At 42.2% G+C, this 71,897-nt stretch overlaps 8 non-coding genes across 8 annotated transcripts; 5 read left to right on the top strand and 3 right to left on the bottom strand.

Annotated features, from left to right (window-relative positions):
- Window positions 1–11,007: 11,007 nt before the first annotated feature.
- Window positions 11,008–11,101, bottom strand: TRNAI-UAU (transfer RNA isoleucine (anticodon UAU)). The gene is made up of 2 exons: window positions 11,064–11,101; window positions 11,008–11,043 (listed from the first exon to the last, which is right to left on the bottom strand). It is a non-coding gene; the product is annotated as a tRNA-Ile (tRNA).
- A 25,722-nt stretch (window positions 11,102–36,823) lies between these two features.
- On the top strand, window positions 36,824–36,931 carry TRNAL-CAA (transfer RNA leucine (anticodon CAA)). Its single transcript has 2 exons — window positions 36,824–36,861; window positions 36,886–36,931. It is a non-coding gene; the product is annotated as a tRNA-Leu (tRNA).
- A 2,969-nt stretch (window positions 36,932–39,900) lies between these two features.
- TRNAL-CAA (transfer RNA leucine (anticodon CAA)) lies at window positions 39,901–40,007 on the top strand. The gene is made up of 2 exons: window positions 39,901–39,938; window positions 39,962–40,007. It is a non-coding gene; the product is annotated as a tRNA-Leu (tRNA).
- A 6,051-nt stretch (window positions 40,008–46,058) lies between these two features.
- Window positions 46,059–46,164, bottom strand: LOC112209567 (U6 spliceosomal RNA). The gene has a single exon (XR_002944405.1). It is a non-coding gene; the product is annotated as a U6 spliceosomal RNA (small nuclear RNA).
- Window positions 46,165–49,692: 3,528 nt separating this feature from the next.
- Window positions 49,693–49,764, top strand: TRNAM-CAU (transfer RNA methionine (anticodon CAU)). Its single transcript has one exon. It is a non-coding gene; the product is annotated as a tRNA-Met (tRNA).
- Window positions 49,765–50,698: 934 nt separating this feature from the next.
- Window positions 50,699–50,771, top strand: TRNAK-UUU (transfer RNA lysine (anticodon UUU)). The gene has a single exon. It is a non-coding gene; the product is annotated as a tRNA-Lys (tRNA).
- A 9,066-nt stretch (window positions 50,772–59,837) lies between these two features.
- Window positions 59,838–59,909, top strand: TRNAD-GUC (transfer RNA aspartic acid (anticodon GUC)). Its single transcript has one exon. It is a non-coding gene; the product is annotated as a tRNA-Asp (tRNA).
- Window positions 59,910–67,244: 7,335 nt separating this feature from the next.
- Window positions 67,245–67,317, bottom strand: TRNAK-UUU (transfer RNA lysine (anticodon UUU)). Its single transcript has one exon. It is a non-coding gene; the product is annotated as a tRNA-Lys (tRNA).
- Window positions 67,318–71,897: the final 4,580 nt, after the last annotated feature.

Below are 71,897 nucleotides of genomic sequence, written 5' to 3'. Positions count from 1 at the left end.
CAAACTCCCGATCTCAGGTGATCTGCCCGCCTCAGCCTCCCAAAGTGCTAGGATTACAGGTGTGAGACACCACACCAGGCCCATTTTTATTTTTAACCAGGTTTTTGTTTTTATTTGTTTTGATTAACTACTGAATTGTAAGAGTTATGTATCTTGGAAATTAACCCCTTATCAGATATATGGTTTGCAAATTTGTTTTCCCATTTAATAGGTTGCTTTTTTTTTTTTTTTTTTTTTTTTTTTTTTTTTTGCTGTGCAGAAGGCCTATAATACCAGCACTTCGGGAGGCCGAGGTAGGTGGATCATCTGAGGTCGGGAGTTTGAGACCAACCTGACCAACATGGAGAAACTCTGTATCTACTAAAAATACAAAATTAGCTGGGTATGGTGGCACATGTCTGAGGCAGGAGAATCACTTGAACCCGTGAGGTGGAGGTTGCGGTGAGCCAAGATTGCACCATTGCACTCCTGCCAGGGCAACAAGAACGAAACTCCATCTCAAAAAAAAAACAAACAAACAAAGAAAAAGAAACTCTTTTGTTTGATGTAATCCCATTTTTCTATTTTTGCTCTTTTGGGCTATGATTTTGATGTCATAGTAATTAAATCATTGCCAAGACCAATGTCCTAAAGCTTTCCTCCCAGAGTTTTATATTTGCAGATCTTAGATTTAAGTCATTAATCCATTTTAGTTAATTTTTGTGAATGGTGTAAACAAGGGTCTAATTTCATTCTTTTTCATGTGAATATCTAGTTTTCTCAACATCATTTGTTGAAGAGATTGTTTTTTTCCCATTGTGTGTTCTTGGCAACTTTGTTAAAGATCAGTTGGCCATATATTTATGGATTAATCTCTGGACTCTCTATTCTGTTATTTTGGTTTATATACCTGTCTTTATGCTAGTACCAGACTGTTTTAATAACCGTAGCTCTGTAGTATATGCTGAAATCAGGAAGTATGATGTCTTCAGCTTTGTTGTTCTTTCTCAAGATTGACTTGGTGACTTTGGGTTCTTTGTAGTTTCATATGAGTTTTATATGAATTTTATGGTCTTTTTTTCTGTTTCGTAAAAACTGCCAGATAGATTTGGATACGGATTGCATTAATTGTACATCACTGAAAATTTTAACAAACATTAACAACATTTCACCTTCATGATTAAGTTTAATTCTTTTTTAAGGGGGAGGGGTGCTACTATAAATGGGATTGTCCTTTAATTTTTCTTTTTATGTAGTTTATTGTTTATTATTTCATGTAGTTTATTGTTACTGTATAGTAATGCAAGTGATTTCTGAATGTTGATTTTATATTCTGCAAATATATTGAATTTGTTCATTAGTATTAACACTTATTTTTAATGGAGTCTTTAGGAGTGTCTCTATAAAAAGTCATGTTATCTTCAAACAGGCCCAATTTTACTTCTTCCTTTCCAATTTGGATGCTTTTGATGGTGTTGTTTTTTTCTTATGTTGAGACAGGGTCTTGCTTGAACTCAGTCTTCAGGTTGACTGATAATGCATGATTCAAATCACATGATTGGTATTTCTGACGAGGTTATGGGGTGTGGCCAGCCTCATCTTAAAAAAATACACTATACCCAAGCAGGGTGGTGGGCACTTATAGTCCTAGCTACTTGAGAAGCGGAGGCAGGAGGATCCCTTCAGCCTAGGAGCTTGAATCCAGCCTGGGCAACATAGTGAAATGCTATCTCTTAAAACAAACAAAACACTACTGTTAGGTGGTCCAGCTTTTCATTACACAGGAAGAGATGGGCTCGTCCTCAGAAACTAATCTAGAATGACATCTGACAAAGAACAGAACATAAATAATTCTGCTTTTCTAGGAAACTAATAACAGAAACCAATAGCCTGTTCTGAGGAGAACTGGGTGGCTAGGATATAAGAAAAATGGTAAGCTTTACACAAAAAATATTTTAAACCATGCATATTATCTATGCAAAATTTTAAAGAATTAACAAACTATTACATGAAATACAGTTTAGAAATGACAAGAGATGGAAAAGACTATATTTATGCTCTGGATAAAATCACTTAGGGGAGCATTTTAAGGATACGGATCTTCTCAGTTTATACCAGAAATAGAAATGGAAATAGGGGTGAACGAAAGTAAACAAACAATAAAGAAATCCAGAAGATCAAAATGGAAAAAAAAAGAGGGAGAAAGAAAATTTTTCTACTATTGAAATTATATTCCATAAATAATCTAAAAAATTATTGGACTCTGGCCGGGCAAGGTGGCTCACACCTGTAATCCCAGCACTTTGGGAGGCCGAGACGGGCGGATCACAAGGTCAGGAGATCGAGACCATCCTGACTAACACAGTGAAACCCCGTCTCTACTAAAAATACAAAAAATTATCCGGGCGTGGTGGTGGACACCTGTAGTCCCAGCTACTCGGGAGGCTGAGGCAGGAGAATGGTGTAAACCCGGTGGGCAGAGCTTGCAGTGAGCCGAGATCGCCCCACTGCACTCCAGCCTGGGTGACAGAGAGACACTCTGTCTCAAAAAAAAAAAAAAAAAAAAATTATTGGATTCATTTTCACATGAAGATAAAAATTTTAAAAGTAGAATACTTAGCCCCTTTTGGTGGTGGTGTGATATCTCACAGTAGATGTTACCCAACATGGGGACTAAAACAAACTCATTTCAAATTCTAGTTGTTAGCCAGGCATATATATCAATCTTTCATTTGGCAGGAGTATATGCCAAATCTAGGAGAACCTTGGAGTTTTTAATGCTTAAAATTTCCAATTTTCTCATCTGGAATAACCAAAAAGAAATACATTTTACATTTTTTTCCCCTTCTCATCATCCACATCCAAATCACCTTATTTTTTCCTCCTTTCGTTTCTATTCTTCTTATCTCGCCCCATAGTTCTGACTTTACTCCACTGTACTGTTTTGACCTTCTAAGAATATTTTTGAGCATCTACTAAGTATCATTACATTGGACTAATTATTTGAAAGGTTTTTTTTGTTTTGTTTTGTTTTTGTTTTTGTTTTGAGACAGAGTCTCACTCTGTCACCCAGGCTGGGGTGCAGTGGCCCGCTCTCAGCTCACTGCAACCTCTGGCTGCCGGCTTCAAGTGATTCTCCTGCCTCAGCGTCCCGAGTAGCTTGGACTACAGGCACACGCCACCATGCCCAGCTAATTTTTGTATTATTTTTTTTTTTTTAGTAGAGATGGGGTTTCACCATGTTGGCCAGGATGGTCTTGATCTCTTGACCTTGTGATCCACCCGCCTCAGCCTCCCAAAGTGCTGGGATTACAGATGTGAGCCACTGCACTCAGAAAATCATAAGCGTTTTTAAGATGCTTTTCAGATCCTGAATTCCAGCAGAAAGGCCAACACCAACTAGCGCTGACATTCATAAAGGAACTGAATCAGTGTGAAAATGCAGTTTCAGGCAGAGCACAGTGGTGCACACCTGTAATCCCAGCACTTTGGGAGGCCAAAATTGGAGGATCACTTGAGGCCAGGAGTTCAAGATCAGCCTGGGCAACATAGGGAGACTCTCTCTCTAACAATGACAGCAACAATTTTTTAATTTTACAAAAAAGGGCCAGGTGCGGTGGCTCATGCTTGTAATCCCAGCACTTTGGGAGGCCAAAGTGGATGGATCACTCGCAGTCAGGAGTTTGAGACCAGCCTGGGCAACATGGTGAAACCCCGTCTGTACTAAAAATACAAAAATTAGCTAGGCGTGGTGGCCATGGTGCCACATGCCCATAATTCTGGCTACTCAGGAGGCTGAAGCAGAAGAATCACTTGAACCTGGGAAGCAGAGGTTGCAGTGAGCCAAGATGGTGCCGCTGCACTCCAGCCTGGACAACAGAGTGAGACTCCTTCTAAAATAAAAAAAATAAAAAAAAATAAAATGCAGTTTTTTCATCTCCTCATCCCATGACTACTTTACCCTACACGGTTTTTTTTTTTTTTTTTTTTTTTGGAGACAGAGTCTTGCTCTGTCGCCCAGGCTGGAGCGCAATGGCGCAGTCTTGGTTTACTGCAACCTCTGCCTCCTGGGGTCAAGCAATTCTCTTGCCTCAGCCTGCTGGGTAGCTAGGATTACAGGCACCCGCCACCACGCCCAGCTAATTTTTTTGTATTTTTTTTTTTAGTAGAGAAGGGGTTTTACCATGTTGGCCAGGCTTGTTTCGAACTCCTGACCTCAAATGATCCTTCTGCCTCAGCCTCCCAGAGCACTAGGATTAGAGGCCTGAACCACCACGCCTGTCCCACCCAACACTCTGGGGCCAATCAACGATCCCCACTCCTTGATCCACTCCAAATCCCTTAAAATCCCTACTTCAAACTCCTCAGGGAGGCAGATTTGAGGTTTCCCTCCATCTCCTTGTTGGGCTGTCCATGATTAAACCTATTCCTCTGCTGCAATCTCATGTCTCAGTGTATTGATTTGCCATGCACTGGGTAACGAATCTGATATGGTTACATTCTTCTTGATAAGCAAACTAGTAGGAAAGGCAGTTCTATATATAAATATATCTTTTTTTACAGTGAGATAAATGTGAATTCAGTGTAATGAAGTTGTTGTTGTTTTTTTCTTTGAGACAGAGTCTCACTTTGTTGTTCAGGCTGGAGTGCAGTGAGAGTGATCATAGCTCACTGCAGCCTTGACCTTCTGGGCTCGAGGGATCCTCCCACCTCAGCCTCCTGATTAGCTGAGACATGCCCAATTAATTAATTTAGTTTTTGTAGAGATGGGGTCTCCCTGTGTTGCTCAGGCTGGTCTCAAACTCCTGGGCTCAAGGGATCCTCCAATCTAGGCCTCCCAAAGCACTGGGATTACAAGTGTGAGCCACCTGAAGTATCTTATAGTAAAAAACAAGAATTCATTGATTTTTTCCCCCCAGACTATGAAAAATGAGTAGAAATCTGTTGTGTAGACAAGATGAAGAGCATTCTAGGTGCAGAGAAGAACTGGAGACAGTGCGGCTACTGCTACTTTATTATCTGCAGGAGGAAGCCCCTTCTCTGACCTTTGACCTTCACAGTCTTCAGTGAGAACCTACACGATAGACAACACTCTCCTTTAATATTTATTTCTCAGTACCTATGCTTAACCTTTAGTTTGCTAAAAATAAATAAAATTGGCCAGGTGTGGTGACTCACGCCTGTAATCCCAGCACTTTGAGAGGCCGAGGTGGGCGGATCACAAGGTCAGGAGATCGAGACCATCCTGGCTAACACGGTGAAACCTTGTCTCTACTAAAAATACAAAAAAATTATCCAGGCATGGTGGCGAGCGCCTGCAGTCCCAGCTACTTGGGAGGCTGAGACAGAAGAATGGTGTGAACCCGGGAAGTGGAGCTTGCAGTGAGCCGAGGTCATGCCACTGTACTCCAGCCTGGGCGACAGAGCAAGACTCCGTCTCAAAAAAAAAAATAAAATAAAAAATAAAAATAAATAAAATTAATGTTCATCCTAAGAGGTGAAAATGGGGGAGACAAAAGATGTAAAGCAGTGGTCCCCAACCTTTTTGGCATCAAGGACCAGTTTAGTGGAAGACAATGTTTTCACAGCCTGTAGGGGGCGGGGGTGGGGTATGGTTCTGGGATAAAACTGTTCCACCTCAGATCATCAGGCATTAGATTTGCATAAGGAGCCTGCAACCTAGATCCCTTGCATGCGCAGTTCACAATTGAGTTGGCACTTCTATGAGAATCTAATGCCCCGGCTGACCTGACAGGAGGCAGAGCTCAGGCAGTAATGCTCAACCGCCACTCATCTCCTGCTGTGTAACAGGCCATGGACCAGCACCACTCTGCCGCCCGGGGTTGAGACACCTGGTATAAAGGGTGCAAACACTTCCTGATATCACAGGTAGAGAGAATTCTGAGAGTTACAATCTATTCAGAGTCAGAAATTGAGCTTGGTACTTAAGAAACAAACACAATTAAGATATAATCTTTCTCTTCCCCACCAAAGAGCTCATGATCCAATAGATGTGAGAGTGAAGTAAAAAGAAGACTGAAATAACATATCAAGTACCTAGCACAACAGATGAAGCTCACAGGAGTGTGTCTGATCCAAACTGTTGGATGTGAAGTTCCCACCATAACCTGAAGGATAAGCAAGTGATCACCACTGGAAGAAATGGAGGCAAACAAAGAGAAGAAAAGGGGAAAACAAAAAGTTCTGTCCCTCTGGAGAACCCTGACTAATACAGATTTTTGTACCAGGAGTGGTTCTAGAGGAACAGAATATTAAGAATGGGGTTCTTTCATTGGTTTTGGAGTTTCTGGAGTTGGCTGCTTAATATGGTTCAGCCCAGAAATGCTAAGGACTCTACTTCTGATAGTATGGCGAACATTGGTAGTCCTTGGCATGAACTGTTTAGACAGTTATGCAAAATAAATACATTTGACACTCCTGATTCACCACTCCTGAGAAGCAAGTTTAGTGACTTTATACGTAATACCTTTGACCATATGTGGAGAACCAAGGAACATAATGAGGCTGGTTGGTTGCTTCTAAGTTCAGTGGACAAAGTGATGAAAGAAAATGATGAACTCAAGGATTCTATCTCCCGGCTTCAGAAGCAGATACTGAGCCTCAAATCTGCTAAGATTGCCCTGAGTGAGAGTCTTATCTCCTGTAGAGAAAGAGCTGACATTGTGGAAAAACAGACACAAGCTCTTACCATGCAAGTGGCTGACCTGCAATGAAAGATGCATGCGTAGCCTCACCAGGTGTCTACTATTAAAGTGACAGCATTGACTGGAAAAGAATGGGACCCTGAAATTGGGGATGTGTAAGAAGACCCTGATGAAGCTGGTGGCACTGAGTTTGTAAACTCTGATGAAGCTGAGGGCACTGAGTTTGTAAACTCTGATGAACCTATTTTGCCAGAAAGAACAGCTTCCCCAGCCCCAGTAGTGGCAACATCCCCTCCCCGACCCATGCTGCCATCAGCCTTTCCACTTTTGTCTGAGGAAATAAACCCTGAGCTGCCTGAGGCAATAGGTGGCCTCCCCTGAAGCAGTTGCCAGGCAAAATAATGTTGATTCTCCTCAGGAGAACCCCCAACACCCCTGTTTGCTTCTAGACCTATAACTAGACTAAAGTCCTGGTAGGCCCCTGGAGGTGAGGTTGAGAGTGTGACCCATGAGGAGGTGCGCTACACTTGTAAAGAACTGTTTGAGTTATCTAATTTATATAAACAGAAATCTGGAGAACAGGCATGGGAATGGATATTTAAAGGTATAGGATGATGGTGGAAGGAACATAGAGTTGGATCAGGTGGAATTGATTGACTTGGGTCCACTAAGTAGGGACTCTGCATTTAATGTTGCAGCTCAGGGGGCTAAAAAAAAAAAGGTTCTAATAGTTTATCTGCTTGGTTAGCTGAAATATGGGTTCAAAGATGGCCCACTGTGAGCAAGCTGGAAATGCCTGATCTCTCTTGATTTAATGTAGAGAAAGGGATCCAAAGGCTTAGGGAGATTGGGATGGTGGAGTGAATTAGTCACTTTAGACCTACTCATCCCAGCTGGGAAGGTCCAGAAGATCCACCCTTGACCATGCTTTGCAAAATAGATTTGTGAGGGTAGCACCTGCATCTTTGAAGAGCCCTATAATTGCTCTTCTCTGTATGTCGGATCTAACAGTGGGAACCACAGTCACTCGACTACAAAACTTAAATATAATGGGAATAATTGGATCCTGAGGTGGCAGGGGCCAAGTGGCAGCACTCAACTATCAAAGGCAAGGTGGACATTGCTACCATAATGGACAGCAGAGTCAAAGCAGCAATCAGAATAGTCTGACTTGTGTAGAGCTCTGGCATTGGCTAATTAATCAGTGTTCCTAGAAGTGAAATTGATAGGAAGCCTACTGCATTCCTATTTAATTTATACAAGCAGAAAACTTCTAAGTCGAATGGACAAAAGATTAATTTGAATTATAAAAACCAGAATCATGGCCCCTCAATCAATTTCCAGACTTGAGCCAGTTTACAGACCCAGAACCTTTTGAATGAAGGTCCCCTCGAGGAAGGACCCCACTACATTACTGACAAATTATGCAGTGAATCTTTCTCCCATCCTTCCTCAAGAAGACCCCCCGCCTTTTACCAGGGCAACTGTGCATTGGGGAAAGGAAAATGATCAGACATTTTGGGGGCTACTGGACATTGGCTCTGAGCTGATGTTGATTCCAGGGGACCCAAATCGTCATTGTGGTCCTCCAGTTAAAGTAGGGGCATACGGAGGCCAGGTAATTAATGGAGTTTTAGCTCAGATCCGACTTACAGTGGGTCCCTGGACTCATCTTATGGTCATTTCCCCAGTGCCAGAATGCATAATTGGCATAGACACACTTAGCAGCTGGCAGAACCCTCACACTGGCTCCATGACTGGTAGGGTGAGGGCTGCTATGGTGGGAAAGACCAAATGGAAGCCATTAGAGCTGCCTCTATCTAGAAAAATAGTAAATCTAAAACACTTAGTCATCAAAGGAAAGGTGAGTGTAGTGACCCTGACGAACTGAGGAGTCAAAGCAGCAATTAGAATAGTCTGACTCTCATAGACCTATGGCTTTGGCTAGTTGATCATGGTGTTCTCAGAAGTGAAATAGATAGGAAGGACACTAAATTCTTTTTTTTTTCCTAGCAGAATGATGTTTTTATTTTACCATCATGCATAAAAGGGAAGATAAATATGCCAATGGTGCACTTCTAATTTGTCAGAGCAATTTCACAATATTTATGCAATTTAGGAATGAGACACGTCAGTTATTAAGTTGTTACTAGGGCAAATTATCAAGTAAGACAATCAACTACTTGATCTGTATAAACAGAAAACTACCAGATCAAGTGAAAAAAAGTCTAACTTAATAAAAACAGAGAGTCAAGGCTTCTCAGTTCCCAGACTGCCACAGTTTGCACGGTTACTATGGGACTGAACAAAGGAGGATGAACACAGAAATGAAAACTTAAAACAAAAGAAACTGTTGTAAAGAAGGGATCCAGGGAAGAAGAAGAGAGCTCCTTGCTTCTAGTGAGCAAAGGCAGCCCTGAGCTTCTACAGCCCTTCGTATTTATTGGGTAGAAAGAGCAGGGAGGAGGAGGTAACGATTGGTCAGCTGCTTGATGAGTCACAGGTTCACATTATTGCTAACAGGCTTCAGATGTGCCTAATCACAAGAAACACTGTGCTTGGGGTGTGACTGCCCTCAGCATTCCTTCTGGGTGGCAGACACAGCTGTCAGCTTGCCAACATTCTGCATTTATGAGAACAGTTTGCTGTTTGCTCATATAGCCTCCAGTGGTATACTGAGTTGATCACGACCCTCACTCTTTCAGCTTGCTACACCAGACTTGAGCCAGTTTATAGACTCAGAACCCTTTGAATGGAGTGGCAGTGGGGTCTTCTTGAGGAAGGACCTGGTACGCTACCAAAAATTTATACTATTAATCTTTTTCCCAGCCTTCCTCAAAGGGATCTACCATCTTTTAACAGAGTAACTGAGCACTGGGAGCAAGGAAATAATCAGACTCTTTAGGGACTATAGTTCTGAGCTGACATTGATTCCAGGAGACCCCAAGATCACTGTGGTACTCCAGTCAGAGTAGGGGCTTATAGAAGTCAGGTGACCAGTGAAGTTTTAGCTCAGGTCTGACTCACAGTGGGTCCAGTAAGTCCCTGAACCCATCCTGTGGTTATTTCCTCAGTTTCAGAAAGCATAATTGGAATGGACATACTTGGCATCTGGCAGAATCCTCACATTAGTTCCCTGACCTATGGAATGAGGGCTATTAAAGTGGGAAAGAACAATTGGAAGGCATTAGAACTACCTCTACCTAGGAAAATAGTAAATCAAAAGCAATACTACATTTCTGAAGGGATTGTAGAGATTAGTGCCACCATCAAGGACTTAAAAGATGCAGGGGTGATATTTTTGCTTTCCCACATCAGAGCTCCCTCCAGGTTCTCAGGCCTTCAGAATCTGGGACTCCAGAGGAGTCTCCCTTCTCCCTGGCCCACTGCTTCCTCAGGCTTTGGGACGCAGGCCTAAATCACACCACTGTTTTTCCTTATTCTCTAGCTTGCAGGCAGCATATTGTGAGATTTCTCGCCTCCACAATCCTGTGAACCAATTCTCATAATTCCTCTTATTTACCTTTATATATCCTAGTGGTTCTGTTTCTCTGGAGAATCATGACTAACACAGAATGTGTATATCACTACATGTGTGGAAAGCTGAGGACAGAACTGGGGGAATATCCATATTTAAGGAACAGGAGGAAGATTCTACAAGACCAAATGAAATCCGGGAAAGACTGGATAAAAGCACAACCACCTGGAATCATGTATTTCAGACACCAGCATCAAGATGAATGTGTTTTTCCAAACAAGGCAGTTTGTTTACTTTTTGATGAAATTAGGCAGAAATACATACCCAGCCACTTATGTCTGATGTTTCACTGCTGGGGGAAAATTAGCATTTCTTGTTTTCTAGTCAGGTTTTTGTAAAGTAGACAGTGGAGCTCTACACAGAACACATTTAGGTTTCACAGGTGGAGTTCAACAACTTCACTGCCAACCTTGTAGATATCAAAGCTAAGGTACCTGGGAGCACTTTCTGCACATTGATGAACCCCGGTGACAGCTACACAAATCATAGAGAATAAAACCCAGTTTTTCCACCTCCTTGCTCAGTCCCCAAAGAGCTGAAGAATAGTTTTTAAGTGGAGGAGCAAGGGAGGGAGGAAGCTTCATTGAAGCTGTACAGCCTGGCTGTGAGGCCTTCTGACTGAGGAGAAATGAGTTTGCTGGATGAGTTCAATTTGGGTCTTGCTGGATTTCTTCCCTTCTCTGAAATCTGCCAAATATCCCTCCTTGATCAAAGGAATCTTTATGGGCTCACCACGGAAAATTTATCCATTTTAGCTTTTTACTTTAAAGATAAGGGAAAAATGCATTATCGTGAAATGTCTGAAATCGCAATTGGAAGAAAACATGCTCCAGGTGAGGCTCGAACTCACAACCTCGGCATCACCCGCACATATACTGTTGTATAAGTACCGCGCGCTAACCGATTGCGCCACTGGAGCATGCTTTCCTTTGCTTGGCCATGCGCACTCTACAGAGCCATGAGCTACTGAAGCGCTCGACCCCGGCCTCGCGCCGGAGCGGGAGCGCGCTGAGCTGCCCGGGATCCTCCCTTCGTAGCCCCTCGCCTCTTGCATAAAACACAATTTGATCAAGATATCTCCATCTCTCCTAGAAGATGAATGTGATCCTCCCCTATGCCATCAGGAGCCAAAATTTCCTGGGAATATGCAGGTGCTCTTTTCAGAAAGCCCGAGAAAAGCCGAGGAGAAAAAGGAGAGACTCCGGCTTCTCCTTGCCAACGTTCTAGCAAGAACACGGTTTTTGTAGAAGACGCGAGCTATTTGGCTTCTTCGTAGCTTCACCTAGCACCGCCCCGCTGGCCTGTGGATGCTTTCAGAGCCAGGACGCGAAGAAGCGGAGCCCGCTGCCTGCCCCTCCCTCTGCGCGTCTCCCGATACCCGCAGCGCTCCTGGCGGCCCTCCCAGCCTCGCCTGCAGCGCGCCTGCATTCGCAGTCCAGCATCTCTGGGCTGTCTTTCGGGATTCGCCAAAACTCTCCCAGAGCCTGCCTGAAAACTGTATTCGAATTCACAGAGCCAGCTGGTCAGGCACCTCTTCAGGGAAAACTGGCACAGCAACCACTCCTTATTTGTGCAGCAGGTTACAAAGGTCAAGGCGGTGTTCACCCCCAGCGCTCCTCCCTCTGTCTTGATGTTCTTTTCCAATTCATTGCAGAAAGTTTGGCTCTGTGACATATACCCGCTCAGTAACCTCATCTCTGGGGCCTCAATTTTAAGGCCAACTTTGTTTGTTGCTTGATTGTTCGATTTTGGTCTGGGGGAAAAGGCAGCTGCCAAAGTACACATACACACAAGATATGAAGTCTGTTGGCTTTTATAGAATAATTTCTGTCAACCAGAAGAATTGTGTAAAAGGAATAGCGTGCCTATTCCTGACCACGGAACACTTAACAAATAGGACTGAGAGTAACGGACCAGCGACTAAGTTTCTCCATACTTTTAAAAAAAAGGGGATGCTTCCATATCTTGATGTCTATTATATAGCTGTTTTGAGATCATTTCATGTGTTTAAAATAACACCTTAAGGTGAGGAGCAGGGAGAAGCAACACAGGCTCCTTGGTAGATGACCACCTCACCAGAGAAGCTCCTACATTCTCACTACACAGTCCCAGAGGGAGCAACAAAGCTCTGCCTGAACCTCTAGAGATTGCTCCATCTAAATAACAGTAGCTCATAACAGTAGAGCTTACCATAGTGCTACGGTTTGACTGTTTGTGTTTCTCCAAAATTATATTGAAACTTAACCTCCATTGTGATATTAGGAGGTGGGGCCTTTTGGAAAGTAATTAAGTCCTGAGGGTTCTGGCTTCCTGAATGGGATTACTGCCTACGTAAAAGAGGCTTCAGAGGGCTGCCTGGCCCTCTCATATCTTCTGCCCTGTGAGGATGCAGCAAAAGGCATCACCTTTGAAGCAGAGAGAGCATCCCTCACCAGATACCGTATCAACTGGAGCCTTGATCTTGGACTTCCCTGTCTCCAGAACTATAAAAAAAAAATTATATTCTTTACAAATTATCCAGTCAAAGGTATTTTGTTAATATAGCCCTAAAGTACTAAGACACAAGGGTCAGGCACTGTTCTCAGTGAGTTCTATAAACCTCATAACAATACTAATGATTTTATATTCCAAAACCAGATCTAGATATGAAGAACCAGCATTTGGGGAATTATTGTTCTTAAGGGATGAAAACTTATAGGACTCACAGTATGTCACTGGATATTAAACAACTCTTATCAGGAGGCCAGTCAGTGACATAATATAGGATTTATAAGCATAAAATTATGATCGGAGAAAAAGGTGGATGGAAAGCTGAATGTTTTGAATTGTTGATGTTAAAAAAGTGACTGTCTTCAGTTCTCTACCCACTGTGCCATAGAAAACTGACCTGTTACGATCTACACCAATAGACACCCCAGGCCTCTGGCTTCAAGTTGAATTTTTTTTTTTTTTTTTTTTGAGACGGAGTCTCGCTCCATTGTCCAGGCTGGAGTGCAGTGGCAATCTCAGCTCCCTGCAACCTCTGCCTTCCAGGTTCAAGTGATTCTCCTGCCTCAACCTCCCAAGTAGCTGGGACTACAGGCACGTGCCACTATGCCCGGCTAATTTTTGTATTTTTAGCACAGACGGGGTTTCACTGTGTTGACCAGGCTGGTCTCAAACTCCTGACTTGTGATCCACCCGCCTCGGCCTCCCAAAGTGCTGGGATAATAGGTGTGAGCTACCACGCCAGGCCTCAAGTTGAATTTCATTAGTGGGAGCACAGCATAAGATCAGAATGAGATTGGAGAAAGAGGCTAGAGTATTTATCTGAATCTCTTTCTGTGGGTCAACTCTGGCTAGTTCATCAAAGTGGACCTTCCCTCCAAATTTCAGTAATGGTTTTTTCCTCTCTCCTTCAGGTCTAGGGGTGTAGACCACTCTGCTATCAGTAACCCTAGAGTACTGCCCTCTTCTTTCTGCTTCCCCCAGCCTGCCCATACCTTTACTAGACACCTTTATTAAACAGTCCCTTTATTAAATCCTTCTAAAATTATTGCAATTAGAATAAGACATCTGTATTCTCTTGAGATCCTGACTGATAGAAATCATGATACTATTGATAATGTCATTATGAGTGATTAGAAGTAGTTTGGGGAGGCCAAGGAGGGGGTGGCTCACGCCTGTAATCCCAGCACTTTGGGAGGCCGAGGTGGGCGGATCACCTGAGGTCGGGAGTTCAAGACCAGCCTGACCAACATGGAGAAACCCCATCCCTACTAAAACTACAAAATTAGCTGGGCATGGTGGCGCATGCCTATAATCCCAGCTACTCGGGAGGCTAAGGCAGAAGAATCGCTTGAACCTGGAAGGCAGAGATTGCGGTGAGCCGAGATTGTGCCATTGCACTCCAGCCTGGGCAACAAGAGCCGATCTCCACCTCAAAAAAAAAAAAAAAAAGTAGTTTTGGGAGTAGTGGTTAATATTACGTTTTGGCCAGTTTTGGGAGGCCGGGCGGGGTGGCTCAGCCTGTAATCCCAACACTTTAGGAGGCTGAGGCAGGAGGTTTGTTTGAGGCCAGGAGTTCAAGACTAGCCTGGTACGGTGAGACCCCATCTCGGCAAAAAAAAAAAAAAAAAAAAAGTTTTAATTAGCCGGGTGTGGTGGCAGTCACCTGTGGTCCTAGCTACTCAGGAGACTAAGGTGGGAGGATCACATGAGCCTGGGAGGTCGAGGCTGTTGTGCGCTGTAATTGTGCCACTGCACTCCAGGCTTCCAGCCTGGGCCACAGAATAAGATCTTGTCAAAAAATATGTATATATATGTTTTAAGTAGGGGGAACAAAAACATGAAGGTAAACATGCTGTTTTTGCAATAGTTATACAAATATAGAAAAATTACAAAGTCTTTACTTTTCAAGGAGATAAAGATCTGGTAGCAACTGATATGTCCTATTTAAACTCATCTCAAACAGCAACCATAGGTAATATACTCAAATTCCCTCTCAAAAATATTATGCTCTGTGCAACAATGGCAGGGAATTTTTTTTTAAAAAAATTATTTAAAAAAAGATGATTCTCAAGGGTCCAAGACTCAGTGCTCTAATCATTTTGTTCCAGAATCAGACATGGCGGTGCCTCCTTTGCCATTTGAGAAAAGTGATAAACCTTTTTACAACCTGAGAAAAATGGTGTTTACCTTTTGGTGTATTCCTCATCACAAATATTTAAGGATATATTAATAAAGTGAAAATGTTGAAATAGTATTTTAAACATTTCAGGGTGAACAAGGTTTTTTTTGTTTTTGTTTTTTGTTTTTCACACTCTGTCACCCAGGCTGGAGTACAATGGCGCAATCTCGGCTCACTGCAATTTCCGCCTCCCAGGTTCAAGCGATTCTCCTGCCTCAGCCTCTCGAATAGCTGGGATTACAGGCACTGGCCACTACGCCTGGCTAATTTTTCTATTTCTAGTAGAGACGAGGTTTCACCATGTTGGTCAGGCTGGTGTCGAACTCCCGACTTCTGGTGATCCACCCACCTCAGCTTCCCAAAGTGCTGGGATTATAGGCATGAGCCACAGTGCCCAGCCCAAATTGGAGGATATTAGTGCTTGTTTTCAGTTTTTTGTCTAATGAATGCTTAAATGCATTCATTTATAGAGTCAATGTATCACCTGAGAACCTTGAAATATATGTCAATTCTTCAGAACTTTTTTTTTTTTTTTGAGACAAAGTCTCACTCTGTCACCCAGGCTGGAGTGCAGTGGCGCGATCTCGGCTCACTGCAACTTCCACCTCCCAGGTTCAAGCGATTCTCTTGCCTCAGCCTCCCAAGTAGCTGGGACTACAGGCGTGTGCCACCACACCCGGCTAATTTTTGTATTTTTAGTAGAGATGGGGTTTCACTGTGTTAGCCAGGCTGGTCTCGATCTCCTGACCTCGTGATCTGCCTGCCTCGGCCTCCCAAAATGCTGGGATTACAGGCGTGAGCCACTGCACCCGGCCAATTCTCAGAATTTTTATTCTAGATTGTTGCCCTTAATAGTTCATTCTTTGGGTGATTCTTTCAAATTTTATGTATATGTTGGGGATTAGAAAAGGATACCCCAAAGTATGGTGCTTGGGCATGCTGAGTTCTTAGACTTAAAGGAAACTGGAAGGCTCTTAGAAGCTGCCTCAAAATTAAGGTCTCTCTGGCCTTCCCTTGTTTCTCCCCTCCAAGAGCAAGCGCAGGGAGGGGCTGTATCTGAAGTTCCCCATACATGACTGAAGGAAGTTCTTTCAAAAGGAATGCAATTGTCTTGAACTTTTTTCCTAGGAATCTCATCAAACAACCAGAGAAAATTAATCACTGAGAGAAGAGGAGATTAAAAGTCACCATGGCCAGGCACGGTGGCTCACGCCTATAAACTCAGCACTTTGGGAGGCCGAGGCGGGTGGATCACCCGAGGTCAGGAGTTCGAGACCGGCCTGGCCAACATGGTGAAACGCTATCTGTACAAAAAGTACAAAAAAATAGTGGGGCATGGTGGCACATGCCTGTAATCCCAGCTACTTTGGAGGTTGAGGCAGCAGAATTGCTTGAAGCTAGGAGGCAGAGGTTACAGTGAGCTGAGATTGCGCCATTGCACTCCAGCCTGGGCAACAAGAGTGAAACTCTGTCTCAAAAAAATGAAAAATAAAAAATAAAAAAATTCTCCAATTTGGTGCTTGGAATGAAAATAAATCTCAGGACCCCAGAACCACTAAGACAAAGGGAAAAGTCAAGCTGGGAAATGCGTCAGGCAAACCTGCCTCCTATTTTAATCCCAAATAAGATAACTACAAAGATGAAAAAGCTACATACCTCCCTCACAGTTTTCCCACAAAAAAATTCCTTGTGGGCCTCAAGATCTTTACCCTAAAACAGTTCTGTTGAATTTTATCCTGGCAATGTAAATTGATAGCTTATCTTCACAGATGTGAGACAGAAAGTCATCCCTCTGCTCACCTGGGACAAATGCATATCTGATTGCTTCCTCTGCCCTATTGTTTATGTAAAAATGCAGTTTCCCTGAGTGAGACTAAGGCATAAATGACAATTTGCTGCCCCCAGGTAAATTGTGTATTCAGTGAATTGAGTCCTTGATCAAGGACTCAAAAGACTGCAACTGTTTGTCTCTTATCTACCTATGACCTGGAAACCCCCTCCGCTCAACTCCTTCAAGTTGTCCCTTTCCAGACCAAACCAATGTACATCTTACACATATTGATTAATGTCTCATGTCTACCTAAAATGTATAAAAGCAAGCTGTACCCTGACCACTTTGGGCACATGTCATCAGGACCTTCTGAGGCTGTGTCACAGGCATTTTCTGAACCTTGGCAAAATAAGCTTTCTAAGTTGATTGAGACCTGTCTCAGATATTTCAGGTTCACAGGTGGTATGTACACTGTGTAGGGCAGGGGGTGAGGGGGTAGGGGGAGGAGTGGTGGAATGCATACCAGGAAAAGTTGCACAGTATCCCTCTATACTAGAAACCCCTCTCCTGCTACACTAAAAAGGGTTACTTGTCACAAGATAGAGCTGTCAAACTTCACTATTTTGGCATCTCCTCTCTGTAGGATACAGTTAGGAGAGTCTCTGGGAGTGATTTTGGAGACTACCCAGAATGAGTGATCTCCAAGAAATAATCAAGGCTTGGCAAGACACAAAGAAAAAATAAAATAATGTGGAAATAGGGGTCAGTTGCCACAAAGATGCCCAGAAAGTCACACTAAAGCTCCCTCTCATCACTGTGGAGTAATTAGCGTCATATAGAAAGCCAAGTATTAGTCAGGATTCTCCGAGAAACCAGACGAATAGCAAATAGATAGACAGGTAGATAGATAGATAGATACTAGATATATGAGAGTAGATTTATTCTGAAAATTAGCTTGTGAGGTTACAAAGGTCAAGAAGTCCCATGATCTGCTGTCTGCAAGCTGGAGAGCCTGTAAAACCAGTGGTGTAATTCAGTCTGAGTCCAATGTCCTAGGACAAGAAGGGAGGCTCTAGTGTAATCCTACAGTCTGAAGATCCCAAAGCCAGGAGCTCCAATGACAGGAGAACATGCATGTCCCAACTCAAGAAGACAGAGCATTATCCCTTCCTTCACTTTTTGTTCTTTTCAGGCCTTTAATGGATTGAATGATGTCCATGCACACTGGTGAGGGTGGATCTGCTTTACTCAGTCTGCTGATTGAAATGCTAATCTCTTTCAAAAACACTCTCACAGACATCCAGAAATGACATTTTATCAGCTTTTTTCGGTGTTCCTTACCCCAATCAAGTTAACACACATAATTTGCCATCACAGACCGTAAGAACACTAAATCCACTACACCTTTCTCTCTCCAGAAGGAAGGTGAGGCTGGTGATCGGAAAAGATAGGGTTAGTGGAAGGATATGGTTCTAAGGCTAATTATTTCTGACAACCTCATGTTAGAGTAGGCACTAGGCAGACATGAGCATGGCATGTCTGCCTAGCTGCCCCAATCCCCTGCCCCAAGAATGTCAGGTCACCAGCAGGTGATGATCAGGGAGTTGTTAAACTGTCTCTCTGGAATAATAATTGGTCAGCTGGGCGCAGTGGCTCACGCCTGTAATCCCAGCACTTTGGGAGGCCGAGGCAGACAGATCACCAGGTCAGGAGATCGAGACCATCCTGGCTAACACGGTGAAACCCCGTCTCTACTAAAAATACAAAAACTAAATTAGCAGGGTGTGGTGGCGGGTGCCTGTAGTCCCAGCTACTTGGGAGGCTGAGGCAAGAGAATGGCCTGAACCCGGGAGGCAGAGCTTGCAGTGAGCCGAGATCACGCCACTGCACTCCAGCCTGGGCGACAGAGCGAGACTCTGTCTCAAAAAAATAAATAAATAAACAAATAATAAATAAAATAAAATAATAATTAGTCATAGCCAGCACCAGGGAAAGGCAGTCTCCCAGTAGAGGCAGTCTCCCAATAGATAGAAAACATTTGGTGTTGGTGATCAGCAGCTTCCCAGTAAGGTCTCGGGAGCTGGGCGAGGGGGTCAAGCATGTGCACTAAGAGGCAAAATGATGGCGTTTAAGCAGTGTCTGACCTTCCTCTAGGAACACTAGAAACACTAGACTGCTAAGAGAAAACACCTCAAATGAGCATGTGCACAACTTCAGTAAACACACAATGCACGTGGCCCCTCCCAAGGGCTGGCAGGCCACTGAGCATGCAGATAGCCCACCCTAAGGGAAAAATCAAAAGAGGAGAAACAGAAACCCCGGAACCATGCCAGTGTATAAAACCCCAAGTCAAGGGCCAAAGAGCACACGGATCTCTCAACTTGCATGCTTGGCCTTCTTCCAAGCTCTAAAACTTGCCTTGGTCTCTTACTCTACCTTATGCCCCTCGGACAAATTATTTCCTGCTTGGAGGCAATAACTAAGTTACTGCAGACCCGTATGGAATCACCACTCCAAACACTCAGACCAACAATTTCACCTAAGCTAGAAGAACAATTTAAAACTGGCAAGTTAGAGTTCTTCCGGTATGACAGTCACTTTGAAATGGCTAAACCAGCTCTACTAGTACATAAGGCATTCACTAAAGATTATAAAGTAGTTCATAGAACACCTGAGTAAGCCAGAACACCAGGCTTGTAGACTATACAGCTAGAAACAACACCCAAAATCACACTACAGGACTGCTCACACTGTTGCCACTACAAGGCAATAGTTCATGGCTTTTATAGGAAAATGAACATATTGGCTACTACCACCACCAGAATGGATGCCTTGTACTGTCTGCTTCTTTATGTCCACAATTTCATTTCTTTTCTTTCTTCCTTCCTTTCTTTCCTTTCCTCCCTTCTTTCGTTTCCTTCCTTCTTTCCTTTCTTTTCTTTTTTTTTTTTTTTTTAGATGGAGTCTCACTCTGTTGCCCCAGGCTGGAGGCGCAGTCTCAGCTCACTGCAACCTCCACCTCGCGGGTTCAAGAGAGATTCTCCTGTCTCAGCCTCCCGAGTAGCTGGGACTACAGGCGTGAGCCACTACACCCAGCTAATTTTGTATTTTTAGTAGAGATGGGGTTTCACTATGTTGGCCAGGCTGGTCTCAAATTCCAAACCTCAGGTGATCCACCTGCCTTGGTGGCTGGGATTACAGGCATGAGCCACTGCGTCTGGCCTATGTCCACAATTTCTGAATCAAAACCTGTTGTGGATGAACTTGGTTGGTGAATTCTTTGTCATATGCTTATGCTCTGGATGCAAAGAAAATGAGTTCAAAGACAAATGAAGGGGGCTTTGTGCTGTGGCTCACGCCTGTAATCCCAACACTTTGGGAGGCTGAGGAGGAAGGATCACTTGAGGACAGGAGTTTGGGATCAGCATGGGCATCCTACTGAGACCCCGTCTCTACAAAAAATTTTAAAAATTACCCAGGGGTGGTGTCATGCACCTATAGTTTCAGCTACTGGGGAAGCTGAGGTGAGAGGATGGCTTGAGTCCAGGAGTTCGAGGCTCCAGTGAGCTATCATCACACCATTGCACTCCAGCCTGGGTGACAGGGAGACCTTGTCTTAAGAAAAGAAAAAAAAAAAAAAGACAAGTGAAGGGGATCAAAATATGGCATCTCAAAATATGCTACTATAGCATAAGAATTATTTTTAGCTGAAGGCAACTGAGTGAAACACCAGATGCCAGAAATGCTCTCTACCTTCCCCCTTTCTGTCCAAGAGCAGAGCATAAATTTACTTTTGTGAAGGTCTTCCCTCTCCCCTCTCACATACTGGGAAGAGGAGACAACTCTTATCATTGGAAATGCATCATCTACAATCTGCTTAAACAAACCTTACTTCCATTAACATCTTCCCCCCATCTGTATATTTACCTTACCTTACCTAAAAGCCTAAATGCTTTTCATTTGTCTTGTCAGTTCTCCAGAATTTATCACCCTTTGTTAAATAGTGCATAAGTTCTCAAGCCTAAACACTTCTTTGGGTTTTCACTTTCTTTTCTGTGAGACCCCTGTGTACACATTAAAATTAAAATAATAGCATCAAACAAAGTTTGTATGCCTTTTCTCCTATTATTGTTTTTTGTCAGTTTAATTTCCAAGACTCCACTCACTAAACCTAAGAAAGTCAAGGAAAAAGTTTTATTTCCCCCTATAGAAGATAACAGAATTGAGTGAAAGCAGAGATTGAAAAGCAAAGAAAAGAGTGTGCTATAACAGTAACAGAATTAACAAATTAGAAACAGCAAGTAAAGGAGTTTGTGGTCCTTCCCCAAAAAACTGAGTGGCAAGAAAAGGTTAGTGAAAATTTCAAATAATTCAAAGAAAAAAGACAAACATATAAAAAGTTATAAATTTTATTGAAAGATAATGGAGAACTAAGCAAAATCAGGTAACGTGTGTCTGAAGTTGAGAATAACTTCAGTGGAAAAGGAAATAAAACTTCAATAGAAATATTTGTAAATATTTATAAAGAAAGCCATGTTCCATGAAAAACAAGTACTTTCAATCCATCAAGACCGATACCTTGGCTGGGCTCTGTGGCTCACGCCTGTAATCCTAGCACTTTGAGAGGATGAGGTAGGCAGATCGCTTGACGCCAGGAGTTCAAGACCAGTCTGGCCAACATGGCGAAACCCAGTCTCTACTAAAAATACAGAAATTAGCTGGATGTGGTGGCACACGCCTGTAGTCCAGCTACTCAGGAGGCTGAGGCACAAGAACCTCTTGAACAGGGGAGGTGGTGGCTGCGGTGAGCCGAGATTCCCCCACGACATTCCAGCCTGTGTGACACAGTGAGACTCTGTCTCAGACAAACAAACAAACAAACAAAAACAAAACTGAGATACCTTTTAGGTCACCCCAGAATTTAGAAAAAACAAATAGATAAACAAAATGGAGACACATCCTCATGGTTACCAAACTTCTAAATGTAATTGCCCAAAAGGTTCGTCCTGCCAGCTGCCCAGGTGGAGCTGATTTATCAAGACAGGGAAGGGCAATGGAGAAAGAGTTTAATACACATAAAGCCAGCTAAATGGGAGATTGGAGTTTTACTGTTACTCAAATCAGGCCCCCTGAAAATTCAGAAGCTAGGGCTTTTAAATGATAGTTAAAAATTAAATTCCTCCCAAAGTTAGTTCCACCTACACCCAGGAATAATAAGGGCAGCTTGGAGGCAAAGGCCAAGATGGAGTCAGGTCAGATCTCTTTTATGGTCATACTTTTCCCACTGTTATAATCTTTGCAAAAGTGGTTTCAAAAATACAGAAAGAGGCCAGGCGCTGTAATCTCAGCACTTTGGGAAGGAGAGGCGGGCAGATCACCTGAGGTTAGGAGTTCGAGACCAGCCTGGTCAAAATGCTGAAAGCCCATCTCTACTAAAAATACAAAAAATAGCCAGGCATAGTGGCGGGCACCTGTAATCCCTGCTACTTGGGAGGCTGAGGCAGGAGAATAGCTTGAACCCGGGGGGCGGAGGCTGCAGTGAGCCAAGATCGCGCCACTGCACTCCAGCCTGGGTGACAAGAGTGAGACTTCCTCTAAAAAAAGAAAAGAAAAAATACATTATTATTTACTAGATATTATTCAAATATAATAAAGGAGTGCAAATGGTGCTATGAAAAAGCATCTCTCACCTAGATTGAGGGCAAGGTGATACATTATTTGAATTCTGAATTAGTAGGACTTAGCTAGAAGAAGGGATGAAATTATTATTGCATGCAGAGAAAGCAGTATCTATGAAGTCATGGAAACATAAAGTACCCTGAGGGCTTTCAGAAAGGAATGATAGTCCTAATGTGCAAGCAACTAAAAGCTGCTCTGGCGGATTTTAGTGGAAATGAATAATCTGTGCCTGTCCTGATTCTTAAGCAATTTAAAGTAGATTTTCCAAACTTAGTACAACAAAAAGTGTTGGATTATTTCAAGAATCCAAATTACCATTTTGAGGAGTGTATTTGTGGCTTGTGGACATTATTATGTTATTCAGTATTTAGAACAAATGTGGTGGAGAGAAACTCCATCATTTTAGTCTCTGATATAGATTACTGATTTTAACAATTTATGTGAGCCACTCAGATGTTATCTTTGGGTGTTCAATTTTGCAGGCAGCTCAATTCCAATTCTAACGCATAAATTGAGACCAGGAGGATTGGTCACTTTACATTTAGGTAGAATCTTTATCAGGGCTTGCTGTGTTGTTTTCTTTGTTCTATATTTGCTGACTTTGATTTCTCAGGCTTCAGGTAAATTTTCTACCTCCTGCGGTATTTACAAACTCATTACATTCTGATTGTCTCTTTCTTTCTTTTTTTTTCTTTCTTTCAACAGGGTCTCAGCTCTGTCACCCAGGGGCGTGACCATAGCTCACTGCAACCTTAAACTTCTAGACTAAAATGATTCTACCTTGGCCTGAAATTACAGGCTTGAGCCACCGTGCCCAGCCTGGTTGTATTTCTTTAGCTGTGCTTCATTCAAGAAACTGTTACTTAGCAGAGACCAGGGTTCATACTCTGCAAGGCTCTGAGATACAATATTAAATAAGATATGATGCCTGCTATCAGGGAGTTTACAGTCCATTAAATAAGCATCATAAAATCGATAATTATAATATGGTTTCTTTAGGCCTACAATGACTAAATTAGTGGGGACTCCTTAGGTTGCAGGTGACTGAGATTTGATACAAATTAGTTTATCAGAAAGAGACATTTATTAGCTGGTTTATATTGCCACTAATTCTTGTATTGGTAGATCTTCAAAGATTCCCACAGCTGAATTTCGTGTATCATCAACAGTTCAGATAGCACAGCAGTTTCATTTCCATCTGTTATGAGGAATTTTAATTTTAGAATTCCTTACGTTTGGTGATAATTTTGGTGCTGTGTATTTAGTTTTGGTTTTCAGTAGGAAGCAGTGAAGCCAGCTTGCTTCTGCCATTTTGGAACCAGAGTGTATTTCTAGCATTTCCTACTTTTGCTACCAGTACATTCCTGCATTCTGAGAAGGTGGGCTAAAATGGGTGCTTATCGATTTGAATAATTTCCAGTTTTAGGTTTTGGCATCTAATAAACGCACCCTTCGGCAGGGCGCGGTGGTTGACGCCTGTAGTCCCAGCACTTTGGGAGGGCGAGGCGGGCAGATCACTTGAGATCAGGAGTTCCAAACCAGTCTGGCCAACATGGCGAAACCTTGTCTCTACCCTAAAACACAAAAATCAGCCGGGCTTGGTGGTGCAGGCCTGTAGTCCCATCTACTCGGGAGGCTGAGGCGGGAAAAAATCGCTTGAACCCGGAAGGCGGAGGTTGTATAGAGCCGAGATGGCGCCACTGCACTCCAGCCTGGGTGACGTGAGCGAGACTTTGTCTCAAAAAAACATAAAAATAAGACACAAGAAGTGTAGGTAAACACCAGAACCCAGAGGGCAGTCTGTTAGGCCCTGGTGAGATTTGAACTTACGACCCCTGGATTACGAGACCAGCGTTCCAACCCCTGAGCTACAGGAGAACCGAACTTACTTCCTCTTACTAAAGCTATTTTCACTCTCGACTCAGTTTTGTTGCTGATTTTTCACTTTTCTCCCTCTTCCGATTTTCTGGCTTATGGTCAAACAACACAGATCCCTGCATTCTCTAATAATTTTAGCCTCCTCTCTAATAATTTTAGCCTCCCCTCCAATTAGCTTTCGGCCATTGTTAGCCACGCCCCACTGTCTGCAGTACTTTTCACTCTGCTTAACGCCCAGGTATCCTGGACTTCAGTTCTTAGCGCCTTGGGGGAAAAGTGCCTTCATCTGTCTCAAATTCCCCCAAATCATAAATCAAAAGAGCCACACTGACAGGTGAGGGTAAGGGTGAGACAGTAAAGAAGGGGGCAGTGAAGCACCTCCCGGGGACAGAAGCCCAAGAGAGGCTCCGACTGCTCGAGTCGTCTTTAAGATTGTATCATTTTGGATCCTCCACCCAGGGAGTAAATCCTTGCCATGTTTCTACTTCTCCACTGAGCGACACCGAAATCCAAATAAAAGAGCTCCATCCAACGGCGCTGTAGCAAAGAAACCAGAAATTTGTTCTCTTCCACAAGGGGAAAGAGGCTGGGAGGGGCATGAGAAAAGCTATTTGAGATTCGGCTCGGACAAGCAGACCGGGGTAAAAAAAGTAAACTAAACCATAAATCTGAAGTCTCCTGTCCCAAGTCGGGGGCCCTGTGCTCATAAAGAAACAATATCCCTTAAAAAAAATAAAATAAATAAAAACTTAAAAAGTCCTCGACTACTGACAAATACAAGTAACATTAAAACAACTCAGAAAAAAATGAGAGCCACTGGTTGGGAAGCGGGGAATCCAGGCTCTATGCGCCTGTCTTATCCCGAGGGCGCAGCTCTCCCTTCCAGAAGACAGGCTGTGAAATCTGCTGTTTAAGAGCAATCCAGCCAGCTCTCCCAAAGGTCTTAAAGGGTAAAACAATCACACATTCCGCATCCCCACCTTCCTCCCCCAAAGTCATACCGGCAAAATAATGCCCGTGTGACCGGAAGTGGTATAAACGCAAACAATAGGAAAACAAAACAAGAAATGGAAGGGCATATTAACGCGGCAGAGAGTGAGAGCGGAGAGAATGCAAGGTCAATTTTATCACTGTTCTCCATCCTGAACTTCTTAGAATCAATGGTTCGCCTCCCAGAGGAGCCAGTTGTTTGTTTCTATTTTCCAAAATCCTAAACTTGCCTGGGTAGAAGGGACCCTTTCTCCTGAAGCTCCTTGTCATCACCCGAGTACCAGAGAAGAGGGGGATGCAGGTCCAAGAAGGATCGTGAAGTCCCAACAAGCCTGTGCAGGGCAGTTTTTGAGAATGTCGTTTTATGTTTAGGTACAGTGTTCGCCTCCTGATTTCTAGTGCCTAAAGAAAAGTATAATCTCAGTGAAACACAGCTCTATTATGTTCAGAGGAATCACTTGAACCTAATTTTTTTTTTGGTGTGTTTTTTTAATGCTCTTAAGGTATCTCAGTAGGCTCTCTTTCTTTCCTTGTCTGCTGAGATTAAGACTTCTGATTCTTAAAGGTATTCATTTAATACAGTATTCAGTAAAGCATGAGCAATCATGGGAAAGGTACTATGGATGTCACTTCTTTATCTCAAGGAGTACACAGTAGTTAAGAGTAGGCAGGGCATGCATTCAAATCTCTACCACATAAGGCACTTGTGACACAATACTTAACCTGCAAACACACTATGATATCGCAAGTGTTTTGGCAGCTACGCGAGGGCCTGCAAGGACTGAAATTCTGGAAAAGTACCAGCCTTAATATCTCTTAATTCTCACTTCATTTTCCACAAGTCAGCAGAGGCTTGCACCAGGGAACTTACATGGAGGGTGTCTGGAGCCAAAAGATAAAACAGACCTTCAGTTCTTGATAAAATTAGGTATGGCCTCTTTTACAGAGCTTTTCTCAACCTGGGCTCCTTCAGAATTAGAGAAGACTCATAAGTTAGGGGGTGGAGGGAAGGGGACAGTGGTGAGAAAACAGAGACATAAAGGAAAAATAATAAAGATGAAAGGGAGAATGCTGAAGGGGCGGGAATTAGGAGTGGATAGATAGCCTGTTCCTATACACATTTCCTCTACCAAATTTGTTAGCCACATTCCCAAAGATGCCCTGACTCCACTGCCATCTCCCAGGCTCAAGTCTCTGGTTGTGAATCTGGATTTTAGAAAATAGGTAATGATCCACCTTTCAACTTATGAACACCACATTATATACTATATATAGGTATATGTAGGTACATATATGTGTATGTGTATAGGTATACATTGTATATGGAGCTTGTGCCAGAAGGCAAATCAACTATATCACTAATCATCTTTAGTTCCATTGACTCACTGACTGTAGGAAGAGTTCCTCAGTAAAGGCAGCAGTGCATTTAATTATACTTTGGTGCAAGCTTATCTTACCATACCATATCCATATGGAATATCATGCAGCTCTTACAGGTTTTTAGAAGAAACCAGCATTTAATAATACAGAGAAAGTTCATGAACTACCATTGAGTGAACAAAGTAGAGGACAAAACTTTATGAATGGTCACAATTTCATTCTCAGTGTATTTGCATAGCAAAATCTTAGAAGGAAATAAATCAGCATACTGATGGCTATTGGTTGACTTTTGAATTTATCTATAAGTCAAATGATTATATTGCAACACTTTCTAAATTATAAAAAAAATGCAAAAGTAATATTTCTTTGTATTTGGTTTAACCTTCAAATAAATGTGATTTGAGGAGCTGAATAATTCAGGATTTAGTAAATGTAGGATCTGTCCCTTTGACTCTGTGACACTAAATTAAACAATTAACTTTATTGTTTTTATTGTTATTAATTTCTACTTCCGGTAGGAAGCAGTGGCTCACGCTTGTAACCCCAACACTTTGGGAGGCCAAGGCGGGAGGATCACCTGAGGTCAGGAGTTCGAGACCAGCCTGGCCAACATGGTGAAACCCTGTCTCTACTGAAAATACAAAAAATGGCCGGGTGGTGGCTCATGCCTGTAATCCTAGCACTTTGGGAGGCCAAGGCGAGCGGATCACGAGGTCAAGAGATGGAGACCATCCTGGCCAACATGGTGAAACCTCGTCTCTACTAAAATACAAAAATTAGCTGGGTATGGTGGCGCGTGCCTGTAATCCCGGCTACTCGGGAGACTGAGGCAGGAGAATCGCTTGAACTCGGGAGGCGGAGGTTGCAGTGAGCTGAGATTGCCACTGCACTCCAGCCTGGCGACAGAGCGAGACTCCGTCTCAAAAAAAAAAAAAAAAAAAAGAAAATACAAAAAATTAGCCGGACGCGGTGGCGTGCGCCTGTAATCCTAGCTACTCAGCAGGCTGTGACAGGAGAATTGCTTGAACCTGGGAGGCAGAGGTTGCAGTGAGCTGAGATTACGCCATTGCACTCCAGTCTGGGTGACAAGAGTGAAACTCCACCTTAAAAAAAAAAAAAAAAAAAAAAAAAAATTCTACTTCCTTCTATTGTAGTATATACCTTTGCCTAATTAGAATGTTTTAATGAGTGTTTTCAGAGCACCCGTTATATTGATTTCTAATTTCAGAGTTATCTTTAAGAGGGAAAATCACAAATGCAGGGAAGTTACTATTCAGGCCGTGGACCCTGATGCTCTTATAGACTCCATCTTTTTTTTTTTTTTTTTTTTGAGAGGGAGTCTCGCTTTGTCGTCCAGGCTGGAGTGCAGCGGCGCGATCTCAGCTCACTGCAAGCTCCGCCTCCCGGGTTCACGCCATTCCCCTGCCTCAGCCTCCCGAGTAGCTGGGACTATAGGAGCTCGCCACCACGCCCCTCTAATTTTTTGTATTTTTTAGTAGAGACAGGGTTTCACTGTGTTAGCCAGGATGATCTCGATCTCCTGATCTCGTGATCCGCCCGCCTCGGCCTCCCGAAGTGCTGGGATTACAGGCGTGAGCCACCGCGCCCGGCCTAGGCTCCATCTTTGAAGCGCCTCCCCACACTGCGGTCAGGAGAGTAAGGATCAGAAGTGGGCTTGGGTAAATCTGGTTATATTCATCAGGTGGATTGAGGAAAGATTATTGGAGGGCTTCTTTATAGAATTAAGGGAACCAAGAAGATGTGAGGAAATCTTCAGGGATCAGAACAGTGGGAATCTTCACTATTCCTAGGCATTAAGGGAAAAGGGAAGGGGCAGAATTGCCAGAATTTGGCAAGAGTTCCAGCAACGGGAGAGGAACCACCCACTGGGAGCTGTGCCCATGGGAGGAACACAGGCTGTCAGGGAGCAAGTAGGAGAAATACTGTACATGCATCTGCCTCTCTTTCTTTGTGCCCTCTTATCTCCTGCTGCTGTCTTCCATTGGCTGAATCCAAACGGGAGCCAGGGGCCAAGTGATTTCTTTCCAGGGAGAAGAAAGGCAGATAATGGATCTGGAAGTGCAAATGCAGAATAATCTGCATTATCTGATTGTTCTTATAATTATAGTGATATCTTCCAGGAGTTTGTTGGGTGATGAATTTCTGTACTTTTTTTTTTTTTTTTTTTTTTTTTTTGAGACAGAATCTTGCTCTGTTGCCCAGGCTGGAATGCAGTGGGGCGATCTCTGCATTCAGAGATTCAAGCGGTTCTCTTGCCTCAGCCTCCCGGATTCAAGCGGTTCTCTTGCCTCAGCCTCCAGTGTAGCTGGGATTACAGGTGCCCACCACCATGCCCAGCTAATTTTTGTATTTTTAGTAGAGACAGGGTTTCGTCATGTTGGCCAGGCTGTCTCGAGCTCCTGACGTCAGGTGATCTACCCGCCTCAGCCTCCCAAATTGCTGGGATTACAGGCGTAAACCACCGCACCTGACCGATGCTTCATAAACTTTGAATGATAGGATAAGTTGAAGCCTGAGTAGCTGATAAAAAATAATATTTACCTCAAGATATTTTTTATTTTCTCACATTGGGAGCACCGCCACTGCAAGGAAGAGTATGAATAGGTTTGCCATAAACTGCTATGACGGAGGAAGTCTAGGTTCCTCCCAATAGATGCATCTCAGTGAGACTAGTATATAGAAGGCTCACCTTCTGTCAAAAAAGGGTGAGGAGGCATCTGGCCTGGGGAAGAATGCGATGCAGCTTCTCTGGCTTTAAGCAATAGCTTGGTTCATTCTAAATAGCCTGATAAGGCTGCAGTGTTATTTTCTGACTTTGTTATCCCAGTTTGTTTTTCTTGGAGACTTCATGAACTATATAAATAATATTTCATAAATATTTTTCTAATTATACCAATAGAATGAATTCTCTTTTAAAAATACATATGCTGGGACAGGCACAGTGACTCACGCTTGTAATCCCAGCACTTTGGGAGGCCAAGGAGGGTGGATCACGAGGTCAAGAGATGGAGACCATCCTGGCCAACATGGTGAAACCCTGTCTCTACTAAAAATACAAAAATTAGCTGGGCGTGGTGGCATGCACCTGTAGTCCTAGCCACTCGGGAGGCTGAGGGAGGAGAATTGCTTGAACCCGGGAGGCAGAGGCTGCAGTAAGCCAAGATCTCGCCACTGTACTTCAGCCTGGCAACTGAGCGAGACTCCATCCTAAAAAAAAAAAAAAATGTTGACTTCCATACAAGTGTTGGAATATCCCTCTAATACTAGTGGTGTGCAAAACTGTGCAGGGAACACAAGTTATTGGTCTACAAAAAGACAAGCTTGCACCAAAGTATAATTAAATGCACTGCTGCCTTCACTAAGAAACTATTCCTACTATAATCAGTCAATGGAAATAAAGATGCTTAGTGATATAGTTATTTGCCTTCTGGCATAAGCTCCATATCTTGAAACAGACCAGACTATTAACTAACATTTATAAATTAGCACTGGGTTGCAGACCACGCTTTGAGTGGCTGTGCTTTACAGTCTTATGCCTCATAGTTATTTACGCCAAAACAGAATGTATTCACTGACAATATCTACATACATTAGTACTACCTTGGATCAGTAGATAGCTAACTGGTTCTGTTGGACTAAGAGTTTACTTAAAAAGCAAAAAGAAGATTCTGATTTTGTAAACTTTTGGTGGCCAGTGCCTGATAAACAAGACTCAACTAAAATTCATAGCATTTGTCCTTACAGCTAATGCCTGATGAGGCTATTGTAATACTAACTGTGTTGACCTTTGAAATACCTAATAGGTAAAATTTTGTGGAACAAGTACTTTTGCCTCCTTCTTTGTAGGATGAAAAGGGGGCCGCAGGAGCCGAGGAGACATAGATGCATTTCTAGCCAGGCATAAATAACTGAAACTAGGGTGAGGCGTGGTGGCTCACACCTGTAATTGAAGCACTTTGGGAGATCCAGGCGGGAGGATCACTTGAGGCAAGGAGTTCAAGACCAGCCTGGCCACTATGGTGAAACTCTGTCTCTACTAAAAATACAAAAAATTAGCCAGGCTTAGTGGCAGGCACCTGTAAGGAGAATCGCTTGAACCCGGGAGGCAGAGGTTGCAGTGAGCCAAGATCGCGCCATTGCACTCTAGCCTGGGCAACAAGAGTGAAACTCCGTCTCAAAAAAATACAAAAATACAAAAGTTAGCCAAGCATGGTGGCACAAGCCTGTACTCCCAGCTACTCGAGAGGTTGAGGCTGGACAATTGCTTGAACCCGGGAGGCAGAGGTTGCAGTGAGTGGAGATTGTGCCACTGTACTCCAGCCTGGGCGACAGAGTGAGACCCTGTCTCTAAACAAATAAATAAATAAATAAAATAACTGAAACTGGGTTCAAAGAGCTTGGAAAGTAAAGTGGTTAGGGAAGTTCATTGGCAAGAATGTCAGGGATTCTATAAATGAGGCATTTTATCTCAGTTCCAAGAAAAGTCAGAACAGAAGAGCAATTGGGCCATGAAGCTCACTTGTATGGGAAAGAGACTGTCTTTATAACCTGCTTAGGTAAATAAAGAGAAATAAGTACTTTACCGTCCAAAGAGGAGGCTGATGGAGCCTCCAGCACATGATTATGGTGGAGGAAAGTATGCCTAGCTCTCTGCTTTCTGTAGATATCTAAACCCCAAATTTATATCCCACCCCACTCCAGGCCATGCTTGCATGTAAGGGGCAACTTGTACGGAATAGAGAAAAATTGTTAGCCCAAGCAGTCTGGAGTTGGTTCCGACTCCTCACACTTATATCACATAAACAACAAACATATGGAAAGACATGGAAGTTCTAATCATCCTCCAGAAGAACAACAAAGAACTCAAAGTTATCAGTGCATACAGAATGAAAGGTACAGAACAAAAGAATAGAGCAATAAAGTCATGCCCTTGGCTTCATCTTTAGACCATGTTTTGCTGACAATGCCTTGGGTCTGATGTTTTCCTAGAAGACTTTTTTTTTTTCCAGCTAATGTGCCGTGGCAGAAGCCTTTTCTTTTCTTCTCTCTTTCTCTCAGCAGAATCAAAGCCTTTTCTTAATTACAGCATTATCTGTCATCTTGAGAGGCTGGTAATGAGAAGCAGTTTTATTTTTGAATATCCAACAAGTCCTAAAGTATTCTTTCTTTAGTTTATCTCCCTGCTCTCTTATTTTACTATAGGCAGCTAGAAAAAGCCAGGTGGCATCTTCAATATATTGCCTGGAAATAACCTTAGCTAAATAAGCAAAATCATTAGGTATATTTTCTACTTTCCACATTTTCTTTCTTTCTTTCTTTCTTTCTTTCTTTCTTTTTTTTTTTTTTTTTTTTGATATGGAGTCTTACTCTGTCGCCTAGGCTGGAGTGCAGTGGCTCGATCTCGGCTCACTGCAAGCTTCACCTCCCGGGTTGATGCCATTCTCCTGCCTCAGCCTCCCAAGTAGCGGGGACTACAGGTGCCCGCCACCATGCCTGGCTAATTTTTTTTTGTATTTTTAGTAGAGACGGGGTTTCACCATGTTAGCCAGGATGGTCTCGATCTCCTGACCTTGTGATCTGCCCACTTTGACCTCCCAAAGTGCTGGGATTACAGGCGTGAGCCACCGCTCCCAGCCTCTTTCTTTCTTTCTTTCTTTCTTTCTTTCTTTCTTTCTTTCTTTCTTTCTTCTTTTTTCCTTCTTTCTTTCTTTAATTCATTAGGTATATTTTCTACTTTCCACTCTTTCTTTCTTTCAAATTCATTAGGTATATTTTCTACTTTCCACATTTTCTTTCTTTTCTTTTCTTTTTTTGAGACAGAGTTTCACTCTTGTTGCCCAGGCTGCAGTGCAATGGTGTGATCTTGGCTCACTGCAACCTCGCCTCTCACCCCCATCAGGTTCAAGCGATTCTCCTGCCTCAGCCTCCTGAGTAGCTGGGATTACAGGCATGTGACACCACACCCAGCTAATTTTGTATTTTTAGTAGAGACGGGGTTTCACCATGTTAACCAGGCTGGTCTCAAACTCCTGACCTTAGGTGATCCACCCACCTAGGCCTCCAAAAGTGCTGGGATTACAGGTGTGAGCCACCGCGTCCGGCCTACTTTCCACATTTTCACAACAGTGTTGCTAAACTTTCTGTCTCTAGATAACAAAAGTCCTGTTTCTTCCAGCTTCTAGTAACATTTTCCACACTCTCCATTAAGCATCACTGACTTTGGGACTTAGTGACAGGCAGCAATTGTCTTCAGGTGTTTTTACTCATATTCTCCTCAAGGTCTTTTCAGTTTCCACTTGCTGCCAAGTCCCAAAGTCACATGGTTCAGAATTTATTAATTATGGCAGTATCCCATTTTTAAGTAAGAAAATCTGCATTTGCTTGTACCCATTCAGGATTTATTGCCTCTCAGCTCCAAATTCACCCTTTTTGCCTGCTTCGTGGAAATCAATCTTGAGTCCTTAGTTTTCTTTTGCCAATTGGCATTGAAGCTTTGTCAGTAGAGGGCAGTGGAGAGACATTGCGGAAGAAAGTGAGTTTTGCTTCTTGCTTCCCATGTATTACTTGGCCTGCTGCTTCCCCAGTGCCTAGCTCCTATATCATGCATGCCTTTCCCCTGCATCAGTCTCCTGCAGCACCCAGCAACCACTAATTTTCCCTGGCATCTTCTTTGAGTGTTTTGTAGTAGAGTGCCCTCAGTGAGAGACCTCTCCACGAAGAGCTTTTCAAGAAACCCTTGAAGATTAATTTCCAAAAAATTCCAGAGGACAGATTTCAAGCAAATTCTGCTGGCATAGCACCATGAGCATTTCTCTGCTATTCCGTGAGTCACAGCCATGCTCTCCCCAACAAGGTCTGGATCTTAGCCAGGGGTGGGGTGAGAGGTAGAGGGCACTTCTTTTAGTGCTTTGTTTCAGCCCCAGGTGAGGTCACTTCTATGTTCAAATAACTGTGTAATTTCTCTCTCCTGATTGCACCAAGACTGATACATACCTAACTATTGTTACATAACAAATCATACTAAAATGCAATGGCTTAACTTAAACAACAATTATCATTTATTCTCTCTCACAGATGTGTTGGTCAGGAATTTGAGCAGAAAACAGTGGGGACAGCTTGTCTCTGCTCCATGATTTCTTAGGACTCAACTGGAAGACTATAAGGCTGGTTGCTGAAGGCTGGGCATGGTGGCTTACACTTGTAATCCCAGCACTTTGGGAGGCCAAGGTGGAAGGATCCTTTAAGCCCAGAATTCAAGACCAGCCTGGCCAACATGGCAAAACCCCATCTCTTCAAAAAATTTTTAAAAATTAGCTGGGCATGGTGGTGCATGCCTGTAGTTCCAGCTACTCAGGAGACTAAGGTGGGAGAACTGCTTGAGCCCAGGAGGGTGAGGCTGCACTGAGCCATATGCATACCATTGCATTCCAGCCTCGGTGACAGAGCAAGACCCTGTCCCAAAAAATGGAGGGAAGCTGGTGGCTAGAAATAATCTGAAGAATCATTCACTCACATGCCTGGCAGTTGCTGCTGGCTATAGACCGGAGGCCTTAATTTTTCTCCATGTGTTCTGCTCCTATGGCCTAGTTTAGGCCTTCTCAGAGCACCATGACTGAGTTCTGAGGGCAGATGTCTTGAGAAAAAGCTGGTGGAAGCCTCTACCACGTTTTATGACCTAACATTGGAAGTCTTGGTGTATCACTTCCATCATGGTTACAGGCCTATCCAGATTCAAGGGAAGGGAATGTAGACCCCCACCCCTCAAGGAAATGTGTCAAAATTGTATTAAAATAAGACAACGTGTGATGAGATATGTTGGTGTGGCCATCTTTGGAAAATACCGTCTGTCTCAAGTATTTTTTTATGGCTGAACCCTAACCACTCAGAAGCCCCTATCACTTCAGATTCAATTTATTCCTAACTTGTAAAGAAAGATTAGAGAAAATAAAATAAATATTAAGGAGGTTTTTAGAAAATATACTGCCCAGAAGTTCATGAAACATTGACTATACTGTGCCTCACAAGAAGCAGTGTATAAAAGACAATTGGATTAAGACATATTTCAGTTGCAATTTCAGATTCACATTACATTTTTATATTATTCACTGTCAGGTACCCCAATTTTTTTTTTTTTTTTTTTTTGACACGAAGTCTCGCTCTTGCTCCCCAGTCTGGAGTGCAATGGCATGATCTTGGCTCACTGCAACCTCTGCCTCCTGGGTTCAAGCGATTCTCCTGTCTCAGCCTCCCGAGTAGCTGGGATTACAGGTGCGTACCACCATGCCCAGCTAATTTTTTGTATTTTTTAAGTAGAGATGGGGATTCACCATGTTGGCCAGGCTGGTCTTGAACTCCTGACCTCAGGTGATCCACCCACCTCGGCCTCCCAAAGTGCTGGGATTACAGGCGTGAGCCACCCCACCTGGTCTATCTCAAATATTTTTAACCTACATTTAGAGGTTTTCATTCCCACAGAAAATGTATACATAGACTTCAACAGGAATAGGGAACTACTAGTGCAAATATTCAACATGTGCATATATTAAAATATATACTGCCAATTTTGCATATGATTGAATTGCACTTAGTATGTAGGAAAAGTATAGTTGCATTGAAAAGATTAAAATCTACAAACAGTAATCCAATTTTAAAAAGAGATGTTTCCCGTTTAATTTTAGAGTAACAGATGAGGAAATTACAAATTTAAAAATGATAACTCTCCAGGCCAGGCGCGGTGGCTCACGCCTGTAATCCCAGCACTTTGGGAGGCCGAGGTGGGCGGATCTCTTGAGACCAGCCTGGCCAACATGGTGAAGCCCCATCTCTACTAAAAATACAAAAATTAGCAGGGCATGGTGGCAGGCGCCTGTAATCCCAGCTACTCGGGAGGCTGAGGCAAGGTAATTGCTTGAACCTGGGAGGCGGAAGTTGCGGTGAGCCGAGGTTGCGCCGCTGCACTCCAGCCTGGGCAATAGAGCGAGATTCTTCAAATTTGTGTACCTTCCGTTTAGGCCCTTATAGTTTAATTATAGAAACTCAGTGGCACTCCTCGCTACTAGAATTTTAAATTGTTTCTCTCTTTCACAGTTCAATCCTAGAAAAACCATTGCAACAATGTTCTTTTTCTTTTTCTTTCTTTCTTTTCTTTCTTTTTTTTTTTTTTTTTTTTTTTTTTTGATGATTTCATTTTCACAGTCCTAGAAACGTATTTTTCAGTCATAAAATGTACACTCTTACCTTTAGAAATAACTGTTGCCGGCCGGGCGCGGCGGCTTACCCCTGTAATCCCAGCACTTTGGAAGGCCGAGGCCGGCGGATCACCTGAGGTCAGGAGTTCGAGACCAGCCTGGCCAACATGTTTAAACCCCGTCTCTACTTAAAATACAAAAAATTAGCTGGGCGTGGTGGTACGCACCTGTAATCCCAGCTACTCGGGAGGCTGAGGCAGGAGAATCGCTTGAACCCAGGAGGCGGAGGTTGCAGTGAGCCGAGATCGCGCCATTGCACTCCAGACTGGGGGACAAGAGCGAGACTTCGTCTCAAAAAAGAAATAGCTGTTGCCTCCCACAGTGGGTAATATTTGCAGAAAAGCATCTGAGAGCTCTAGAGAGAGGAGAGACAGGATTATCACTATAGAGCATATGCGACCCTACAGGGCAGAAGACGGTGATGTTTACTGAACTGTGTAACGACATGAAACATGTAAGGATGACTTCCGGTGGTGAAATCACAGTTCGGATAGGCTGAGGAGAAGGGGGAATGCCTAGAAATCCATGTACAGAACAGCCCCACTCTGTTGCTATGGCCTCCTCTTGTCCAGAAAAGTTCCCACTGGCCCTGGGGCAGCATCAAGTTGGAGCTGCTGCATCAGGACTTAAGTCACAAAGAGCAAAGTGACCCCACAGGGTCAGGGTCGTAAGCAGAGGTCTATGCGAGTCAGGAGGCCTGGGTCAGAGGGAGAGGGCAGGGCCGAGAGCGGGGAGTTACTGGAGGAAGGGGAGAGGTGACGTGGAAACGTCTCCTTCATATCTTGTTCCCCAATTCCCATCTTGGTCTCCGGTACTGTAAGAATTATTCAGTTCCGCACTAACAGTTGTATTCTTCTACCTTTCCATTCTGTAATTAGTGAATTCGGAGCTCCTGTTTAGTCGGGCAAATTCCAGAGATAACTTTTGCGGCTGGGATTCAGCCAGAAGGCGAGCCGTAAGCCGTGATTACTCATCATGTATAGTTTCAAAGACTTTTGTCACAGTGTCAGGATGGCCGAGTGGTCTAAGGCGCCAGACTCAAGCTTACTGCTTCCTGTGTTCGGGTCTTCTGGTCTCCGTATGGAGGCGTGGGTTCGAATCCCACTTCTGACACAGTCCGATATTTTGTTTTTCCCTACCAGATTTGTACCGAAAGTTTCGCCAAGGAATGCCACAATAGTTCAGCCGTTTCTACCTCCAAGATTTCCCTCCCCAACCGATGTTCGCCAAACAGGGTCTCGCAAAGAGAGAGGCATCTCTCTTACATCAAACCAATCGACAAAGGAAAACCCCACATTTACAGAATCCTGGGATATTTTCAGTGCCATTTGGACGCAGTCCCGCAGCACTGTTGGAGATCATTTTCTCCTGCGAGAAAGTAAGCAGCGGATTTCCATCTATTGGTCTGTGAATCCGCTAACATAAAAATTAAACAAACAAAAAAAGAAAAGAAAAGAAAAAAGGCACGAGAAAAAGGTCTCCGTTCTCAGAGAGCTCTGTAGGAATGTTCCAGATTCCTGTATATCGTCTGTCTCTCTGAAAGGGGAATCGGACATTGATCTGACCAGCAACTGTCGTAAACTCACACCGCTCTAGCAACGACGGTAACACCCAGTTCTTTTCCTTAGCCGTTCAACTGATCAGTCAACTGATCAGTGACTAAAATCTTCACTGCTTTTCTGCACACGTAAAATAATGTTACAAACTTCTACCAAAAGATTTCCTAGGTTACCTCTAAAACCTAAGAGGAAAGAACCCTCAAGATTACGACACTGCTGAAGACAAGTTTGGGTCATCAATAACAAAAGAAATAATCATCCTGTTAAAAAGAAACTAAGTTTAAAGCTTCTTCTGAGATTGCTTCTCAGAATTATCTGATTTGGATATCCTTTCTGTCTCTTGTTTTTGAAGATAAAAGTTGCATTATATGAAGTACTACATAGATTGAAATCTTGGGCTGAAAATTAGGGTCTTAGGTTTTTTTTTGCAATATTAACATTACCTGGGTTTTCCTCCTGTATAACTTTTAAATTATTACCCAGCAATTCCACTTCTAGGAATCCACCTCAGTGAAATTCCAGCTCAGCTCCATGATTGACCTTGTCAAGTACAGTCCTTCTAGCATTTTGAGGTAGCAGATTGTTAGAGGCAACCTAGATGTCCATCAGGTATACTGCCTATGGTTTTCATACTATGCAGCAGCCACAAGTGACCAAGCAGGTGTACATGTAGCAGGATGAGTAGATTTTTCAAACCGTGTTGAGTGAAAGAAAAGAAGTTATGATTTATTTATTTATTTATTTATTTTTGAGATGGAGTCTTGCTCCCTCGCCCAGGCTGGAGTCCCATGGCGCAATCTCGGCTCACTGCAACCTCCACCTCACAAGTTCACGCCATTCTCCTGCCTCAGCCTCCGGAGTAGCTGGGACTACAGGCACCCACCATCACGCCCGGCTAATTTTTTGTATTTTTAGTAGAGACAGGTTTCACCGTGTTAGCCAGGATGGTCTTGATCTCCTGACCTCGTGATCCGCCCGCCTTGGCCTCCCAAAGTGCTGGGATTACAGGCGTGAGCCACCACGCCCGGCCAGAAGTTAGGATTTAAATCACGCAAATCAACAACGTATTTTTCAAGGATAGTTTATTATAATTTTGTCCGGGCGCGGTGGCTCACGACTGTAATCCCAGCACTTTGGGAGGCCGAGGTGGGAGAATCACTTGAGGTCTGGAGTTCGAGACCAGCCTGGCCAATATAGCGAAACCCCATCTCTACCAAAAATACAAAAATTAGCTGGGCGTGGTGGCACGCGCCTGTAATCCCAACTACTTGAAGGCTGAGGAAGGAGAATCGCTTGAACCTGGGAGGCAGAAGTTGCAGTGAGCCAAGATGGCGCCACTGCGCTCCAGCATAGGAGACAGAGTAAAACTCCATCTCAAACAATAATAATAATAATAATAATAATAGGCCGGGCGCGGTGGCTCACGCCTGTAGTCCCGCCCCTTTGGGAGGCCTAGACGGGCGGATCACTTGAGGTCAGGAGTTCGAGACCAGCCTGGCCAACATGGTGAAACCCTGTCTCTTCTAAAAATACAAAAAAAATCAGCCAGGCATGGTAGCGCGCGCCTGTAGTCCCAGCTACTCGGGAGGCTGAGGCACAAGAATCGCTTGAACCCAAGAGGTGGAGGCTGCAACGAGCCGAGATCGCGCCACTGCACTCCAGCCTGGGTGACAGAGTGAGACTCTGTCTCAAAAATAATAATTTTAAATATTTTAGAGAGGGTGCCTGTATGTTGGGAGAGAGGAAAGGGCTGTATGGTGGGCATGACAAAGAAAAACAACAAAACAGTAAAGGAAAAAGAGAGAGAGAAAGAGAAAGATTTCATTGACCGATAACAAAAATGAGCCATGGACAGTTTGATTAATTTACCTCTCCAAACCTGACGCCTCTTCTTCCTTTCTTACCCGCCTCCATGATTAATTCCACTTTTTCACTCTTCTCACCTCTGCACATTCACAAGCACCTACCACCCTTTCTTGCTCCAGGAACCTCTTAAAATGATAAAATTATTAATTATTTTTCTCCATTCTCCACCTTCATCTTTTCCAACCATTCTTTTGAATTGGGGCAGTTCATTTTTCTGTTACTGATTCTATTTCTGCTTCAAAGTATTCACAGTGTATTTTGGGCTAGGTGGGGGAACCGGAAAAGTAAAAATAAAAATATTGCATGACTTTTGTTTCTCTCTACAAAGCACCTGCTTAGGACGCTGAATACTGAGCTTTGAGGGTCCCTCTAGCCAGGAAACTGTTACGGAGCCAGATGGTAACTTAGGAAGCACTGTTCTGAGTATTTGCCACTTTCCCTATTGTTTCATTTCTGAATTAACCCGAAAGATAGCAACATAAGGTATTTTGATGATGCTATGTTTAGCATCATTTAGAATAGCACCGGGCAAAATAATAAATACCGTTGTGTAAACCAGGAGCGTACGCCACCCATCCGAGGTCTTTTCCTCCCTTGTCGGAGTCAGCGTCTGCTGATTACGAGTTACATAATGAAACTTAAGGAGCAACAGTACGTGTCAGGATGGCCGAGTGGTCTAAGGCGCCAGACTCAAGTTGCTACTTCCCAGGTTTGGGGCTTCTGGTCTCCGCATGGAGGCGTGGGTTCGAATCCCACTTCTGACACAGCTCTTTTGCCCCTTTAATCCTAGGATTGGGGGACTGGGTGCCGTGGTTTACACCTGTAATCTCAGCACTTTGGGAGGCCAAGACAGGTGGATCACCTGAGGTAAGGAGTTCGAGACCAGCCTGGCCAACATGGCGAAACCCCATTTCTACTAAAAATACAAGAATTACCTGGGAGTAGTTGTGGGTGCTCGTAATCCCAGTTACTTGAGAGGCTGAGGCAGGAGAATCGCTTAAACCCGGGAGGCGGAGGTTGCAGTGAGCCGAGATCATGCCGTTGCACTCCAGCCCAGGCAACCAAGCAAGACTCCCTCTCAAAAAGCCAAGAGGAAAAAAAAAAAAAAAAGCAAAAAACCACTAGGATTAGGGGACTAAGCGGGGAGGATTGTTTGAGCCCAGGAGTTCCACCCCGTCTATACAAAAAATGAGCGGTGCGTGGTGGCGCGCGCCTGTAGTCCCAGCTACCTGGGTAGGAGAATGGCTTGATCACTTGAGCCCAGGAGCGCGAAGCTTCAGTGAGCTGTATGATCGCGCAACTGCACTCCAGCCAGGGCGACAGCGCGACATCGTGTCTAAAACAAACAAAAACAGGAGAAAAGGGCTTGAGTTGTAGATTTTACCAAAACCATTTTGCAACTACCACCTTTCAGGAGCTTTCCCCAATGCTTCCGACCACATTTTAACTTAACAAGCCCGTGAGTGGGACTTACGTATTCCCTGTATAATTATTTTCAGCATCTTAATGGTTTCTGCGAGGGTATGCGATAGGCTGGAATATTATTGTACAATCGTCTGGTTTCCTTCCTCAAGGTCAAACCACCACCACCACTTCCCCCCACCCCCTCCCGCCTTTCTTCTTTCCATGTTTCCCCGTTCTTCCTCTCCCTCGCTTATCTAGACCCCCTTTGATTCTTTCTTTGGTGATGGGAGAAGGGATGTGAAGTGAAGGGACAGGATGTAGGTTATTACGGGACGCATGTAAGAGAAATATAAGACCATGATGGATGAACAGAGAGATCTTCGTCTTGATTTAAAACTCTACCGAGTAATATGTATATATATATATATATATATATATATATATATATATATATATATTTTTTTTTTTTTTTTTTTTACAAATCCCTCGTTTTGTTAAGGTAGGAGACATACATCCAATATTTACTTTCCATTCTGTTCCGTAGTAATGTTTTCAATTACTGCCCCAAATTAGCAGCTTTCAGAAACTTCATTTCCTACAGAAATGAAACAACAAACATACACGCAGAAGACAATCCAAACATACTCGAATGTACTGGCAAACAGCTATTGCAAGATCCTATTTTATGTACCCAACGATCAGGGGTGAATTGTTTTTTGTTGCTGTTGTTTTTGTTTTTGGTCTTCAAATGGAGAACTTCAAATGTTACCGGGAAGTGCAAAGTCCTCCGTTCTTGTTTTTTGGTTAAAAGAATTTAAGCAAGAGACAAACAACAACGAAGATAACACCTTAAGGCAGTTTATTGCAAAAACGAAAGTACACTGAAAGCTGAGTCAGAGCAGGCTTCTTGAAGATGAGACAGCGCCAGCTGGCACTGGGGATACCCCCTTTTCGGGATTCTTTTTTAATTTTATTTTTATTTTATTTATTTATTTATTTATTTGGAGTGCAGTGGTGCAATCTCGGCTCACTGTAACCTCCGCCTGCCAGGCTCAAGCAATTCTCCTGCCTCAGCCTCCCGAATAGCTGGGACTACTGGAAAGCGCCACCACACACGGCTAATTTTTGTATTTGTAATAGAGACGGGGTTTCACCATGTTGGCCAGGCTAGTCTCCAATTCCTGGCCTTGTGATCCGCCCGCCTCGGCCTCCCAAAGTGCTGGGATTACAGGCGTGAGCCACCGCACCCGGCCGGGAGTCTTATATGTTTATTCAAAAAGTGGCAAGCAGGAGGAGGTGTGACTAGTAAGCATGTTTTGGGTGATCCTCTGTGTGCACATGCGCTGTGGCTGTACATGCTGGTACATTGCATGTCTCATTAACATCTTAAATCTCCACCCAGGGGTATGTTTTTTACTATTATAATGAGCAAAAGGTTACTTTTGGGGCAAGCAAAACTGGAGCAAACTATACTCCGCTTGCCTTCCTGGGGTGGAAAGTCCCTTGTGGTGTTAGTTCCTGCTTGAGCCAGATAAGTTCAACTGCAAGAAGGGTCCAAGGGCTCTCGAAGTCTCAGATGCGGCTGATGTGTTACAACAGTCATGGCCCCTTTCCTGGGTGTGCCAGAGATGGAGGCCAGCCTGGAGCCCACCTCCCTGTTCATATTTAACTGTTGTTTATTATTATTATTTTGAGACAGTGTCGCTCTGTCGTTCAGGCTGTAGGGTAGTGGTGCGATCTCGGCTCACTGCAACCTCCGCCTCCAGGGTTCAAGTGATTCTCTTGTCTCAACCTCTCGAGTAGCTGAGATTACAGGGTGCCACCACCACGCCCAGCTAAAACCCGACGGGGATTCACCACCTTGAGCAGCCTGGTCTCCAGTGATCCCGTCGCGTCTGGATCCAAAGCGCTGGGATTACAGGCGTGAGCCGCCGCGCCCGGCCAAACACAGCATTGTTTTAAAGGCAATGTGCAATAGTAGCAAACATAAGCCTCTTGAATCAGATATATGTGTTTAAATTCAAGCTCCATCACTTCCGAAAGTAAAATGTGTGGTGTTTTATATTATTTAGATCATTTGTGAAACTTTTCTTCATCTGCAAATGTAGGGAAAATTCTTCAAAATTCTTTGGGTATTGGCCGGGGGCGGTGGCTCACGCCTGTAATCCCAGCAATTTGGGGGGCTGAGGCTGGCGAATCACCTGAGGTCAGGAGTTCGAGATCAGCCTAGTTAACATGGTGAAACCCTGTCTCTACAAAATTACAAAAATTAGCCAAGTGTGGTGGCGTGCGCCTGTAATTCCAGCTAGTCTACTCGGGAGGCTGAGGCAGGAGAATCACAGGAACCCGGGAGGCAGAGGCTACAGTGAGCCGAGATCGCGCCATTGCACTCCAGCCTGGGCCACAGGGCAAGACTACGTCTCAAAAAAAAAAAAAAAAAAAAAAGTTAAAAAATCTTTTGGGGATTAAAAAGAATTTGAGCAGTTACTCAAGAGACCATTCAGCTTCATATTTCTATTTACTGCCTCTGGCATTTTTACCGATTTGCAACAACTCAAATTCTCTGCTCCATCACCATTTCTGGACCAAGGTGTCCTACCTTCCAAACACTTCAGAAAATGTGCTCGGAGTCCCTTTTTCTCTGACAATTAAAATCTTTCAAACTTACACCTCACACCCCATCATGTGCTCGTCATCCAGCATTTGACTTCCCTGTCAAGAATTCTTTCGTCCTCTTTTGAACTCCCAAAATGTACTGGTGTTGTCAGTCACATGAAAAGCCGAAAACCTGACTTTCATACAAATATAACATGAATGTAGTGTTTAAGATTCCATATATCTCACTAATTACTAAGTCAACTGAGAAAACCCCTTCAAAGATGAATTTGAAGAACAAACAACACACAATAGAAAGGCTGAAAATTGTATCTCAACTGAGTAAAATCTTAGGGTTAATGTAAACATGAATCACTTGCGTTATTATCACTTTTCTATAACTTAACTTCTACCATCACAGAGCTTAGCCTAGTGAATAGAAAGTCAAAGATGCATAGCTCTAAAAAAATCAGACACTTGCTAGAGGGTCTGCCAGACAATGCCAACCACGTCACTGAAAGGAAGGACCCAGTAATTTCTGTTGTCAATTTTTAATTCTGACAATTCTTTCTGACACATATGACACGTTATAAAAGTTGCTTTGAAGTAAACATGGGAGATTGTTAAAGGTGATGGAGTCTTGTTGTTTGTTTCTTTGTTTGGAGGTTATTTAGTTCTGACCTTGGTCTTCAGTTTGCCAGTTTATACAACTAGGTGTGTAGATATTTAATTTTAATATTTGACGTCAGGCGGAACATTTAAAAATCTTTTATGCTTTCCTTGGTTTACATTCTTTCTAATGGACTCTTTATATTTCCAACATGAATAAAAATGAATGTATTATTTTACTTTTGTTCTAAATCTTTCTTCTATATCTCCCTACTTGATTATTTTTATTTAAAATGTCAGCTGTATTATGTAGTGTAAAGGGACTCCAAAATCCGCAAAGTCCAAATAAGGTATTTCTTAGGCTCAATACAATGTGCCAGTCAGTTGAGATGGTCAAAATCTAGCAGACCAGAGATATTCTCAAGGTTATTAAAGAGCCCAGAATTTGATTCAAGTAACTAACTCCATATTAATCTTTTCGGGGAAATTTTTGAAGCTTTCACTTGTAAAGATGTCTTTTAGGATAGACAGCAGTAGCAATATATTTTCTACAAACTCTATCAATGCACTTGAAAGAAGTCATTTTAAGAGCTGAAGAGACCCTTTATACCATAAAAAAGGTAGTTTGTGATGGCAGCTGTCTGTGCAAAAGACACATAATTGTCTTGTAAGCTAGGGGTCAATGGAATAAAAACTCTGATGCCCACCGGCAACCAAATCCTATGAAATCAGTTTGTCTGGGGGGAGGGGGGTAGAAGCCTACAAAAATTAGTACAGTTAGCCCTCCATGTCTGTGGGTTTTACATCTGTTGATTAAACCAATTGTGGATCAAAAAAATATTTTTTTAAAAAAAAGGATGATTGCATCTATACTGAACATTACAGATTCTTATATTCTTGTCATTATTCCCTAATCGATACAGTATAACAATTATTCACATAGCATGGACATTGTATTTTAGGTATTATAAGTAATCTAGAGATAATTTAATGTATACAGGAGGATGTGCATAGGTCATAAGTGTAGGGAAAAGAGAGATCAGACTGTTACTGTGTCTAACTAGAAAAGGAAGACATAAGAAACTCCATTTTGACCTGTACCCTGAACAATTGCTTTGCCCTGAGATGCTTTGCCCCAACCTTGAGCTCACAAAAACATGTGTTATATGGAATCAAGGTTTAAGGGATCTAGAGCTGTGCAGGACGTGCCTTGTTAACAAAATGTTTACAAGCAGTATGCTTGGTAAAAGTCATCACCATTCTCTAGTCTCGATAAACCAGGGGCACAATGCACTGCGGAAAGCCACAGGGACCTCTGCCCTGGAAAGCCGGGTATTGTGCAAGGTTTCTCCCCATGTGATAGTTTGAAATATGGCTTCATGTGATGAGAAAGATCTGACCGTCCCCCAGCCCGACACCCGTAAAGGGTCTGTGCTGAGGTGGATTAGTAAAAGAGGAAAGCCTCTTGCAGTTGAGATAGAGGAAGTCCACTGTCTCCTGCCTGCCTCTGGGAACTGAATGTCTCGGTATAAAACCCGACTGTACATTTGTTCAATTCTGAGATGGGAGAAAAATCGCCCTATGGCGGGAGGTGACACATGTTGGCAGCAGTGCTGCCTTGTTATTCTTTACTCCACTGAGATGTTTGGGTGGAGAGAAACATAAATCTGGCCTTCGTGCACATCCAGGCATAGTAAACTCCCCTTGAACTTAATTATGACATAGATTCTTTTGCTCACATGTTTTCTTGCTGATCTTCTCCTTATTATTACCCTGCTCTCCTACCTCATTCCTTTTGCTGAGATAATGAAAATAATAATCAATAAAAACTGAGGGAGCTCAGATACCGGTACCAGTGCAGGTCCTCCGTATGCTGAGTGCCGGTCTCCTGGGCCCGCTGTTGTTTCTCTATACTTTGTCTCTGTGTCTTATTTCTTTTCTCAGTCTCTCGTCCCGCCTGTTGAGATATACCCACAGGTGTGGAGGGGCAGGCCACCCCTTCAATAAGCAAATACTACCTCCTTTTACATAAGGAACTTGAGCTTGCATGGATTTTGGTATCCGTAGGAGATCCTAAACCAATCTCCTACTGATACCAAGGTACGACTCTATTTTTAAAGATCCTGAAGTGTGATTCTAATGTGTAAAGTTTGAGAACCACTGTTCTAGGCTATTTCTGTATCATTGGTTACCCTATTTTTTTTAAAAAAAATGTGGAATGCTTCTCAAATTTGCATGTCATCCTGCACAGGGGCCATGCTAACCTTCTCTGTATAGTTCCAATTTGTGTATATGTGCTGCCGAAGTGAACACAATTCTAATTGCTGCTTGTATATATATAGTTTTTCATTTTATATATAAACAATCAAAGCCAATTTTTATAGTGTAAAGAAAATCCCTTACCATATAGTATAAATCATATTTAACTCTACCCTCTAACAACGATTAAAGTAACTGTGTTTCTCCTTCACATCAAGAATGCCAAAATGGGACAGGTGCAGTGGTTCACGCCTGTAATCCCAGCACTTTGGGAGGCCTAGAAGGGCGGATCACCTGAGGTCAGGAGTTTGAGACCAGCCTGGCCAACAAGGTGAAACCCCATCTCTACCAAAAATATATAAAAAAAAAAATTAGCCGCGCTTGGTGTGTGGTGCCTGTGATCCCAGCTACTCAGGAGGCTGAGGCAGGAGAATCGCATGAACCCGGGAGGCGAAGGTTGCAGTGAGCTGAGATCACGCCATTGTACTCCAGCCTGGGTGACAGAGCCAGACTCTGTCTCAAAATAAAAATAAAAAGAAAAGAAAAAAAAAGGAATACCAAAATGTACAGCGAAGATAGTGTTTTAAATCTCGCCCAGGCGTGGTGGCTCACGCCTGCAATCCCAGCATTTTGAGAAGCCGAGGCAGGCAGATCACCTGAGGTCAGGAGTTCGAGACCAGCCTGGCCAATATGGTGAAACCCCATCTCTATCAAAACTGCAAAAATTAGCTAGGCGTGGTCATGGGTGCCTGTAATCCCAGCTACTCAGGAAGCTGAGGCAGGAGAATCGCTTGAACCTTGGAGGAGGAGGTTGAAGTGAGCCGAGATTGTGCCACTGCACTCCAGCCTGGGCAACAAGAGCAAAACTCTGTCTCAAAAACAAACAAACAAACAAAAACAAAAAATACTTATAAAAATATGAATATTTTCATTGGCATCTTTCTTAGCTCAAATGTATTAAATTATGTGTTATTTATATATAAAAAGCAAAACACATGGTGTTGGTGTTAAGGAAAACATTATTCATGGCAATTGTTAAAGACAGTAAGGAAAACTTTATTAGAGAGGGATTTTGCAGTAGGTGAGAGATACCGGGCTCAACTTTGCATACAACAAGGAAAAGCGGGAATTTATAGCCAAGGATCAGAGTGGGGAGATGAGGTCACTGGATGGAAAATTACTGAAAGGAAACATCACAGGTAAGGGGGTTTCTGGCTAACCTGGCCTGATAGGATTCTTGAAGGCAGGCCAGGGTGATTACATCACTGGAGCATGGTGGAGGATGAGGAACCTGATCAGATATGAAGGGTGATCAGATAATAGAGGATGAGGGATTCTGGCTAAACTGACTTAACACGATTATTGTTAAAAGTGCGCAATGCAGAGCTACAAACATTTAAGTCCAAAAGTCAGGGCTTTTGTTGAGAAGAGCCTTCAGAGGAACCTGACTAGAGTTTGGTCATGAAGAGAATCTTTGTCACTGTTCAAAAAATGTCTGATAAGTAATTAAATTATTAGAGATTAGTTGATATATTATCTAAATGTGTTAGTAATTTAAATGGTTTGGCACCTTTTCTGACTTGAATTTTATAATATTTAGATAATGTAAAAATAGAAACTTATAGCAGTATTAAGCTTTGGGGTTTCAAAATGAAGCCTCCAAATTCTTCCCTTGAGGACTCCAAGCTCCATCTTTAAGAATCCAGGGTCTGATGTTTCTTTCTTTTTTCTTTCTTTCTTTTTTTTTTTTTTTTTTTTTTTGAGACAGAGTCTTGCTCTGTCGCTCAGGCTGGAGTGAAGCGGCGTGACTTGGCTCACTGCAAACTCCGCCTCCTGGTTTCAAGCAATTCTCCTGCCTCAGCCTCCCTAGTAGCTGAGATTACAGCCATGCGCAATCTCAGCCATGCCTGGCTAACTTTTTTGTATTTTTAGTAGAGACGGAGATTCACCGTATTGGTCAGGCTGGTCTCGAACTCCTGACCTCGCGTTCCATCCGCCTCGTTCTCCCAAAGTGCTGGGATTACAGACGTGAGCCACCGCGCCCGGCCCCCAGGGTCTGATTTTTCAAGTATGAGAACAAGATAGTAAAGAAGCCTGAGGGGAGCCCAGCAAAGAGAACCAAACACCACTGAAATTTGGGGAGCAGAACCAGCTATATATTTTGCAGGGCCCAGTGAAAAATTAAAATGAGGGAGCCCTTGTTCAAAAAGCAGGAAGACAATGCTGTTATAATTATGAATATATACTGATATGGGTGTGAGCTGCAGGCTCACTCCCACCAAGACACCCTCCTAACTCACCTGGGCTCTGCCAGTCTGCCAGCCAGTGTCGGGAATGACAGCCATTATGCCACACCCCAGAAATCCCGGGATTAGGCTGCAGGAACTTAATCCCTCTTCTGTAGACCCCCTAGGGGGCTTTACTGCTGGAGGCAGGTGGGGAAGAGGGGTCGGGAAAGAGAGTGGGGAAGGATGTCAGTTAGCAGGGCAAATTCGTTGCTGAAAACCCATCCAGGGGAGGCAGAGCTCTTGGGAGTCAACTCTTGGGCAGAACTCTTGGGAGCCAACAGAACCCCATGCCTAAGCATGCTACATTGTCATGTTGGCTATAGCTTACAAAACATAAGTTTAAGGATAAAACTATTGAGAACTTCAAGAGAGTCATTACGAAACATTAAACCCCAAGAGTAGGACTGGGTGTGTGTGTGTAGGGGTGCTCGGGGGATGGTGGTAAATTGTGCGACTGCATAGATCTCAGGCCCATGAAGCTCACCCCATTGGGGAGCTTAAATTATACACAGAATCTTTAAAACAGCTTTGCGCAATTCCTTGGCTGGAAGAACCAAGACTGACAAAAACGGGTCCACAGACGCACCTAGAAAGCGATCTGAGCCTCAGTTTTCCGACCCAGTGTCCAAAGGCCAAGTGGACAACACACACACGCTCTCCTTGTAGTTAGGAATACCCATTATGATCTTTGTGAAAGAAGTTTCATTGTGGTGGGGACACAGAAAACTGAATCTTCTTTGAGTAGGAATGTCGTCTCCACGTCTCCCTCAATTCCGCGAGCAACGATTTTCAGAAGTACATGCATTTCCTTCTCTTCCGTTCGCTGCATCTTCAGTTTCTCCTTAGTCCCTCCAACCTGGCCGAGGACAGGGCCACAGGACCACACAGTGCCCTTGTCTTACCAGGGACACGGAGGAGTCAAGGTGTTCCAAATGCAGACAGTGAGCGCACTATGGAAGGCGCGGAAAGCAAGCAAGCAAGCAAACAAAGAAGCAAACAAACAAACGAACAAGCCCTGAATTCTAAATCCAACCCTAGAAGTCGGTGTATGAGAGCCTAACGGTTTGAAAATCAAGTTCCTGAGAAAGGATTTCAATCGGTTTTCTTAAGTTGCAAAGGAGCAAACAAGTTGTAGGTGACTATGTTGAGAAGGAAACGTGAGACAACTCGAGGATGAAAGACAGAGACTAGAGAAGATAAATGGATAAGGAAGAAAAAAATATTGACGCAGCTGGACAGCGGTGTTAGGAGATGTTTAGTTACTTGGAGATAAGGCCCAATAGCTTAAGGGAACAGCAGAGTGGCGCAGCGGAAGCGTGCTGGGCCCATAACCCAGAGGTCGATGGATCGAAACCATCCTCTGCTAGGTGCGTGGTTTTTTCCTCCAAAACACTGGATCTTGCACTTGTTAGAGGTGCTTTAACACTTCTCATGAATGACTGAAGACCTACAGTGACCGAGGGAGTAAACTTTGTTTTAACTGCCTGGTGCTTTCTGAAACCTAGTGGTTCACTTTCAAAGAACGGAAGCATAAACGGAGAAATGAGTGAATCTGCAAATGGGAGGTCTGAAAAATAAGGCGGTAGAGGAGAAGAGACCGGTGTGAAGAAGGGAAAGACTGAGGAAGAGGTGAAGAAAAAGAGAGCGAAAGATGAAGACTAGGTTGGGCGACCGGGAAAAAGATATTATAAAATTTTGACGTGTGTTTTGAAGAAGGTAATTCCCCAGACAGAAGCGGGTGTCACTTGTGTGTTGCTCTGGCATTACGATTCCAGGAAACTTCATCTCTTAAAGAGCTAGGAAAACACCGGAGGAAACAACGGGAATTGAACTGCTTCCCTTGTGACATAACAATCTTTCTTTACCCAAATGTTTGATACTTCTGAAGTTTCTTCCCACTTATCGAAGTCATTGTTGAAATGCGTACCTTCTGCCTCCAACCTTCTGGTAAGCTGATGAAGAAGCCTGGGCGTCCGCTCTAAAGCCGCCTTTACCAGCCAGCTACGATCTCTAAGGGCTGCTGTTCGCAATAATGACCTGGGGGATTATTCACTACCGAAGGGGTCCCACTCTATTCTGAGCTCGATTTTCTTCGTCATTTCCCCTGTAATAAATACTACACAATAATTTTATATTTAAAGAATAAACAGTTTGAGGTTTAAATGAATGTTCAATATAATAAAGCTCGGCTGCTGTGCTGAGGTACAGGTATATGACCAGAACGCTTGGAAGAACCTAATAATTACTGAAATCATGAGCCTTATTAGCACTTCTTAGTGAGTTAGAATCCAGCGTACGGAGCCTGGATAGCTCAGTCGGTAGAGCATCAGACTTTTAATCTGAGGGTCCAGGGTTCAAGTCCCTGTTCAGGCGAAGTTCAGAAGTTTTACTTCAGTTACGTCTAAATCCCATCCCATTTGGGAACATTTTGTGAGGAGAAGGAAATATCACAAAGGCCGAAACAGACAAATGCATCGATTTCTTCACTAAATTATGCTTTCCCAATATTATTTGAAACGTATCCCCAAGATTTCAAGAGAAGAGGAAAAGGACATGATATAAAAATAATAAACTGGTGATGGAATGACTGGGAAATGGACCATTTTAAAACTCCCTTGAAATGGCTCATTAATCCAGGCATGGGGGAGCACTTTGGGCAGTCTTGATTAAAATCCAAAATCTTTAAGAGCAGTGACCTTTGCATAGCCTGTCTCTGTGGTTCCTTGGAGTTTAGACCAGCTCTTCTTTCACAGAAAATTTGACCACTTTGCAACAGTTCCCAGTTGAAAAACTCATTTCCAAACACTTTTTGAAATAGTATTTTCTGTGTTTACATTATTTCTGTCATTATCCTGGGATTTGGATTATGGTTAATGACCCTGATCATGGGCTTCTAGTGCATGGCTTCTGTGGGCAGCACGCTAAACAATGCCACTATGAAACAAAGGTACCAAGAGTTCAACGTTGTTGATAGTTTTTTTTGTCATGTCCCTTTTGTCTTGAGCCTGACAATATTCAGTCCAAACACTGCATTTGGATCCATTTTGTAAGGTCTCGCCCTTTCTTTTTCAGTTATGTGATTCATTTGAAGTAATCAGGTCCATTTTGACTCTTTCCCCTGACCCTGTTTATTATTTTATTTTATTTTATTTTTTTGAGACGGAGTTTCACTCTTGTAGCCCAGGCTAGAGTGCAATGGCGTGATCTTGGCTCCCTGCAACATCCACCTCCCAGGTTCAAGTGGTTCTCCTGTCTCAGCCTCCCAAGTAGCTGGGATTACAGGAGCGCCACTATGCCAGGCTAATTTTTGTATTTTTAATAGAGACGGGGTTTCACCATGGTGACCATGCTAATTTTGAACTCCTGACCTCAGGAGATCCGCTCGCCTAGGCCTCCCAAATTGCTGGGATTACAGGCATGAGCCCCTGTGTTCGGCCTATTTTATTTTTTGTACATACTTAAAACATAACATCATTTTAAAAGTTAGAACTGTGCAAAAGAGACATACTCGAAGAAATATCACTTCCCTTCATTGCTTCTTTTTCTTTCCTTCTCCAGCTTTTTCAACTCATTCTCATCTACCCCCTATAGGTAATCCATCTTACCAGTTTCTTTTTTATCCTTCCTGCACCTCCTTTTGAATAAGCAGGCAGACACATACTTATTTATTTATTTATTTGTTTATTTATTTATTTTTAGACCAGGCTGGGGTGCAATGGCGCGATCTCAGCTCCTGCAACTTCTGCCGCCCGGGTTCAAACGATTCTCCTGTCTCAGCCTCCCGAGTAGCTGGGACTACAGGCGCGCGCCACCAGCCCTGGCTAATTTTTCTATTTTTAGTAGAGACAGGGTTTCACCATGTTGGTGAGGCTGGTCTCAAACTCCTGACCTCGCAATCCACCCACCTCGGCCTCCCAAAGTGCTGGGATTACAGGTGTGAGCCACCACGCCCGGTGATACATACTTTTTAAAATGTCCTCTTCTTTCTCAGACGAAAGATATTATACTATATTGTATATATATTGATTTACAGTATATAGATATTGATTTGCTTTATATATTGTATATATATATTGATATCTATACAGTATCTATAGATATATACATATTGTATATATGGTATCTATAGATATATACATATTGTATATATGGTATCTATAGATATATACATATTGTATATATAGTATCTATAGATATATACATATTGTATATATAGTATCTATAGATATGTACATTTTGTATATATAGTATCTATAGATATGTACATATCTATATATAGTATCTATAGATATGTACATATCTATATATAGTGTCTATAGATATGTACATATCTATATATACTATATATAGTATATATATCTATATATACTATATATAGTATATATATCTATATATACTATATATAGATATGTATACATCTATATATAATATATAGATATATATCTATATAATATATAGATATATATCTATATATAGTATATATAGATATATATCTATATATAGTATATATATATATACTATATATATAGATATATATACTATATATAGTATATATAGATATATATACTATATATAGTATATATAGATATATATACTATATATAGTATATAGATATATATACTATATATAGTATATATATCTATATATACTATATATAGTATATATAGTATATATATCTATATACTATATATAGTATATATATCTATATACTATATATAGTATATATATCTATATATACTATATATAGTATATATATCTATATATACTATATATAGTATATATATCTATATATATAGTATATATATATATACTATATATAGATATATATCTATATATACTATATATAGATATATATCTATATATTATATAGATATATATCTATATATTATATATAGATGTATACATATCTATATATAGTATATAGATATATATCTATATATAGTATATATAGATATATATCTATATATAGTATATATAGATATGTACGTATTGTATATGTAGTATATGTATTGATTTACAGTATATAGATACTGATTTGCTTTACTTTTTTTGTTTAGCAATATATCTTTGAAATCTCTCCATGTCAGTTCACAGAGATCTTTTGTACAGCTGCATAAGTACTCCATTGTGTGGAAGTAACAATGTAATCATTCTTTTATGCTTAAGCATTTAGGTTGTTTAAAAAATTTTGCAATTGCAAGCAATGCTGCAATGAATAAATATGCTGATGTATATTTTCATTTTGTTGGATGTAGATTTTCAGGGTAAATTGTTAGACTTGGGATTTTTGGGTGAAATGATTAATGTATATATAATTTTGTTAGACATAGTCAAATTCCCCTTCATAAAGATTATATTGATAACAATGTGCTTCCTTACCAGAAATCAATGACACTACCTGTTCCTGTATGCACTGACATACTTTTTAAATTTTTACCAAGCTGATAGCAGAGAAACAGTATCTTCATATAGTTTCAATTTGCAATTTTTTATTACAGAATTTAAACATATTTTCATATGTGCAAATATATATATTAATTATCTGTTAATGTTTTTTTGCCCATTTGACTATAAAGTTTTGGCCTTTTTCTTCAATTGTTAAAAAATGTTTCTGTATTAAGGATATTAACTCTTTATCTGTGATACACATTGCAAATAGTCTCCCGGCACCCATTCCCACCATTTGTTAACTCTGTTTAGAGTCTGTTTATCATATTTTTTGTACCATATTTGTAGGTACTTTAAGATACTAAATTTTCTTTTATTATATCTACAGTTTAAGTTATAATTAGGAAACTTTCTATATCCAGGCTACAAGGGAATTCACACATGACTCTTTTTAATACTTGTAGGTTTCAGTGTTTGCACTTAGATCACTGATTCATTTGGAATTTATTCTTGCATAAAGAGTGAGGGCTGAATTTCATTTTAGCTCTAATTGGCTAACAAATTGTTCCTGAACTACTTGTCAAAAAGTCCATCTTTGCACCTATGGCTTGAAATATATGCTTTATCAAATATTAAATACCCATATGTGATTTTGTTTACTTCTGGACTTTGTATTGCATTACTAGACTGTTTTTCTATTCATTTGTGAATGCTATAGTGCTTTAATTATAGATGCATGAAGAGTATATTTTAATATCTGATAGGGCTACCCCTCTCCACAGTATCAAAGCTCCATTCTCATAGCTTCAAGGAGTGTTGACTGCTAAAGTGTCATTTCGCCTCAAGGAACAGCGCCCCTGCCAAAGATTGCACTCTCTCAGGACTAGACGCTCTCTCTGGGGCAAACAGTATCCAATGACCACATTTTTGCTTCAATTTGGAACAGTTCTGAAGGGCATCCTACCAGAGCTCCTGTGGCTTGGCTGAAGCCTCTGCTGTAACTGCTTTGCAGTTTTACTTTTTCATCTCTCCAATTCTGCTTTTCTCTCATTCTTCTACATTTTCTTCTGTGTACTCTAATAAATTTTGTGCACATAATCTCTGTCTCAGATAATCTGTTTCTTGGGAACCCAAACTAAGTCACTCTCTGAGACAGAGTCTTGGCTTTAATATTATTTCCTTTTTATTGGTAGAAGTATTGTTTCCTTTTTATTTTTATTTATTTATTTTTTTGAGACTGAGTCTCGCTCTGTCGCCCAGGCTGGAGTGCAGTGGCGCTATCTTGGCTCACTGCAAGCTCCGCCTCCCCGGTTCACGCCATTCTCCTTCCTCAGCCTCCCGAGTAGGTGGGATTACAGGCACCCGCCACCACGCCCGCCTAGTTTTTTGTATTTTTTTAGTAGAGACGGGGTTTCACCGTTTTAGCCAGGATGGTCTCGATTTCCTGACCTTGTGATCCGCCCGCCTCGGCCTCCCAAAGTGCTGGGATTACAGGCGTGAGCCACCGCGCCCGGCCGTTTCCTTTTTATTAAGTCTACAAGTTTTCCTTTGATTATTGCTTTAGTGTTATCGTATGGAGTCCGCTACGTAAGATTTTCATTGCCTTTGTTGTATAGAAATTTTATGCTTTTTGTTTATATTTTCCCCTTGGCCCTAGTTTTTTGTTGTTGTTTTTTTGTTTGGAGATGGAGTTTTGCTCTATTGCCCAGGCTGGAGTGCAATGGCGTGATCTCGGTTCACTGCAACCTCCACCTCCCGGGTTCAAGCGATTCTCCTGCCTCAGCTTCCCGAGTTTCTGGGATTACAGGCACCAGCCACCATGCCCGGCCAATTTTTGTATTTTTTAGTAGAGACAGGGTTTCTCCATTTTGGTCAGGCTTGTCTCGAATTCCTGACCTCAGGTAATCCACCTGCCTCGGCCTCCCAAAGTGCTGGGATTACAGGCATGAGCCACCGTGTCCGGCCGGCTCTAGTTTTTAAAAGAAAGTTTTATAATTTTCAAGGGTCAGAAAATGTTGATTTCTACTATTTCTACATTTTAGAAAATATTGAGGATTTTTTGTGGGACTAGAGCAGCTAATACATGAATAATTGTCATGCATATATTATGCATACCCCATGGGAAATTTTCTCATTTCAGAGAGCAGACTTCAAAAATCTTTGCATCAGGCCTTTCACACATCAACCAATGAGCATCTGAGTTGTTTCCAGGTATATTTAATATTGTCAACAGTTCTATGAGCAATTATGCACATGTGGCATGGTACAGAGTTATAAGTACTTTGAGTGTGTGTGTGTGTGTGTTCCTAGAAGACAAATTGTTAATTTGTTACATTTTGTAAATGTTGAACTTTTTGAGATAATGACAAACCATTTTCCAGGGTTGTAAAAACGGATGCCTCTCTTAGCAACGTATTAGGGATACTACTACATATCCAAATAGTCAACTGCTGTTATTTTTGCACATTTCATTTTAATTTGATCAAGTGGAGGTTAATAGTATCTTATTGTAGTGATGGTTTGTATTTCTTTATCACAATGAGGTTGAACATATCTACATATGTTTGGATTTGTACATTTGAATTTTCTTCTAAATGTCAGTTTATTTATCTATTTGATTATTTCGTGTATATATTTGATTTATTTACATGTGGAAGTCTTGCTACTTTTTTTATCTTCCTCCTTATCTAATCATTCCTTGCAATTCAATTATTTGAATGCAGTTCAATCTTTCTCAGTGTAACTTGTGTTTTCAATTTAATCTGTAATTACTTTCATAAATATCAAGGTTTTCTTAAACCTGGAGCATTTTTGTGTCTTGTTTAACCAGTGTTTCCAATCTTTACTTCTTCCAATACATATTCTCATATATGTGGTAACCACTGCCTCTTGCTTCTCAAATTCTTTCTTCACCCTTCTCCTGCACCTTTTTCCCACATCAAAGGGGGCTGAACTCAGACTGTATTTCCCAAGCCTACTTCACATTTATCTGCAGCTCAGTTTAGTCAACAAAATGCAGTGGTGGGTGATAGGAGAGTAAAAGAAATAAAGAAGTCAGATAATTTCCACCACTGTCTGCCTGCTTTGGGCACCCTCTATGGGAACAGCTGCATGTTCTCCTTCACTTTAGCTCTCACTGGACAGGACTAGTACGATTAAACCTTAAGCCAGATAATTTCAATTCCTAGGCTCTAATAATGCTGTCTCTTCCAGAAAGTGTGATGGTACTTGCTTCTCTTTTCTGGGGGAGTTTAAGGATCTCTTCATGTGCAGAAAGCATTAGTTTTTAAATGTGAGTTACATATTGGTAAAATGCTGAGATTGATGTTGAGTAGCAAAAGAGGTAGACTTCACTTAGCTGTTTTTGCTCAGACTTATTCATCACCCATGCTCTTTCGTGCTCTACACTGCAATGACGTTGTTGTAAACTGCGTTTCCCAGACTCCCTTGTCAACTGACTTCTGGCTGGACTTAACCAATGTTAGGCACTGAATGGAGATGAAAGGGAAAAAGGAAAAGTGGAAACAGGGTATTGCTCATCCCTCCTGGGTTTCTGCTACATCTTAATGTGTCAAGTGCCTGACGGGTAAGGCTGCTGTGGCTTCAGGTTCTTCCAGGTGGCGGAGGCTTTTGGCCTTTAGTGATTTCCCGTTCTTGCTAATCTCTGTACCATTTGTCATATCAGTTTCTCTATCACTAGTGTAGCGAATTTATTGTATTAAATGTCCCAATCTTACTACCTAACTAGTGTATACAAGGTCCTGATTGATTTGTATAAATACTACTAAGAAATTGTAAATTTTGTTTTTGACATTTATGTCCTTGATCTTCATGGTGTTAATCTTTTTTTCTTTCTTAGACGGAGTTTCTCTCCTGTTGCCCAGGCTGGAGTGAAACGACATTATCTTGGCTCACTGCAACCTCCACATCCTGGGTTCAAGCGATTCTCCTGCCTCAGCCTCCTGAGTAGCTGGGGTTACAGGCACCAGCCACCACGCCCAGCTAATTTTTTGTATTTTTAGTACAGATGGGATTTCACTATGTTGGTCAAGTTGGTCTCGAACTCCTGACCTCAGGCGATCCACCCTCCTCGGCCTTCCAGAGTGCTGGGATTACAGGCGTGAACCACTGCGCCCGGCTCACGATGTTAATCTTTACTCAATTTCATGTTTCCCCTCTATAGGAATATTATATTCCTGGCTTCATTTATTAAATACCCCCAACTCTCTTCTGATCTGGCATAACCCTCTGTCGATATACCAGAGTTTATATATGTATGGGCTTTTTAAATGAACTCTTTTCATATTTTGTCAACTCAAGATTTTATATCAATACCTGTTTTAATATACGAATTTCTGGAATGTCTAATAAGTCCTGCAAGTTTGTTGGCAATTCTCTCCTTATTGTTAGTAAGTGTTCTTGCTATTATAGTTCCTATGCACTTCCATATAATTTTACAACCAGTTTATCAAGTCCTTGGAAAAACACTTTTGGAATTTATGTTGAAATTACACTGAATCAATAGATTAGTTTGGGAAGAAATGGTATAGTTGAGATATTAAGTCTTCTTTTCTGTAAACATGATATATTTTTCCACTTATTTAGGTTTTCAGTTTCTATTTTGAAAACAAGCTATTTTGTCATTCTACCTCTTCTGATATTTTTAGAAAGTTTATAGTTTTTAATCTATTAGTTATCTTCATCATTACATTATTATTTAAGGGTTTGGTTATTGTGTTTCTTTGGACAATCTCTTTGTTTCCTTACTTTGAACAATAACAATGCAAGATTGCATATTCTTCCTCCCCACCTCGCTTCACTCTCACCTACAGCTAATTTTAGTCAGTAATTTTGCAGCTCTTAATGTTTACTTTGGTGTAGTTAATTAAGCTCATGCATATAACGCTTCTTCATTCTTAGTTGTAGTGGATTAAATAATGTTGCCCCCAAGTTTGTGTCCATCCAGAACCTCAAAATGTAACTTTATTTGAAAATAGGGTCTTTGCTGATGTAATTAGTTAAGATGAGGTCATACTGGATTAGGGTGAGGCTTAAATCCAATGACTCGTGTCTTTATAAGAAGAAAAGGCATACAGAGACCCAGAGAAAAGAAGGCCACATAACAACAGAGACAGAGATTGGAATTACGCAGCTACAACCCAAGGTACACTAGAGGTTTCCAGGAGCCACCAGAAGCTAGGAAGAGGAAAGGAAATATTCTACCCTAGAGCCTTCAGAGAGGGTGACTGCAGACACTTTGATTTCAGACTCCTAGACAACAGAACTGAGAGCAAATTTTTATTGTTTTAAGCCACACAGTCTGCGACATGTTATGGCACTGCTAGAAAACTTGCTGATTTTCTCTCAGTACGCACTCAGATTTCTGATGCACATCAGGTTGCCTTTAATTCCCTGTTACATCAAATTGGTACAATGAATATCTTATTTCTGTGAAGCCACTTATTGAGCTCAGCTGGAATTTCACTGAGGCACATTCCTGGGAATGGGATTTCTACTACTAAACGGCTATGCAAAAATAAACACGCATTTAATGTCACCGCTGCAAAATCTAAAACCTAGACTTTAAGATCTTTCCTTTAGGAAAGAAAATGTAGAAATTTATATACGTACGATTTTTATCATGGTAAACAGAAGCAGAGGAAGGGCATCTAACTCACATTGGTCCGAGAAAAAATCCTGGGGGACGGTGACCTTGAGGTAAACCTGTAACGAATAAACTTGAGTTGAAGAAGAAAGGAGGGTATTTCGAGCAGAGGAAGCTTTTTAAGTTTACTGTACTCCTTACTATTAATGAACATTTCTTTGCTATTCATGACCTAGAACTATTTTCAGCAGTCATAATCTTTTGCAGAACTGCCGTTTTCAGATTTTCGAAGCAACATGGGAAATCTGTTTCATAGAATCTTATAACAACTTTTTAATATGAAGATTAGCATATTTTTAGGAATTCTCTGCCAAGAACAAATTCAGTAGCCAATGTATGAATGCCATTTCAATTGAGTTTCTTTTCACAATTTTTTTTTTAAGTCCTCCTCGTTAGTATAGTGGTGAGTATCCCCGCCTGTCACGCGGGAGACCGGGGTTCGATTCCCCGACGGGGAGACGAAGCAGTTGCTTTTGATTACAACCTAAACAATACCAATCTTATTGAGGGACTCAGGCCTTAATAAGGCCAGTCTTAGAAAGCAGCTCTTCCTGGTTTTGTTTTTATTATTTATTTATTATTATTATTATTATTTTTGAGACGGAGTTTCACTCTTGTTGCCCAGGCTGGAGCGCAATGGCGCGATCTCGGCTCACTGCAACCTCCCCCTCCCGCCTCCCGGGTTCAAGCGATTCTCCTGCCTCAGGCTCCGGAGTAGCTGGGATTACAGCTATGCGCCACCACACCCGGCTAATTTTGTATTTTTAGTATTGATGGGGTTTCTCCCTGTTGGTCAGGCTGGTCTCGAACTCCCAACCTCAGAGGATCCGCACACCTCTGCCTCCCAAAGTGCTGGGATTACAGGCGTGAGCTACCGCGCCTGGCCCTGGTTTTGTCATTTTAAGTCGGATTCCCGCGTATTGGTTTATCAATGGGTTCACGCAGCAAGCGATCATCTGATGGAAGTCCACTGCCACTTTCTCTCTGGGAAGAGAGATCACCGAACGCGCCAGGATTCAAAGTGTTTTCAGCTGGCTCTAGAAACACGCCAGAATCTCTTACTGGGAATTTTCATTCCTCGATTGTTTGGTTGGGAGCAAGAAATGCGTTTTTCTTTGCCTTAGTGTGTTCCAAGCGTGCTAGTTGTTGAGAATCGTTTGAGGCCTGGCTCCCACGGGAGTGACTTTGAGGCAGAAAGGGCTGAACTTTTGGGGCGGGTAGTGAAGTTTACATTTAGGCTGCATCACTTGCAAATTGGGCGATGTCTTGGGTTATTTTGTCCTCTCCTTTCATCTGTGAATTTAAGATAATTTGTATTTTAGGATTCTTGGGGAAATTAATAGGTAAATGATATATAGAAAACTGATTAATAATCTATACAGGACAGGCCGGGCGTGGTGGCTCACGCCTGTAATCCCAGCACTTTGGAAGGCCGAGGCGGGCAGATCACGAGGTCAGGAGTTCGAAACCAGCTTGACCAACTGGTGAAATACCGTCTCTACTAAAAACACAAAAATTAGCCGGGCGTGGTGGCGCGCGCATTAGCCGGGCGTGGTGGCGCGCGCTGGTAATCCCAGCTACTCAGGAGGCTGAGGCAGGAGAATGGTTTGAATCATCCCAGCTACTCGAGAGGCTGAGGGAGGAGAATGGCTTGAATCTGGGAGGCAGAGGTTGCAGTGAGCCAAGATGGCCTCACTGCACTCCAGCTTGGGCGACAGAGCGAAACTCTGTCTCAAAAATAATAATAATAATAAAATAATAATAATAATCTATACAGGACAGTAAAATGTAATATCTGGGGTACAGGAGAGTAAAATGTAATATCTGGGGTTATCTTTTCTACTGGAAATTAATTATATTTCTATTAGACAAAATTTATTTGAGTTGGTATGGTCTAACGTCATTTGCATTACTATCAGTTATCTACAAGTCAACTTTTCTCCTGTGGCGTCCTCGAACAGTTTAACAAATAAAAATTTGGTCAAAAGTACACACTCAGAATCAAGTAATTTCCGGAGGTCCATTAGACAATGCCCAACACTTCACTGAAAAGACACCCAATCATTTCCATTGCCCATATCCAAGATTCTGACAATTTTTTGTAACACATGAAACTTTAAGTTGTTATGCACTGTTTCAAATCGAGTTAATGAGGTGTTAGCAGAGACAGAGACACCTTTAACCAGGTCACTTAGTTCTGTCCCTCTGTTTATCCAGTTGTAAATCTGGTCAGTGTATGTTTTTAACTTTAATACCACAGTTGGATGGGATATTTTAAGGTCTTACTCTTTCCTTATACTGTTTCTTAAGGATTCTTCATATGAACAAAGATCAGTGAAAATAAATGCATTCTCTGGCAGTTCTACAAGATCTTTCTTCCATCACTCCCTACTTGCTCTCCCTCATTTAGAAGATCTGTTGTTTGTGGTATGAAGAGACTTCAGCAGGCATCAGTAGATGCCATTAATATTTCAGGATGCATGTTGCTTCTGTTGCCCAGGTCTAACAAAAAGTCCACTGAGTCAACTGAGACAGTCAAAATCTGCCAGTACAGAGATATAGCCAATCTAAGGCTCAGCAATCCAAGTGACTGAAGGAACTTACACTGCAGCCTCGACCGCTTGGGCTCAAGCAATCCTCCCACCTGAGCCTCCCTAGTGGCTGGGACCACAGTCATACGTCACCATACCTAGCTAATTTATTATTGTTATTTTTTGTAGAGACAGGGTCTCACTATTTTACCCAGGCTAGTCTCAAACTCCCGTGCTCAAACAGTTCTCCTGCCACGGCCTTCCAAAATGCTGCGATTGCAGGCATGAGCCACTGCACTTGGCCCTCATTACTTTTTATAGCTTCATATTACACCATTATGTGTGAAAAAATAGTTCATTCAATAAATATCCTATGTTTGGTAGTTTAGGTAGTTTCCAGTATTTTGCAGTTTCAAATAGTCTTGCAGTTAATGTGTGTAGATAGTTTCATATTGTTGGAAATGTATTTTAACTATAAATATTCCAAAGTGCGAGTGCTAGGTTGAAGGATGAGTAAGAAAGCAAGACGTTGATTGGCCTGTGGCTTGAGGTGTCTGTATTTTATAATGCTAAAGCACTATCCAACTATTCTTAAGAGTGTCTTAGAAAGTGGTAATAATTTTGTCAAAGTTCAACATCTAATAATAAAGGAGATAATTATACAATTTTACTTTTGCACATGAGGGGCAATGGCCCATCCCTTTATTGTGAGGTCCTTTGTGAATGTTTGTATGCCTTTTTTTTTTTGAGACAGAGTTTCACTCTTGTCACCCAGGCTGGAGTGCAATGGTGCAATCTCGGCTCACTGCAAACCCCTCCTCCTGGGTTCAAGTGATTCTCCTGCCTCAGCCTCCTGAGTAGCTGGGATCATGGGTGTCCACCACCATGCGCAGCAAATTTTTTTATTTTTAGTAGAGACGGGGTTTCACCATGTTGGCCAGGCTGGTCTACAACTCCTGACCTCAGGTGACCCACCCGCCTCCGCCTCGCAAAGTGCTGGGATTACAGGTGTGACCCACCGCACTTGGCCAAATGTTTGTATGTCTTGAATGAGTGTGTGTGTCAAATAAGTCTTCGCAGAGAAGAATGTCATCAATGTAATATCACACCTGTATTTCTGGAGAAAATTGGATGCAGTTAAGATCTTGCCAGCAAAGATTATGTGCTATGGCAAGCCACATGAGATAACCCATGGTAGGGAGGTAAAGGTGTCCTGTGTTCCCTAACAGATGCAGGCAAACTGAGAAGTTTTGAGGCATTGAAATAGCCACTAAACAAAACATAGTAGGCAAGTCTATGACTACAGAGTATATACCAGTTAGCAATTAGATGGAGTCAGTAATTACAATAATATTTGGTATAAGGACCTTAATGGGTGGGACCATGGAATTAAGGTTGCAATAATCTTCCATTAGGAGGCATTCATGCTTTCCAAGTTTAATAACAAGCTAACCTGGGCTGTTCAATAAGAAACTGTAGGGATAATCACCCCTTCTCTAAACAGAGCTTATACAATGGGCTCAATACTTGAAAGTCCTGTTTTAATTTATATTATACTGTATTAACTATTTTAATTGACAGGGGTAAAGGGGAGGTCCACGGGGTCCCATTTTGTCAAGTTAATTGTGACAAAGTCTTAATTATCTTATCTTAATTATTACTCATTGGCAAGGAGTGTGCATGCCTACCATGGACTATTTCAAGGCAATGTGTGCTATAAGCATAGAGAATGTAAGCAAAGCAATAGTTCTGATGGTTAAAGTGAGGCATACCTGTTTGTCTGCTATTTTACGTTTAGTAACTCCCCTAAGAGTATAAGGCAACTTGTTTAAATTTAATGGGATTCTCAGATATGGGGTACCTTGTTTTCAGTTAGTGGCATAACTGTAATTTGAGCAATATACTAGAGCTGTAGTAAGTAATTTAAGAGTAGCACTGGGTAAGAATGAATACAGGATGAGGGAAATGCAGTGCTTCCTAAAGAAGGCAAGGTGAAACAAAGACTGCAAGAAGTCTCTTTTACCCAAACATTTGTGCCTCCCCCAATAATGCCACGTGGCATAATATAAATAAAATTTTTGACAACACAGAATTTAAACCTAAGTTTTCAAATTCTACTAACAGATTAATCACCTGAACAGTCAAATATCCCATTACATGTAGCATTTTTAAAATCTCTTTTCTACCATCTGTTAATACTGATAAAGCAATTTCCACAATACTCACTTTGACAAGGCAAACGCTTACCTGAGTAGAAAAAGCCAGAGAATGTAAAATTTGGGAAGGAAGAAAAACCTGAATCTAGTGTTCCCAGGCTACAGAAAACTCATGAAATCTTAAAATTAACTTGGGTTCCATCTCCCTTTGTATAGCTTTCACCCTTACATGCTCAGAGCTATGCCTATACTCACCCTCACATCCATCTCATTCTTTGGCCAGAGGTTGCTAGTACATAATATTCAGAGAAGAAAGAAATGCAGGAGACTCGTGGGATGAAAGGGAGGGGAATGGAGGAAATGGATGAAAACAGAAGGAAAATAAATCAAGAATGAAGAATAAAATTGTACTTCTGTGTTGAGCTGAACCAATTTATGTGAATCCATAGGACTGTTTTCCTGGCAACTTATGCAAAGTCAGATTGCACAGCAGATGCATGCTGGACCTACAACACAGACCTCGATGGGTGAAACCATACTAACATTTTCAATACGGCACTTGTGGACTCCAAAATTATTCTGTTTTCCCCAACTCTGAGTCCTCCAGGAGAGAAGAACAATGCAGTTTAGGTAAATCACAGCCACTGCTTTCTGTTTCCTGCCCTGTCCCATACTTGACAAAATCTAGCCTTTCATCATTTTCCATGGTTTTTATTTATTTATTTATTTATTTATTTATTTAGAAACTGACATTATTGCGGGAAACATTGTGAAGTCTCTTGTTGTCTTGGTTCTTACCTCATTGCTTCCTTTCTTCTTCTGCAAAGGTGCTCAACCATGTCTCATGCATGACTGAAGGCTGAATATGACTGTGGCAGCAAATATTACTTTTTCAACGTCTAGGTCATTCTTGTCTTTGAATGAGATGGAACTTAAGATGTGATGAAATGTATTAGAAGAGGACATGTATTAATATGGAATCTCTGATGTTCAAGGTGGTGCATTACCAAGTGATTCATTCAACTTTGCCCTTATGGATGGGAAAGGAAACACTTAAGTAGCAAATGAGAGGTAACAGAGAATGAAAGGTAGAAGAAAAGAGAAGACAAGAGGGAAAAGAAGAAGGGCCTAGGGAAAGGTGAAGGAGAGGAGAAAGGAAAAGTTAGCACTAGGATGGGTGTGCTAAAAAGGGAGAAGCACAAGAGACATGGGAGGTGGTCTTCTACACCTGCAAAACCCTTGGAAGTGGGCAGTCATTCCACTTCCCACCCCCACCCAACCCTAAATAACCCAGGAAATCCCAACTGTGAAAGTGCAGAAAAAATGTCGAAGGGGACAACAGATTTAAATCCTCTGTCTTGTATTGTAAGTTATAACTTTCATTCTTCTTTCCCTATCTTTTATTTTTATTTATTTATTTATTTGAGACTGAGTCTCACTCTGTCACCTAGGTTGGAGTCCAGTGGCGTGATCTTGGCTGACTGCAACCTCCACCTCCCAGGTTCAAGCAATTCTCCTGCCTCAGCCTCCTGAGTAGCTAGGACTACAGGCGCGTGCCACGACGCCCAGCTAATTTTTGCATTTTTAGTAGAGATGGGGCTTCACCGTGTTGGCCAGGCTGGTCTTGAACTCCTGACCCCAAGTGATCCGCCCACCTCGGGCTCCCAAAGTGCTGGGATTACAGGGGTGAACCACCGCACCCGGCCTCTTTCTGTATCTTTTAATTCCTCTGAAGAGGAAACCTTGTTCACTCCAGTCATTACTAAATTGGACACATCTCCTCAAGTTCAGGAAGAAACATGAGTCCCCAGGTGATTGAGACACGTTTTGGGAGACCCTGAAAGTCTTTGAAAGCATGAATTCCTCTCACTCTTCTTTTTCTTTTTTCTTTCTTTCTTTTTTTTTTTTTTTTTTTTGAGACGGAGTCTCGCTCTGTCACCCAGGCTGGAGTGCAGTGGCGCGATCTCGGCTCACTGCAAGCTCCGCCTCCCGGGTTCACGCCATTCTCCTGCCTCAGCTTCCCAAGTAGCTGGGACTGCAAGCGCGCGCCACCACGCTCGGCTAATTTTTTTTTTTTTTTTGTATTTTTATTAGAGACGGGGTTTCACCGTGTTAGCCAGGATGGTCTCGATCTCCTGACCTCGTGATCCGCCCACCTCGGCCTCCCAAAGTGCTGGGATTACAGGCGTGAGCCACCGCGCCCGGCCGCTCTCACTCTTCTTATAGATCTCTTCCTTTGACCAGCTGAATTAGGACCTAAGAGAGAGCTGGAGGTTCAGTCTGGGGAACAGCAGACTTTTGACCTTTCAATACCTGTTTCTGCTAAAAGAATACTTTATTTTTATGTCAGGTGCATCCAGGGACTGACGATTCCTGCTGCCCTGCCTGCTGAAGGATTTCTGAGGTCCACTTTGAAGGCGGGAAAACTTCCACAACTTTTCAAATACAGGGTTTCTCTGATAGAAATCTCGCTAGCTCTACTCCTCTTCTCCAGGGTACATATGACTTAGTGAAAATGAAGGAACCAGTCATAAAGAATATGCACTTACTGTGCTCACAGTATAAACCGGGTAAAAACCTTGACTTTTTGTCCAAAACCCATTTCAAGTCTTATAAAAATCTATAGAGCTGTACACAGAAAAAATGCACAAAAGCCCATTTCTGGTTTTTTGTTTGTTTGTTTAATAGATTATATCTTAAAGTGAGGACAGTAGTTTTGTAACGAAAGCGCAAAATGGATGACTAACAATTTCGAAGTCTGTCTGGATTTTAGATTATAAGTGTTTCTTGCAGGGTTTTATGTACTACCAACTCTCAGAGTCTACATGCTACTAGGGTCCTCCCAAACTGCAACACCCTCTAGAATGAAGTTGTTATCCCCCACCAGGTAAGGGAATTTGAAAGTGGCTGTCCAATAACTCCCGTGCAAGTTACTTGTTATAATATCTTTACCATAATCCTAGATTTGCTTACAAATATGTGATTTAGTTAGTCTCTGGAGGGTATAAGTAAGTAAAGCTAGTAAAGTGTACGACTGTTTTGCCTCATGTGGCAGAAGTTTTCTGTTTTGACTTCTCTATGTGGCAGAAGTCAAAACTACACTCAACGCCTGGACAAGAACTTGAACCCTAGACCCTCAGATTAAAAGTCTGATGCTCTACCGACTGAGCTACCCAGGTTCTTTTACGAAAACTTTGTTCATTCTTTAAATAATGTAATCCCATCAGTAATAGGATCGCCAAGAAAAGCTGCAGGAAATCCATGGTTTCAGAAACTACCAGGGTTGTGGCTCAATCACCTAAGCCATTTTAGCACCAAGCAGATAATTTAACCTCCACACTGTACTTTCATTAAACAGCCTATTAATGTGCACAATTGCAGGGAGAATGAAGATTATTCCTATATTGCCAAAGAGAGTTCGTTGCTCTGGGTAGAGGGATCCTTGGAGACCGAATTTGCAGGCTCCCTCGCCATCTTGGAGAGAGGAACCAGGAGGAGGAGACCGTTTTAAGGAACGATTGGCCTAATTGAGGAGAATGCTCGAGAGAATTAAAAAATGTGGAAAGAAGATGAAGGTTCTCTGTTGCCCCATTTGGTATTTTTCCCACACTTTCAGAAATGGAATGTCTAGGTTCTTCAGAGCTAGGAGGAAATAAAAATACAAGTCCTCCTCTAATTTTCTCTTTGCATTTTGTCTGGAGCCCCAACTCATTCAAAGACAAGAATGGCCTGAGAGTTCAGGAAATAGTGCTCATGGTTCGTTCAGTATTCATTAATTCGTGAGACACTTTGAGCACCTGTAAAGAGGGACCATGGGGACAGAAACCCCACAGCAAATGTGGCAGAAGAGGAAGACAGGAAGAGAGTTGTTCCATGAGGAGCTGTGCCAGACCTGGGACTGCCTAACCCAGGACTATTTATTTTTGAGTCAGTAATTCTATTATTTAAAACATTAGGCCGGGCTCAGTGGCTCACACCTGTAACCCCAGCACTTTGGGAGGCTGAGATGGGTGGATCACTTGAAGTCAGGAGTTTGAAACCAGCCTGGCCAACATGGCGAAACCCGGTTTCTAATTAAAAAAAAAAAAAAAAAAAAAATTAGCTGGGCTTGGTGGTGGGCACCTGTAATCTCAGTTACTCGGGAGGGTGACGCAGGAGAATCGCTTGAACCCAGGAGGCAGAGGTTGTAGTGAGCCAAGATCGCACCATTGCCCTCCAGCCTGGGCGACAGAGCGAGACTCCATCTCAATAAACAAATAAATAAGCTTTTCTTTTCTCTTTTCTTTTCTTTTCTCTTTTCTTTTCTTTTTTTTTTTTTTTTGAGACGGAGTCTTGCTCTGTCGCCTGGGCCAGAGTGCAGTAGCGCGATCTCAGCTCATTGCAAGCTCCGCTTCCTGGCCTCCTGGGTTCAGGCCATTCTCCTGCCTCGCCCTCCCAAGTAGCTGAAACTACAGGCGCCCGCCACCACTCCCGGATAATTTTTTGTATTTTTTGAAGTAGTGGGCAGAAGGGGAAGCTGAGGTAGGAGAATGGCGTGAGCCCGGGAGGCAGAGCTTGCAGTGAGCCGAGATCGCGCCACTGCACTCCAGCCTGGGCGAGAGAACAAGACTCCATCTCAATAACAACAAAAAAAAATTACCCCACTTCCTGACAGTATCCAAAGCATGGCAAAGCCCTACTTTCTTAAACCCTCTCCCAAATCACCCCGCCAAAGTCTAAATTTTATAATTTTTTTTCTAACACCCTATTAGTGAGACACCCGTGGTTTCCACGGTGTGTGTTCTCCCTCACTGCAACATGTAATAAACCCAACTTGTTCAACTCCAGGTGTATCCCTGGAGGCCTTTGATGAGAGTGCGTTGGCACCAATCAGTTTGATGTATTTGTCTGTCTCCCTCCACTGCTCTACTTCTGTATCTTTGGTACCAATTACAGAATCAGAACCTGGCTATGCATTCAACAAATATTTGTGAAGTGAAAGAATGAATGAATGAATGAACAAATGAATAAAGTCAGCTTTGCCCACAGGAAAGCAAAAGGCTACATTCCTGAGCAGGGCAGGCCAAGAAAGGAGCAAATCTTGCCATATGCCTGGCTTCCAGAAAGGTTGGGTTAGCGCAGCTGCAATAAAGCAGGCTATCATGAGAACATTGCCCTTCTTTCAGCTCTTTTTGGACCAGTGTGGTTTAGAAATCCTTTCCCTCTTTCTTCTTTCCTCTGTCCTTTCAATAAAAATTACGTATTTACAAATTTCTACATGGAATAATAGTAATAGCTCAGTCTTAAAATCTAGGTTTTAAAATATAGATAAGGAGAGGACTATAAGTTCCTATTTTCAGTCCTTTAGCTTCTCTGTGAGAGTAAGTGGCAGGCATTTTGAGCATTCTTCCATAATTCTGCATGTCTTACCGTCTCCATTGTCCTCACCAGACCTTCTTCTTTTTCTTCACCTGCTGGCCTTTTTCTTTCCTTCCTCACATACCTTCTCCCCATCACTTTACTCTACCGGCCTAGTGGTATGGTGGGTGAAGTAAAGAGATCGATGTGATATATTCTAAGATAAGAGAGATGTGAGAGGCAGAAGAACAAGAACAGTGGTTCTCAACTAGGAGTGATTTTGCCAAAGTCTAGAGACATTTCCAGTTGTCACACTGAGGAAGGGTGCTACTTGCATCTAATGATTAGTTATCAGGGATGCTGCTAAACATTCTACAGTGCATGGGACAGCATCTGCAACCAACTAAGAGTTATCTAGCCTAAAATGTCAATAGTGCTGAGACTGGGAAACCCTGGATTAGGAAGAACCTCTCTCTTTGTTTTATAATCACTATTGAGTAATAAGTCATTTATTTGTTTCCTTTTGCTATTGCAACAAATTACCACAAACTTGGTAACTTAACACAAATTTATTCTCATACAGTCAGAAGTCCAAGATCAAGCAGGATTTTGTTCCTCCCAGAGGCTTCAAAAGAGAATCTGTTTCCTTGCCTTTTCCAGCTCTTAGCGGCCACCTGTATCCCTTGATTCAAGGCCCAGTCCTCCATTTTCTTTTTTCTTTCTTTCTTTCTTACTTTCTTTCTTTCTTTCTTTCTTTCTTTCTTTCTTTCTTTCTTTTTTTTTTTTTTTTTTGAGACAGAGTCTCACACTGCCGCCCAGGCTGGAGTGCAATGGTGTGATCTCGGCTCATTGCAACCTCCGCCTCCCAGGTTCAAGTGATTCTCCTTGCCTCAGCCTCCCAAGTAGCTGGGATTACAGGTGCCTGCCACCAAGCCCAGCTAATTTTTTTGTATTTTTAGTAGAGATGGGGTTTCACCATGTTGGCCAGGCTGGTCTCAAACTCCTGACCTCGTAATCTGCCTGCCATGCCTTCCCAAAGTGCTGGGATTACAGGTGTGAGCCACTGTGCCAGGCTAGTCCTCCATTTTCAAAGCCCATACATCACTCTATCCTCTGGTTGCATCGTCACATATTCTTTTTCTCTCTCTCTCACTCTTGACTTCCCTTTTATTATATTGAGCCCAACTGGATCATCCAGGATACTTTTCTCATCTCAAGATCCTAAACTTAATTACTTTGCAAAATCTCTTTTGCCATGTAAGGTAACGTATTCACAGGTTTCTGGGATTAGCATGTGGACATCTGTGAGGGGCCACTATTCAGCCTATCACAAATGGTTTCCTGACTTAAGGTGAAAGAAGTTCATGCACTGGTCACTTTTCATACTAGTATTTATTAGCTTTCAGAGGCTTTCATTTCCCATGAAAGACAATATAAATATTATAAGCAACAATTGGCAGTCGGGTATCTAATTTTACCTATTTTGGGTGTGGTTGGTGATCTGGTGGTGTTTTGTTTGCTTAGTTTTGCCTGCTTAATTAAATTTGTTTGTTTCTCAGATAGAATACCCAGAATATTACTTTGAAACAATGTAGAGAAGTAATACCATGAGAACTTTGAGTCAAATATCAGGAGTTTGAATTCAAGTCCCCCAAACGAACTCCTCTAAAAGGTAAAATTTTCTTGTTCCTAGAAATGTCATCAAATTCCAGTAGCTGACAATTTCAACTATTCCTGCCCTACTTCATATTACCCTAGTCCAACATGATCTATGTTATGAGTCAGCCAATGTTTTCTGTAAAAAGATCAGATGGGTCAAGAGGAAAACTCAACGGTATTCTGTAAGTTTTATATTGTAAGAGAAAAAACAACATTTGTTTGTTTGTTTGTTTTGAGATGGAGTCTCACTCTGTCGGCCAGGCTGGAGTACAATGGCGCAATCTCAGCTCACTGCAACATCCACCTCCCAGATTCAAGTGATTCTCCTGCCTCAGCCTCCTGAGTAGCTGAGATTACAGGCACCCACCATCAAGCCAGGCTAATTTTTCTATTTTTGTATTTTGTAAAGACAGGGTTTCACTATGTTGGCCAAGCTGGTCTTGAACTCCTGACCTCAGGTGATCCACCCGACTTGTCCTCCCGCAGTGCTGGGATTATAGGTATGAGCCACCATGCTCAGCTGAGAAAACAACACTGTTAACAAAATTTAAAATATAACTATAGAATTGAGCAACATTTTTTCTAGTATAGGCCTACTAATGAAAAAGAATGAGATTCTTTTGGAGGGAATAATGTTTCAGTTACTTGAAATTCAAAGTTAGCACTCCCTATTATCAAGTAAACTAAGCAGTATTGGTAACATCTATCCATCTATCCACACATCAAGTGCCAGGGGAAATCATTCAAAGGCATTTGCCTTTGT

This window comes from Pan troglodytes, chromosome 5 (genome assembly GCF_028858775.2).
Source record: "Pan troglodytes isolate AG18354 chromosome 5, NHGRI_mPanTro3-v2.0_pri, whole genome shotgun sequence".
In the NCBI taxonomy this organism is placed as follows: Eukaryota; Metazoa; Chordata; class Mammalia; order Primates; family Hominidae; genus Pan; species Pan troglodytes.
This window is presented reverse-complemented; position numbering and strand designations above follow the sequence as displayed.